Raw genomic sequence first — 72,089 nt, 5'->3', positions numbered from 1 at the left:
TGTAATCGACATCTGCTCATAAAGCATAGAGGTGCAAGGAATTTTAGCAGATCTTTGGCTGTGATGTACTTAGGCAGAGAGTTATACAAAAGGATGCGTCCGATATTCATGTCCACGACCAACAAAAATCAATGCTGCCTATAGTTGACTGGGCTATAGATGTAATCGACATCTACCCATCTGGGCTGATGTTCAGGTACCAATTCGAGCATGTAATCGACGAACATGTGCTCTTTCTTCCATACTTTAGCAGCTTCTTCCATGGTTTTCCCACGTATGGCCTCAAACAAGCTACCTGGACCTTGGAGGTTCAAGTGGCTCTGCAAAATAGATAACAATAAGTTCAAGTGTATATTAATAATGCAAAACTATACATTAAAATTTAAATCCTCTATAATACATACCAATATGCCATGTGGCAATGTCGTGAACTGATGAGCACATATCTCCGACGGACTAATAAACTTATGTCGGAGAAACATGAATAAAGAATCGAGAACCTATAGTTTGCAAGTTAAGTCAAAGAATGAGAATAGTAATTATCAAGCATATAAATGTAATAAGGGATGGTAACTTACATCGTTCTCAACCCAATTACTATCACGTGTCAGCTCCTGAAACAACTTCTTCATTGTGCAATTCATCTTGAATAGGACTTCATTCCCCAGCCAGTGAGGACCCATGTTCATGCTGTTCAACCAGACCACAAACTTATTCATTAAGTCCTTTAGAATAGCGTGTGTTGGGTCATAGGGGATGATGTCAATCGGACGTTCACCGAGCTGAATATATTTCTACTTTTTTCTAGTCGCCCTTACCCTATCAACTAGAGGGGTGTACGATTGTGTTGGCTTCCTCTTCCTATTTGCCTGTCTCTATTCCCCTTCACAATTCACAGGCTCCATTGAAGGTGGAGGAATGGGGTTCTAGATCTCGGTGGCTGATGGAGGAATGAGGTCACATGACTTACATGACTCAGGCTCCATTGTGTTGATCTCGGTGGTGGGTGGAGGTATGGGGTCCTGGAACTCTGGGTCACGGGACTTAGTGGCTGCTGGAGGGGTTGGATCATGGATCTTGGTGGAATGTGGAGGAATAGGGTCAATAGTCTTGGTGGACTCCACGCGTAAACCCTATATAATTTATGAAGTATGTTAGGTCAAACACAACATGATGTATATTTATATTATAATAATTTTAAGATGATATTACGTACCTGACACAATGACTGCAGTAGGCTGGTGATTGTTTGTACTTCGGCTTGAAGGACACTCAAGTTAGACTTTACATCTTTCAAGTCTAACTGTACATCGTCCAATTTACGCTCCATCGTAGCTACTCTCTGATATATGTCACAGAGCGATGTGCGAATGCCCATACCACTCATGGGCTCAGAATGCGTTGTATTCAACCGAGGCGACCCTTGCTCCTCAGTTGGAGGCACATGCTCGTCAGTAGGGAGCTCGTGAGACTCATTTTGAAGAGGGTGAATCTCATGCTCATCGGTAGGGAGCTCGTGAGACTGATGCTCATTGAGTTATGGCTCATGGGTGTGATACCTGTGAAGGAAATCAAACACGAGGATTTCCATGAGTAGCGGAAGGATCGTTCCAAATTCCATTCGAATTGAACACGATCAATTACAATCTAAGAACGAAAACTAACAATACGAAATTACAGCATGCTAAGATGATACAAAGGATAGAGGATGCATACCTTTGAAGAAACAATCTTCACGAATCCTTCGATCAATCCAATGCATCCAAGAATAGAAATTCTTGAACACAATGACCAAACTGCTACCAACAGCACGAACATAACCTCTACGAAACCAATCGATCCACAAACTGAGTGAGGACACCACCACAATGGTTACCTTGGTATTCTCTTGTGTGAGAATCTAGGAGTTGTAGGCTCTGTATGATCTTGGCTTGAGGAAGAGACTAGAAGAATACGATCGTGTAGACGATCGAGCAAGCGGAAGATAGGAAGCTGTCTATCGTATAAACGATGTGCTTGATCGTTTAGTAAATGACAGCCTATCGTATAGACTTAGCCACTTGATTGTTTAGCTACGACCAACTGATGAACTATCGTATAGTCAAAGCTCCACGATCGTTTAGTCTCTGTCAGCTATCGCTTAGTGAAACTCTTTCACTTGATAACTTATCTATGAGTTCTTTCCAAATGAGGCAACTCTCTAAATTTAGGAAAACAATTTTCCTTTTATCTCACGATTACTATGAAACCACCAATAACCTCCCACTCAATTGGTTATTAGAGAAAAAGAAATTAATTATCAAATAATTAATATATTATAAATAAATATGATAACCAACTTACTATATTATATTTATAACCTATAGTTTTAATATTTCATCTCATGAAACATACAAACCATAGTTCTTTTTCTATTTTATGGTACTTAATGTAAATCATATTTACATTAGTTCCTCCACTTGATGTATCTCATACATCACACCAATTATATCATATATAAATGAATTTCCTCTTATTAATTTAAACACTTCAAATCAACCCCAAGAACTGATTCTCAACTTGAATCCATTGAGGTACCAAGGGGACCTTATGGACCTGTAGCTTGAAGCTCCAATGGTACATGAATAGCTGATTAAACTCTTTAGTCACGAGATCCATCATCTGATAACTGCCGGGCATTCCACTAAAGACCGACAGCTGTACTCTTCTCACTACAAATATATTTCTGTGTCCATATCAACCAATCAATAGTGCGATAACCCTTCACAGATCGCTTGTAAGTGCAACTGGGTCAATTTATCGTTTAACTCCTTAGTACCACTAATTTCTCTAATGAACAATATGTCATAGTCCTACTATGCTGAGTCCTCTATTTCAAAGAAAGGATGTGGCGCCACTATGAGACCCAGAATCAGCTCTTAAGGGAGCAATCTATATACTTACCTTTGCTTCGGGGAAGGAGTGAATTTCGTCTTGTGTAACTGAGTTCCCAGCGCCCCAATCAGAAAAATCCCCAAAAAGGTAGGTTTGTTAAGTTGGCAATATGCCATTCTCACCCATATTAATCAAAGGACCGCCCTCATAGATAGGAGTTCCCAAAACACTCAGGATTAAGGTCATATCACCTATGGTCGTTTTAGTGAGATGTAAGTCTCAATTATCAACGACGTTATATAAAAAGACGAATCATCTCGTGGTCTGGTCTTATACAAACTCTTTGTTGGGGTTTGTGCCCTAAAGTCTCGTGTCCAGTAGTTGTAAACAACTTCATACGAACACTTGTGATTTATAATATAAATGATATTTACTTCACTACTTGATTTTGCACATATAGATTTTACCAAAAACCAATAAACATAAAATCCTTGGTTATCTGTATGTGACTCAAGCATGTATGTGGTGACATACAAGTAGATCACGTATTGAGTGATAACCAAAATGGTCTGTAGTATATGGATATAAGAGGGAAACCTTATCCTGGTAACGCTACGGATGCGGCCCGCTTTGTGGAATGGTCACAAGTACTGTGACTTGTCACAGATGATCTGATCCTGATCATTCGTGTAGGGGACATGTGAGTGGGAGCGTCCTATACAAAGAGTTTGTATAAGACCTGACCACGAAGTGTTAACGTCTCGTTATATAACACCGTTCATAACTGAGACTTCACTTCACTAGGATGACCATAGGTAACATGACCTCAATCCTGAGTGAGTTGGGAACTTCTGCCATTGAGGGTGGTCCTTTGATTTGCATGGGTGCGAGTGGCCAGAACGTTGACTCAAACCTACCATTTTGGGGATTCGTCTGATTTGGGAGCTGGGAACTCAACTAAACAAGATGGAATTCACTCCTTCCCCGAGGCAGGGGTAAGTAGATAGATAGCTCCCTTAAGGGCTGATTCTAGGGCTTGAACGATGTGGCGCCACGCACCTTCTCATGGCCTAAGAGGTGTTCACATATAGTAGTACTATGTTGTATTGTTCATTAGAAGGATCAGTGGTACTTAAGGAGAAAGATGTAATTACAGGGGCAAAAACGGTAAATTGGCCTGCTGTAATTACGAGCATCTGTGAAGGGTCATCGTACTGATGATTGGTTATATCTAATAGACATAGAAATATATCTATGGCAAGAAGAGTTCAATTGTTGGTCTTTAGTGGAATATCTGGCAGTTAATGGATAATGGATATCGTGACTAAAGAGTTTAGTCAGCTATTCATGTACCGTTGGAGTTTCGAGCCATAGGTTCATAAGGTCCCTTTAGTAGCTTGGATATAAGTTAAGAGTCAGTTTTTGGTTCAATTTGAAATGTTCAAATTGACAAGAGGGAGTTCAATTATATATGATATAATTGAACGAGTTAATTAAATATGATATAATTAACTTTAATATGATTTGTATCTAGTAGAGGAAAAACATATTATAATTAATATTTGATATTAATTTATAAGTTATGAATGTGATAAGATCACATTAATTGGACGGTTATAAAGGAAATGGGAAGGCGCCTATTCGTTTAAAATAACGGATGAGTGTATTATAAATAGCAAACGGTATGTTGATCTCAGTGTGTGCAGGTATTGTGATAAAGATAGTGTCATCGTTTAGAAAATCGGTGCCTATACGATAGGACTGCATGTTCGCTTACATATACGAAGCGATCGCATACCAATTACACTGTCGCGCGCTATTATTTAAACGACCGTTTACTTTTTTTTTACTAAGCGATCGTTTAGCTCCCGGTATTTACTAAACGATCGTATAGACGATCACTTAGTTTTTCCTACACGATTATTTTAGACGATCGCTCACCTTTTTCGTACACGATCGTATAGACGATCGTTTACCTTTTCCTACACGATCATTTAGACGATCGCTTACTTTTACTATACGATCGTACACTTTACCTAAACGATCAAGCATATTGTCTATGTGATAGACGACTGCATCTCCCACTTGCTTGATCATTGTGTACGGTCTCTTTTCCTCCTTCCCTCTACCAAATCCGAACATAGCCCACACTTTGGATTCCCACTCCAAGAATACTGAAGGCTCTAAGTGGTTTTGTCTTCTCCGATTCCTTCTGTCCAAATGGTTACTGTTTGAGGTAGACGGTTGGGCTTCAGACTCGCTGTGAAGAAGAAATCTTTATCTGGTATGATTTCTTGATCCCTTTTGCATCATGAAAGTATGTTTGAATGTATATGCAGTAATTCTGTCACAATGAATTGGAAAGATCCGCTTCCTCTCGTAGGTACTCTTGAATAAGAGTTCCTTCAGGCAATATGGTCATTCTCACCCATACTAATCAAATGACCGCCCTCATAGGCAGAAGTTCCCAAAACACTCAGGATTAAGGTCGTGTCACCTATAGTCGTTTTAGTGAGATGTAAGTCTCAATTATCAACAACGTTATATAAAGAGACGAATCATCTCGTGGTCCGGTCTTATACAAACTCTTTTTATAGAACACCCTCGCTCGCATTTCTCCACATGAATGGCCAGGATCAGACCATCTATAGTAGTTTACAACACTTACAAACCTCTAGAAAGCGGGTCGTATCCGTAGTGTCACCAGGATAAGGCATCCCTCCTTTATCCTTATACTACGGACCTTTTAGGTTATTTATTAAGGCATGATCCACTTGTATATCTCATATACATGCTTAGGTTTGCATACAATAACCACGAATCTTTGTTTATTGGATATGAGTAAATACAAATAAAATAACTCTTATTTTATTAATAACAATGTGTATAAAGTTTACAGACTACGAGACTCCGGGAGAATTAGGACATCAATCCCAACAACTTGTGACTCTCGTAGTCATTGGAGTGACTACAAGCATCCTCATCATGGTATGATCTATGTGTCTCTGAGGATGTCGTCTCAGCATCAATGCACCCGTATACAGGTCGTTCATCGACCCTAGTGTCCTTATACCACCTCTCCCTATCGGACATGATCAATGGTGTGAGTGTGATCCTTGTCTATATGAAACAACGAACAATTTATTAGTTATATGTGTCATTCACTTTAAATCCAAGTAAATTGTGATGTAATACACTAACCTCGATGGACTCAAACACGTCTCGCACTATTGATTTGGTTGTAAGGGAGTATGTACACTTCCACCTCAAGAACCGAGGTACGACATGTCCATTGAGTCGAGTTGCAACTTTTTCGGCAACCGTTGAAATGATCTCGTATGCCCACACCTACCATAATTCATAAACGATTATAAGACAAACATAAGTAGTGAGTGACATTAACACTAAAATTACTAGATCTCTTATGGCCAATGAATGGATATTACCTTAAAAGCATGAGGAAACCCTGGTAGGTTGTACTTGACGAGGTATCTTGGACCTTTTTTTGTAGTTCTCGAACTTGCCACTCAATCCTCTTTGTAGTCCAAGTAAGGTTCTCTCGCACAAAACATTTCCCCAATCCATGGAGTTGAAGTAATTTAAATCTTCTACATCAATTAATTAGGTATTGTCGACATTAACCCTCGTTTTCTCCCTTCCCATCATAGCCAATTCAGTGTAGTAGACCAATGTCATCTTCATAGCATCCATATCATTATCAAACTCCATCTCCTTTACATTGTCTCTAAGGTACCAATATGGATATCCCCTGCGAAATCATTCCTCAAGTACCTATTACGTAGAGATTCAGTTCCTTTAGCCCTCTTCATAACTACTGGATTGGGTGACTGCTACAATCCCGTCACTAATAGGAAGTTTTCTTTGGTGAATGTTACAACTGTACCATTCAAATCGAATGTCATTGAATCTTTCCTATGGTCTTCAACCTCCCTCAATAGAATGTAATGGACCAATGGATTGTTGAATATAATGTCCATGTCCACAAATCGCCTAAATATAATCTTCTTGAAGAGGGCAAGCTGAGTGGGAGTAAGGTTTTCTTTCACAATCTTGTTAGCCTTCCCAATGTGAGAAGATAGGCTGGTCGTTTGGCCTGGGAAACGATCATGGGGAGGAATCTTGAATTGTCTAACCATACTGCACAGAATAACAAAAAATAGGGAAAAATAAGAATTGGTTAATACTTGATACACGATGAACGTTCTTCAATGCACGATACAAGATACTTGATTTCTCGATACCCGATACATGCTACATGGTGTCCCTTACTCGCTACATTATAAGTGACTAAATGGTCGATTATCGAGCATTCAGTTTAATTTTCCACCTTCATGCATTATTGTTCGGACTCGGGAATCGATGTCGTTACTCAACGCCAAAATCGAAAAAAAAAATATTTTCACCGATCTAAAACTTATACCACAAACGTAGTAATGCGGTAAGATCGGGGTCGAATTCACAGGGAGACTGTTGAATCAATCTAGGACAATTTATGAATTCCAAAAAAAGGATTTTAATTGTTTTAGTTTTGATAAGGGAAATTAAATAAATAGAGAAAAGAAACAAGAGCAAGTGCAGAAAAAAAGGTTTTGAATCAAATTGAGGGAAAATCTTGGAATTAGTTTGTATGTTTTTTATTTTCTAACCTTAAGTACTAATTATTTTTTCCAATTATGTAAACTTTTCAACCTATTAGAAATTCTAATAGCCCAATTAGCCATTTTTTTTTAATAAAAATCTAAATCAGCCTTATTCAGTTAAAAACTTTTCCTTCTTAACGATGCCCAAGTTAAAAGTGAAAAGCATTAAGAAAATGTTCAATTGTCGAGACATTCAACAAGCCGAAAAACCATATCTTATTACATGATTTATTTGGGAAGGATTATATTAGGACCCACATGAACTTGACCAGAAAAAGTCTATACCTCAACCATGCACCCCTAATATTTGCAACTTAATCGATCAACAATGTAGGCTAGAAAGATTTTGCAAACATGAAATTCAACAAATCAATTTGTCAGAAAAATTTATTGAATTCAATTAAAAATAAAACAAATCCCCTAAAGGGTTCATAACAATTGAATAAAATAAACTAGTTGGTCTTCAAGAATTAAGACATACAAACTATCCCAAGAAAATAATATAGCCTCTAAAAGGCATATTAAGAATACAATGATCAAAAAGTAAGAATCAAGGCTAACTATACCAATAAGTGCTCAACAATTTGACTCAATCACTCAAAAACTGGACAAAAATTGTCATTTTTCTCTTTATTCGTGCTTATTCTCGAATGAATAGTGGCTGCCTTCAAGGTTGACCTCGAGGGTCCTTTATAATATCCTAGCAGCGTCACAACGCTAGGGTCAAGCATTGCAACACTTGATTGCGCTGTGCGTGCCCTTGATTCTTCGTTAATGTTCGTAGCATTGCGATGCTCTAGGGGAGCGTTGCAACGCTGCGCTTCTGTCTTCCAGCGTCAGAGGGTGTTGCAACAGTGGCGGTGACTCAACTCTGGAGCATCGCGACGCTCTGAGTAGGGTTGTGACGCTCCCTGTTCGTAAAACTACAGCCTTTCACTGTCGAATAAGCATTGGACTTAGGCTTGAGATGAGGTTGTGACGCTGGCGTAAGGCAAAATCGTCCTTTTTCAACTCAACTCAATTTAGTGCGTTTAGACTCTAATTTTTCCATTCTTTTGGCTCGATTCTTTGTCTTATCTACGTGTCGGCTCCGTAGGGTTAATTCTCCTACAAAATAAGACAATAAAATCCAAGAATTACCCAAATATAGGAAGTTAAGGTTATAAATTTAGCTCTTTTTTAGAGCTAACAATTATCCAACTTAAACCCTAAACTCCAGACGGTCCGAAATAAAAAAAAAATTGAAAACTAAAATGAAACAAACTCGAAGTCCAACTAAACATGCAAGATATGAAAATAGAAATGAAAATCGTGTCGGTCGAGTATTGAGTAACATGCAAGCACATATCGAGGAACATGATATAGAGACAGTTGAGTTTTGAGTGAATGATGCCAAAATACAAAAAATGAGAAGAAAGTTATCTGATGATAGTCGAGTTAAACTATAAACAAGGAGAAGAATGTTACCTGATGCTGAGATAGTGGAGTTTCGAGTGTAGAGGTGTTGTCGTCCAAGGATATACAATCGGAAGAACAAAAAAAATAGTTTGAGCTCGTGGGAAGTGGTAAAATAATGGACTTCAAACACCTTCAAACGAGTTTTGAATTCAAAATAATCGAGTATAAAGTAATTGAACATCGAGTATGACGTTGATATGATTGAGTATACACGTGTCAATTGCAGCCGTATCGAGTGACCATGAAGTTGGGTATCAAGTGACTGTTCATCGAGGAACATGTGATGAGCCATCGAGGATCGAGTAAATTCGTATTGGCAGGCACGGGGAGTGCAACAGGGGTGAATCATAATTTTATGCTTTTAAAATTTCCCTTGTTATTGTTTTTTTTTTTTTTTTTTTTTTTTTTTTTTTTTTTTTTTTAATCGTGTTAAAGAAAAAATGAGTTATTCAACACGTTAACAACACTGTAAACCAATTGGAACCCACAGGCGAAAGTCCCATCCTCGTTTTGGCTCCCCTCTTTAAGCCACTCCAATACTTTTCTTTTAGGCTCTCGGCCCGCAATCAATCGAATAGATTGTATGGCATTCGACGCTTCTCGGCGTGTTCTTTCCTATCAATTCAAAGGGTGTTTTTGGGGATGTCTTTCCAGTGGGCAGGTATCACCATTCCTTACTTTACTCGCCGCCGTTCTCATAGGCTTTATCATACTTGTTTTCAACCCTAGACGAACCATCAAATCCATTTGATGATGGTGCTTTGGCCGATGTGTCTCAGAATCAATGTAGCATACGAGCGCTTCGTTATTAGTGAACTTTCTGGTCTCTTACTAGTTAAACCTCATGGTTCGGTTTCTATCACTCTCAAAGAGAATCCTACTAAGAAAAAGATGCCAATTAGGGCGGTTGATGGATTTTTACTACCAAAAGAAAAATTGCGAGGTGTTTCCTTAAAAAACTGAATGGTAAAACCGCAATTGAACATGCTTTAGCTAATACTGATGTGAATTTGAGCCAAGATGTTGTCGAAAAAGCACTAATCACAGAGATTTTAGGTAACGAAGCAATGGTTACATTCTTTTATTGGGCTATTACACAGTCGTCGATACATAAATATACTTTCAGTTACAACATAATTCTTAAAGCTTTAGGTAGAAGAAGGTTTTTTGACTCCATGATACGGGAGGGAATGGATGCAAACATGGAAACAATATCCATTATGGTAGACAGTTTGGTCAAGGCTCACCAAGTTTCTAAGGCACTTCAGTTATTCAAAAACTTGAAAGAAATTGGGTTGAAATGTGATACCGAAACCTTAAATATTCTTCTACAATGTTGTTGGGGTTGATGCCCTAAAGTCTCATGCTCTGTAGTTTGTGAACAGTTTGTACGAACGCTTGTGATGTATAATATATGATATTTACTTCACTTCTTGATTTGTCTCGTCTGAATGTTTTATTTGCTTTACCACAAACCAATAAACCTAAAATCTCTGGTTATCTTTATGTAACTTAAGCATGTATGTGGTGACATACAAGTGGATCATGTTTTGAGTGATAATCAAAATGGTCTATAGTATATGGATATATGAGGGGAATCTTATCCTGGTAATGCTACGGATGCGGCCCGCTTTATGGAATAGTTACAAGTGTTGTAACTTTTCACAGATGGTCTGATCCTGATCATTCGTGTAGGAGACATGCGACTGGGGGCGTCCTATACAAAGAGTTTGTAAAAGACCTGACCACGAAGTGTTAATGTCTCGTTATATAACACCGTTCATGACAGAGACTTCACTTCGCTAGGATGACCATAGGTAACATGACCTCAATCCTGAGTGAGTTGGGAATTCCTGCCATCGAGGGCAGACCTTTGATTTGCATGGGTGCGAGTGGCCAGGCCACCGACTCAAACTTACCACTTTGGGGATTCATGTTATTTAGGAGTTGGGAACTCAGCTACACAAGATGGAATTCGCTCCTTCCCCGATGTAGGGGTAAGTAGATAGATAACTCCCTTTAGGGCTGATTCTAGTGCTTGAACGATGGGGCACCACACACCTTCTCTTAGTCCGAGAGGTGTTCACACATAGTTGGACTATGTTGTATTGTTCATTAGAGGGATCGGTGGTACTTAAGGAGCGAGATGTAACTACAGGGGCAAAACAGTAAATTGGCCCAGCTGTACTTACGAGCATCTGTGAAGGGTCATCGTATTCATGATTGGTTATATCCATAGACATAGAAATATATTTGTGGTAAGAAGAGTTCAGTTATCGGTCTTTAGTGGAATGCCTGGTAGTTAACGAATTGTGGATCTCGTGGCTAAAGAGTTTAGTCAGCTATTCACGTAACGTTGGATCTTCGAGCCATAGGTCCATAAGGTCCCCTTGGTAGCTTGGATAAATTTGAGAATTAGTTTTTGGGTCAGTTTAAAATGTTCAAATTGACAAGAGGGAGTTCGATTATATATGATATAATTGAATTGGTTAATTATATATGATATGATTGACTAAATGTATGAGATACATTATTTTGAAAGAAATTGGATATAAATATGATTTATATCAAGTAGAGGAGAAAACACTATAGTAGATATATGATATCAAACTATATGTTAAGAATATAATATGATTATATTAATTAATTAATTGGGCTATTATGTGATAATTGGCCGAGTTTTTCTCTAGATTCGTGCGAAAGTGGGAAGTTCGAATTCAGTTCTTGTAACTGAAGAATAAAATGAAAATTGTTTTTATTTTACACAAGAAACGAAAGATATCCGAAAAATCATTCACGGTGTGAAAGTATACGATCGCTTAACGTTGAGAGCCTATACGATAGTGCTCGGGTTCCTAAACGATCGCACACCCGCATACTAAACGATTGTCCGCGATTTCTAAACGATCAATTACGTTTACTACACGATCGATTAGCGCGTTGAGCAGAACTAAATGATTGCTTACCATTTGATAAACGATCGCTTAGCTAAACCTACATGATCGTGTACCCCGATCTAAACGATCAAGCACACCCGACTATACGATAACCTTCTACTATCTCCCGCTTGCTTGTTCGTACTACACGATCGATTTTTCAACTTCCCTCTACCAATTCCATCAAAATCCACTCTTTGGATTCTCACTCCGAGAATAACGAGGGCTTCGAGTGGTGGTGTCGTCCCCGGTTGCTGTTGGTTCGTGTGTTGCTGATCGTGTAGACGACCGTGGTGCTGGTAGGCTACTATTTGCTGGATGATAAGGAGCCTAGAGGAGTTCGCTTTCGCTAAACTGAGTTTGATTGAAGAAATTCTTCAACATGTAAGTCTCTCGATCTTTTGTATTTTATTTGTTAAAGCATGCCAGTAATTAGTGTGCATATCTGTTTGTTAGAATGTATGTGTGGTAATTCTGTCACAATGAAATCGAAAAGATCCGCTTCCGCTCATGGATACTCTTGTTTAAGAGTTCCTTCAATTGGTATCAGAGCCAGGTTCTTCAACTCCAATTTCATTGATGCAAAAAATTACTTATACATTCTCTGTGGGTACAACATATCTACTCTCTGTTTAATTGTTAAATTTGTTTGTGGATGTGCGGATTAATAGAGTTTTTTGAGATGAAACCTCGATTTGATTCATTCTTTTACATTTTCGGTTAATTGTAAAGTCCCCTGAGTTTTTGGGCATAATTAATTGTTATCGAGTTTGTGATTCAAAGTTAGTTTAAGTGTTGAGTTGTTCGTGAAGAAGTTCAGAGCAAGGGTTGTTGTTCTTCGAGGAAGAAGACGATCAAGAGTTGGTCGGGTCGTGTAGACGATGGAGTAGGCGATCGCTGAGTGTCGGATGCTCGGGAGTCATTTAACGCACACACACACTAGACGATCATTTAGCTCAGCAAGCTTCATCGCTTAGTAACTGACTAAATGATCGTGGAGTAAATCACACGGTAAATCGTTTACCTCTTCGCGTGTTAAGCAATCGTCTAGACGATCAGGCTTCACGGTCTCGTTGTCATCTAAGAGATCGTTTAGCAATATCGCACTATCGTCTAGTGTGCGCTAATCGATCGTTTCCCTGCGACATTTACTAAATGATGGAGCTTTGCCTAACGATTCAAGACCCGATTCGCCTGTGAACCGGTTTGCTCAATGGAAAATGTAATAGATAGAATTACAACTTTTGTAGAATTCATCGTAAAGGATTGCAATCTTTGTAGAATTCAGATCGATAACGTTACAATTACATAAAAACAAGAATAAACATGCATAAGGGTTAGAAATTACAACCTTTGTAGAATTCATCGCAACCTTCCTCTCCTGAGCTCGATCAACACCACCAATGAAAAATCCTCGCTATTCTTCGGTTGAAGAACACGATTGTGGGACCGTTTTGTTAGTGAAAACAAGGGAAATCATTTTAGTAAAAGGAGAGTAAATAGATTTTAGTGGAAGAGTTTAGGTCAATGGTCAAAGGAGCATTAGATTTTACAATATTCAAAAACCAAACTATTTATAGAGAAAATACATGCAAAATCCTATCTTGCGTGTCTTCCACCTCAAATTTTAGTAGCATGTAAACTTTAGGTGTCAAGCTTTGAAAGTACCACTTCAAAGTCCAATTAATTAGTGGAAAAATCCAATTGTGAAATACAATTTTCAAATTTTGGAAATCATTTGACCAAAACAAATTCACTTAAATAAAATAAAAAAATTAATATCACATATTAAATTGTCTTTGGCATCTAGCTTTGATTAATCACATTAATCAAGTTTAAAAAACACTTTCATGCTAATGATCAAGTATACTCTAGAAAATAATTAATTAGTAAACTAATTATTTAATTGTAAATTATATCTCATATAAAATACAATTTCCCCTAAATTCCAATTTAAACATCTCAAATTCTTACTTCACCTAGTTATTCAATTTTGTCCGTAATGAGCTAGCAAGGAGACTCGATGGACTTATAGATCATGGGCTCCAATGATCCGAGACTAATCGGTCAAATTGTTTAGCCTAGTTAATCAACATTCGTTAACTAACAGGATTGCCCACTATAGCCTGTAGTTGCACTCCTCTCACTGTAGACATATTATTGTCCATTTGATAAAACTGTCATCAATAAGTTGATTCTTCACAGGTTGTTCGTAACCTCAACTAGGTTAAATACTTAAATACCCTTGAGTTACATCTTTTCTTCTTAAATATCGTTGTCCTTTTAACGAATAATTGATTTAGGATCATAATCACTAAATCCATTCACACTCAGGCCAACGAGAGGATGGGGCCCCTTGTTCAAGACCTAGGATCAGCTCTTAAGAGAACAACTTTTCTACTATCCCTAAAAAGGGTAGGTGTAAATTCTATCTTGCAAATTCTATGTCTCCAGCCATCTACCCGGTCTTATTCCTTAAATGGGGGGCATATTGAGCAGCGATGTTGAGCTTACCCTCACCTATGTAGATCAAGGGACAATCACAAATAAATATGAGTTCATAGATAGCTCATGATTCAGATCAAGTTATCTAGGTCATCAAGAAGTGAAATTAATCAGTGTTAACAGTAAACAGTGTTAATACGTAACAATGATTATTTCGTGGTCTGTCTTACACAATCTCATTGTGTAGAACACATCTGCTTTCACATGTCTGTACATGAACGAACTGATCACATCGTCTATAACAACATTTGTAACAATCATAAAGCGGGCCATATTCAATAGTATCTCCAAAAATAGGTACCCAATCTAATCCAAGTACTATAGACGGTTTAAACTCTTTTACTCGAACTTGATCTAGTTTATGTCTCCACATAAAATCCAAGTATTCATAACAATAGCCAAGGGTTCATAGTTTATTAGATTTAGAGTTATTAACAATCAACAACACTTGTCTGAATAAACTTCATATATGTTTACTCTTTACAAAACTACGAGTTTTAGGATATACAACCCAACAAACTCCCACTTGGACTAAAATTCCTAGTGGGATACAACAAAGTTTAGTTGATGTGAGAGAAAAATAATACAATAAACTAGGGCATCCCATACCCACAATTTCTCCCACTTGCCCTATCTACCGCAGTCCTAAACTCTTTAGGTGACACTCGAAAATCTTAGCCAGGAAGGCCTTTGTAAATGGATCAACAATATTGTCCTCAGATGCTTCACAATAACGTCTCCTTTTAGCACGATCTCTCTGATGAGATGATATTTACGCTCAATATATTTTCTGCGCTTATGGCTTCTAGGTTCTTTGGAGTTCGCTACTGCCCCGCTGTTATTGCAATACAAAATGATTGGCAGACGCATGTCTGGAACAACTTTTAAATCATTTAGGAACTTCCTAAGCCATATTACTTCCTTGGCTGCTTCACAAACAACAACATATTCTGCTTCCATTGTGGAGTATGCAATGCAACTCTGCTTAATACTTCTCCATACTACTGGTCCTCCATTTAGAGTGAACAACCAACCCTGAAGTAGATCTCTTGGAGTCTATATCGGTCTGAAAATTGAAGTTAGTATATCCCGTAAGGATCAAATCCTTATTTCCATATATGAGCACGTAGTTCCTCATTCTCCTAAGATACTTGAGGATATTCTTAATAGCAGTCCAATGTTCATAACCCGGATTAGACTGATACCTACTGACAATCCCTATTGCAAAGCATATGTCTGGATGAGTACATAATATTGCATACATCAGACTTCCGACTACTGATGCATAAGGAACCCATCTTATATCCTGAACTTCTTGAGGTGTCTTAGGACAATGTTCCTTTCACAAATGTATTCCATTCCTAAAAGGTAAAAGTCCTATTTTTGAATCTTGCATCTTAAACCTAGACAACACCTTGTCTATATAAGATGTTTGAGACATGGCTAGCGTTTTGTTCTTTCATTTTTGAACTATTTGAATCCCAAGAATATACTACGCCTCTTCCAGATCTTTCATCTAATATTGGGTTGCTAGCCAATTTTTAATGTCAGTTAGGTATCCTACATTATTCCCAGTAAGTAGGATATCATCTACATCCAAAACTAGAAATGCTACAGTGGAGTTGATGATCTTTTTGTATATACATGGTTCATCAACATTCTGTTCAAAGTCATAAGATTTGACCACAGTATCAAATATTATATTCCAGGATTTGGATGCCTGTTTCAATCCATAAATAAATCTATTCAGATTGCATACTTTTTGCTCCTAACCTTGTTCAATGAACCCTTCTGGTTGGACCATATAAATACTCTCTTCAAGATCTCCATTTAGAAAGACGGTCTTGACATCCATTTGCCAAATTTCATAATTATAAAAAGTGGCAATGGACAAGAGCATCTTGATTGATTTGATCATAGCAACAGGTGAGAAGGTTTCTTAATACACCCCCTCAAACTAGGTATAACACTTTTCTACTAACCGGAATTTATAGGTCTGTACCTTCCCCTTATGGCCTCTTTTACGCTTGTAGATCCACTTACAATCGATAGGTCTTACCTCATTAGGTTTATCTACAAGTTCCCAGACTAAATTAAAGTACATAGACTCTATTTCAAGGTCCATGGCTTTGATCCACTTATCTCGATCAATATCATCCATTGCCTGTTTATATGTTAATGGATCTTCTAAGCCATCATCAGGAATGTTGACTTTGGTTTCAATTGACTTCGGTTTCAATTAAACCCATATAGCGGTTAGGTTGTCTCATAACCCTCCCACTACATCGAGGCTCTCTAAACTCTTGAGTAGGATGTGATGGACCAGACGTCCTTGATCTATCTACAACTTTTGTTGATGAGCAAGGCTGGTCAACAACTTTTGTTGATTCATCTATAACATTATTTGAAATCTCTTCCAATACTAGTTTACTGCGGGGTTTATGATCTCAAATGTGGTATTCCTTTAGGAATATGGCATTTGTCGATACAATTACCTTATCATCCCAAGGATCATAAAATTGACCACTTTTCGTTCCTTTAGGGTAACCTACAAACAGATATAATTTTGAATGATGTTCCAATTTCTTAGGATTTTGCACCAACATGTGTGTCGGAAAACCCAGATCCAGAAATGACGTAAACTAGCTTTACGTCCTGTCTATAACTCATAAGGTGTTTTTGAAACACTCTTAGAGGGAACGTTATTCGAAATGTAAGTTGCAGTCTCTACTACATACCCCCATAACGAGTTAGGCAACTGTACATAACTCATTATGAACCGAACCATGTCTAACAAGGTTCTGTTTCTCCATTCAGATACATCGTTCTGTTGAGGCATTCCTGGTGCTGAGAGTTGTGACTGAATCCCGTGTTCTATCATATAGTCCTAGAATTTCAAGTCCAAATACTCCCCATCTTGATCTGATCGAAGTGTCTTAATAGATTTACCTAATTGGTTCTCAATCTCGGTCTTAAATTCCTTGAACTTTTCAAGAGCTTCAGACTTAAAAATGAATTAGGTAAATGTAACTGTACCTTGAATAATCATCTATAAAGCTAATGAAATATTCATAACCTACCCGTGCTTTAACACTCATCGGTCCACAAAGGTCCAAATGCACGAGCTCTAAGGTTTCTCTGGCTCGACGACGTTTTCCTGAAAAGATCTTTTTGTCATTTTTCCTTCGAGACATGACTCATATGGTGGTAAAGAGACATCTTCTACGTCCACTTTTAGCCAGTCTCTCAATCTTATTGAGAGAAATATGGCCAAGTCTCAAGTGCCAAAGATAGGTACTCTGAGAAATGCATTGCCTTTTTCTTTGAGTTTTAGTTGTTTTAAACATTTATGTGTTATTTACAACTTCAACTTTAGATGGTTTTAACTTATATAAGTTGCTTTCTAAGTTTGCATAACAAATTTGTATACCTCTTTTTGTAATGAATGCTTCTTATAGACAAAAATTTACTTTGTACAAATCTTCCAACAAACAGGAAATAAATGTCAAAATTCTTTTACAAGAAGGTACATAAAGAACATTTTTAAAATACAGATATCTATTTCCAAAAGTTAACTTAACAGCTCCCACTGCTTTTGCTAAGATACGCTCCCCTGATCCAACCTAGAGATTAATCTCATCTTCTTCAAGCTGCCTCTAGGAACTAGTTTCCTAAGAAGAAAAACAAACATGATTACCAGCCCCTGAATCCAATATCCAGGTAGAATCTTCATTCTCCACTATACATGTTTCAATAACTAGTAAATCTAATTTACCTTGTCTTTCTTTTTCAAATTTCTTATCGGCAAGATATTTAGGGTAATTTCTTTTCCAACAATGCCCATTTTCATTGCAATATAAACATTTTCCTTTGGCAACTTCCTTTTTTCCTTTTTGAGCAGCTGGAGCCTTCTCCTTCCTAGTTTCTTTCTTTTTCTTTTGAATATCTCTATTCTTGGAGAAAAAAGGGCCAGATCTACTTCCAGAAGATGAATTTTTTTTTGAGTTTCCTCTTTTAAGTGGAAACAAATTTGCTTCTATCTTTGAACCTTTATTTTCTTAATAAAGATTCGTAAATCTGGAGTTCATTGAGAAGAGTCATCAAGTTATACTCTATCTTATTCATCATGGCATTCATTTTGAATTGAAAAAAGCTCTTCAGAAGAGACTACATGATGAATCCAACTTGACTCTTCTCATTCATGATGGCTCTGTTCACTTCTACAATATTGAAGTGAACCATCATGTTCAAAACATGTTCCCTTATGGAGGTTCCTTCCTTCATTGGGCAGTTGTAAACAAATTTAATTGTGTCATGCATGGCAAATGTGGACGGTTATCCAAATAGGCCATGCAAAGAGTCCATGATCTCTCTTGCTGTTGCTAACCTCTCGTGTTTCTTGGACAGTACATAAGATATATTGACTAAAATATAACCCTGAGCCTTCTCATTAGCTTTGACCGATTTGTATACGCATCCTAAACTGTACGGTTTGCGTTGGGACCAGGGGATGGAGGACACTCCTTCGTTAAAATAAATCAAAGATCATCTATTACTAATATTATGTTTATATTCGATTTCCAAGTTCCGTAATTATCGCTGTTAAGTTTTTCAGAAGCTAGCAATTGTATAGTGGATGTTGACATTGCTGAAAAAAGTAAACAAATTATTAGAGAATTGATTTAGCTCTTTTTAATCCAATTTATTTAGCAAAAATAATGTACCCGTTCTCATTATTCTTTTGTTACGATACTTCAGTGAGTTAGAATAGCCCCCACCGAAGGACAGTCGACTACTCCTTCACTGAATCAAGACATTATTGACTAAATACTAATACTAGAATAGCTCTTATCCTTATAGTACTTAGTTATCGTTTATTTGGTTAAGATCTTTACTAACAATTAGTAAGTCTTGTAAGTGTATACCCACCACTTTTGAATTACAGAGATTGGAATCAAACAAGCCCTCGAAGGAGAAACAATTGTTTGAAAATGGACCTAAGTAACCCTATCCATTTATGAAGTTCACGGTGTTCCGAATCCTATGTTACAACCCTCCGAAGGGATAGCCATTGTTAAACGACTAGCAAAGGGTCGCATAAAGCCAACCAACAGGCGCAACATAGGAATCTCACAGTATGACCTAATGGAAGAGACCGTAGAACGTGTTGACACACACCCTTCACCCACTTACTATGAACTACTTCCCTTATTCACCTTCTTATTGACCCATGCAAACACTTTTCGAGGGGAGGTTATCGCTAATAACAACTCGAAGCCGAGCATGGATCTTACGGTGTGAACTTTTAGGGACGTGAGAGTTATAAATAATATATCTCATGTACTATTAATCACTAATTGAAGTGTTCTATTTTATAAAAGATTGGGTATTTACTTGGTTATTAGCCGACTAATATTAAACAACCTAAGTCTAGGTTAATTTTCCTAGTAGAACTTTTATACCGGGATTAACCTATGATGTCTAGGTGATACACCAATTTTATTACTTTACACCACTCATGCATGCTCATAAAACTAGGATTATTTACTTAAACACCAGTTTGATCTACAGGTAGGAGGTGTTTCGTAAACCATCAACTTAAGTGTCCCCAACCTTAGACAAGATCTCCCCAGGCAAGTAAACAACTCTTGTTTTACAAGTAATCGACCTATTCTAACTCTTAAAAAAGGCGATTGAATTGCACCATTAACCCTAGGTGAGCATGCATCTTATATTTGTTATAGATTTTAAAAGCCTAGGTTATTTTATAACAACTATAAAATAAATTATAACATTTATAACCCTAGAACATTCATCTATAACATGCTTCTTTTAAAAAAACATGCTTTAATATAATATTTATATTAAAACTAAGCATGCCTACTATATATATATTATAACACTTATAATATATATCAAATGCATGTCACATGCTTATCTTATGGTTGTTTTTTTTTTTAAAAAAAGAAAAACTATATGGCATACTTTATGCACACATAATAAAACAATATCATACATCACATGCATAATAAATAAATAACACTAAAATGGACTAGTTTTGGCATTAAAAACAATCAAACAACTAAATTATTACAAAAAAACAGCAAACATCTCCCTCGAACCGGCTTCAAACTCTTTGAACCAACTCGAACTAGCTCAGAATCTCCAAAAACTAGGTTGAATGAAAACTAATGCCAAAACCGTAATGTATCCACTTTAGTCAACCAAACATTCAATAAATGAAAAAACATCCACCAATATGCAATAGAATGTTATAAGCATGCTTTGATACCAATTGTTGGAATATAAAAAACTCATGCACAGTGGAAGCAAGGATCGATAACGTTCTAATTACATAAAAACAAGAATAAGCATGCATAAGGGTTAGAAATTACAACCTTTGTAGAATCCACTGCAATCTTCCTCTCCCGAGCTTAATCGACACCACCAACGACAAATCCTCGCTATTCTCCCGTTGAAGAACATGGTTGTGGGACCGTTTTGTCAAGGGAAAATCACTTTAGTAAAAGGAGATTAAAGAGATTTTGGTGAAAGAGTTTAGGTCAATGGTCAAAGAAGCATTATATTTTACAATATTTAATAACCAAACTATTTATAGAAAAAGTACATGCAAAATCCTACCTTGCATGTCTTCTACCTTAAACTCCACTAGCATATAAACTTTAGGTGTCGAGCCTTGGAAGTTCCACTCCAAAGTCCACTTTGTTAGTGGGAAAATCCAACAATTGGATTTTTCCACTAACTAATTTTTTATTTAAAAAAATGAAATAAAATTTTCAAATTTTAGAAATTATTTAATCAAAACAATTTCAATTAAATAAAATAAACAAATATAATATCACATATTAAATTTTTTTTGACACCTAACTTTGATTAATCACATTAATTAAGTTTAAAAAACACTTTCATACTAATGATCAATAATACTCTAAAAAATAATTAATTAACTTGTAAATTATATCAGATATAAAATACAATTTTTCTTCCGAATTTGAGCATTTCAAATTTTTACTTCATCTAGTTCTTCAATTTTTTTCGTAATGAGCTAGCAAGGAGACCCGATGGACCTACAGATCATGGACTCCAACGATCCAAGGCTAACTGGTCAAACTATTTAACCTAGTTAATCAACATTTGTTAACTAACATGACTGTCCATTATAGCCTGTAGTTGCACTCCCCTCACTATAGATATATTATGTGTCCATTTGACATGACCGTCATCAATAAGTTACAGGTTGTTCGTAACCACAGTTAGATCAAATACCTAAATACCCCTGAGTTACATCTTTTCTCCTTAAGTACCACTATCCCTCTAATGAACAATTGATTTAGGATCATAATCACTAAATCCATTCCCTCTCAGGCCAACGAGAGGATGCGACCCCTTGTTCAAAACTTGGAATCAACCTTTAAGGGAACAACCTTTCTACTATCCCTAAAAAGGGTAGGAGTGAATTCCATCTTGCAGATTCTATGTCCTTAGCCATCTACCCAATCTTATTCCTGAAATGGGAGGCATATTGAACAGCAATGTTAAGTTTACCCTCATCTATGCAGATCAAGGAACAATCGCGAATAAACAGGAGTTCATAGACAACTCAGGATTCAGATCAAGTTATCTCATCAAGAAGTGAAACTAATCAATGTTAACAGTAAACGATGTTAATATTTAACAATGATATTTCGTGGTCTGTCTTACACAATCTCATTGTGTAGAACACCCTCGCTCACATGTCTGTACATAAATGAACTGATCACATTGTTTATGACACTTTATAACATTTGTAACAATCATAAAGCGGGTCGTATTCGATAGTATATCCATAAATAGGTACCTAACCTAATTCAAGTACTATAGATGGTTTAGGCTATTTTACTCGAACTTATCTAGTTTATGTCTCAACATAAAGTCCAAATATTCATAACAATAGCCAATGGTTTGTAGTTTATTGGATTTAGAATTATTAAACAATTAACAACACTTGTCTGAATAAACTTCATATATGTTTACTGTTTACAAAAGTACGACTTTTAGGACATACAACCTAATATATTCAGAATCATTTAATTTTAAATGAGCTAGAAATAAGCATAGAACCCTCTTTGAAATGCAAGTCCCCCCCCCCCCCCCCCCCCCCCGTGTGAATGAAACTGTAGCTATAATCTTTGAAAGATATGGCCAATCACTTGGTTTGGATAATAATTATCTGAGGCTAAAATACAAAAAGCATCAATAACTCGAGATCCCATTGATAGTACTAGTGGAGTCTTCAAACAGAGCTAAGTATTCCCCATGAATGAAGTCAAAAGTTGTTCATGAGGTCCACCAGAAAAAAGAGAAGAGAACAAAGTAGTGTCTAAAATCATTAACCCATGGAGAAGCATCAATAACTTAAGATCCCATTGATAGTACTAGTGGAGTCTTCAAGCAGAGTTAAGTATTCCCCATGAACGAAGTCAAAAGTTGTTCATGAGGTCCACCAAAAAAAAGAGAAGAGAACAAAGTAGTGTCTAAAATCATTAACCCAGGGAGAACCAGAGTAATTTAGGGACTGTTTGAGGTGCCTAGTTGAGATAAGATATCTCGAAGTTCATATGTCTGTACAGTTCATATATATGTGGAGTTCATATGTCTGTATTTGGGGTGCAAAGTTATTTAGTTTGATTTCATATGTCTGTGTTTGGGATGCAGAGTTGAGTTCATATGTCTGCGGTATTTGGTGCAGTTTTTTTTAACTCTAAATAATCTAATTTTATGATTACTGTTTTTGTTTTGAAACTTTTTTATTTAATAATTCTACTCATCTTTGTTTGAATAAAATATGGATTGCAATTTTTTCTTTTAATTTTTAAAGCTTTTCTTTCTTTTTTTTAGGTAATGAACAACAATTAATCCATTACATTTCTCAAGGAAATATGGTTAAATAAAATGAAAAACCAAAGAGAAATCAAAACTCTTTATTCCTAATTTTTCTCCATGAATTTCATTCATCTTCTTCTTTTTCTCCTTTTGTTGCTCTGTATTTTTAATTTATTTTAATTGAATCTCTTTCATCATCTTAACAACCAATGAAATGTTACCACATTTCTTCAATAATTCCACTTTCAATTTCTCCAAATTTAGAGGATCATCATAGAACAAATCTCCATTTTCACCAATTTTTGCTAGAAAATGTTCCAGAAAAAAATCTTCATTTTATGGTTTTTTTTTTTTTTTTTTTTTTTTTTTTTTTTTTTTTTTTTAATTATGTTACATACTTCTCAAGTATATACGTGCTTTTTCGTCTAAATATTCTTAAAATTTATTTGATATGTGAATTCAATTAAATAAAAAATATATTTTACAATTTTTTACATATAAATATTGCACATGATATAGAAAAAATACTATTATTTATATAATCAACAATCCTACCACACAGTTTAACAGCCATCAGTCTTATAATAGTCGAAAGTGGTTGTTGAAGTTAATTATCGAAGATGATTTTCGCTAGAGTTTATAATCGAAGGGGGTTGTTGGAGCTTGAAGTTGGTCGCATGAGAGTGGTATTGAAGTTAGTCATCAAAATTATGTGGTTGGAGCTGGTTTTTGAAGCCTAGAGTTGATCAAGCGAAGTTGGTCGTTGAAGTTGATCATGGAAGATGATTTTCGTCGGAGTTTGTAGTCGGAGGTGGTTGTCGGAGTCTGAAGTTGGTTGCATGAAGATGATATTAGAGTTGGTTGTCGGAGTTTGTCGTCGGAGGTGGTTATCGAAGTTGGTCGTCGGAGTTGCTCGCTTGAAGGCGGTCATCGAAGGTGATTTTCGTCGGAGTTTGTAGTCGGAGGTGGTTTTTGGAGTCTATAAGGTGGTTATCAGAGTTGGTCATCAGAGTTTGTTATCGAAGATGGTTGTCGGACCCAGAAATTGGTCTGCACGAAGGTGGTCGTTGAAGTTGGGTCACTAGAGTTTTCATCGGAGGTGGTTACCGGAGCTTGGAATTGGTTACCGAAGTTGGTCGTGCAAAGGTTGTGTGGAGACCAAATTTGGTTATCGAAGTTGTCATCGAAGGTGGTTGTCGGAGCCATTAAAAATATTGGAAGAAGGGAGAATTGGGGTGTGTTGGTAAATTGCACCAACTAAACTCCACCAACATTTAAAGTTGGTGAATCAAACATTGAGTTAGAGTTAGTATATTATACCAACTCAACTCATCACATGTTAATGAGTTAAACACCCTCTTAATTTTCTTGTAAATTGTTGCACAAAAATCAATTCGAGTTTCGAATAATCTGCCTCAACTTGTTCTTCTGCTGAAGATCTTATATCAAGTGTATGGACACGTGAATTACAAAGGTTGACATGAAAAGTAAACCATAATATTATCCATTAACAATGTTATAATTTATATAACACAAGTGATTTTTTTAATCCTTTGAAAAAAAAGGGAAAAGCAACAAATGAGTGAATCCTTTTTGTTTTCTTTTCTACTTTCTGAATTTCTGTATTACTTTGTGGTTTTAATTTCCAAATTTATCTCTGTACAAATTTTGAGAAAAAGATTTTTTTTTATAATTGTCCAACATACTTGAGAATGGTGGCAAACTAAAAACAAGAATGTAGTGATATCGATCCTAATAGAAATCATTAAAATAACTTTGATAAATGATATGTAAGCAAATTAATAGTTAGAGTTAAACTCATATTTTCATAATTTTTTTTTTAAAATATCATTTTCATAAAAGTTTAGCTATTGGAAAAGATGGTTAATATATGTGTATATATATTAGAGCATAGCTTATAAGAGACTAGATCTTTCAAATGAACATAAAGCTTTTTTTTAAAAAATAAAATAATAAATATAAAACTTATTTCAATGATAACTGACATTGTAATAATTAAAAAAACACATATTAAAATATTGATTAAAAGAAGAAATATGTCATATACCAATTCTCACACAAGCAAAAGGAAATATTGGAGTAAGATTCAAACTTACCTATAACCATAATGAAATATGTCATACACTAATTCTCTCATTTTTAATGAAATGTGGTTTTTCTTTTCCATTCCATAAAAAATAAAGGAATTAAATATGTTATTTCCGGTTACTAAGCCAGCGAGATCGAGAGGGGAATTTGGTCTGTAGAAATGGTTCTGGTTACCTGAATTTTCCTTCATTTTTGATTCCTTTCCTTTCTTGTTCGGTATATTGGCAATCGGCTTCTTGTCATCTCTCACTTTTCCACCATCGCTCGATCCCGCGCTTCAGACCGCAGCTCATCCCTCAACTAGCACTACAATTTCTCCACAGACCTAGCATCTCATCATTTCCCTGCGCTCCTTCTTACTGCTATGTTTCAATTGTCAATTCTCCACTGGGATCATTGTTTCATAACTGCCTACGAGGATTTTCTGAAGGAAGTTTGATCTACTGTGTTTTTGTGTGTGCTACCAGCGGGATCCAATCCAGGAGGGGACTAATATGGATCAGTTCGATGCATTCTTTAGGAGAGCCGATTTGGATGGTGATGGAAGAATTAGTGGAGCTGAAGCTGTCGCTTTCTTTCAGGGCTCCAATTTGCCTAAAAATGTTCTTGCGCAGGTTCCGTTCTTTGCTCTATACTCCCTCTTGCGTATTCTCTTATTCGGATTTCTCACGGGTTATTTATCTTAGATCAATGGCGTCCATGTACTTGGATTAGGTTGCGAATTCGAAATCCATAAATTGCTCGTTTTTCACTTCATTACTTTGTTTCTCGGTATCAAAAATTGAGGTGCCTGCGCCTTGTGGAAGGGTTTGTGAAATAGGTGGTTACCAGTATCTTTTAGGAAAGTTCTGGTGTTTAATTTCCTACCTAGAGTTTTTTGTTGAGTTTTTTCTTTTTATGAATCTTTTTACCCATTGAAATGTAATATTTAGATATAATTTGTCACGCATTCCGCCGTCAGACCTTGTGGTTGTAATCTATAGCTTCCGCACGAGATTGAATTGACAATCTTCGTGCACTTCATTTTCCTGATATGGTCAACGGATGCTGCTTTAGTCTGGTTGTACAATAGAAGCTTTAACAATCTTGCGTCGGTATTTTATTTAAGTCACTGGTGCATATTGTCTGTAATGTGTTGAAGCTATTATGTTAAGAGGCTTGTCCTTTTACTTGATACTCCCCTACTAAATATCTAACTGTAAAAAAGATGAAGCCTCTAATTGTATTCATTATCTACTGGCACCATTTAATAAGAAATGCTAACATGCTTACAAATCTGTCATTCTGTAAATGGTTTTGCCAATCAACGTTATCTTCTTTACTTGCAGATATGGATGCATGCTGATCAGAGAAAAACAGGTTTCCTTGGTCGACCGGAATTTTATAATGCTCTCAGACTCGTGACTGTTGCTCAAAGCAAGCGAGAGCTAACACCTGAGATTGTAAAGGCAGCACTATATGGTCCTGCTGCAGCGAAAATCCCCCCACCAAAGATTGATCTACAGGCTATATCTGCCCCTCAATCAACTTCAGTGCCTGCTGCATCTCCTCCACAGATGAGTAGACCTGCACCAACGGGATCTCAAAGTTTTGGCTTTAGAGGACAAGGGGTTCCAAATGTGGGTGTGAATCAGCAGTATGTTTCAGCCCAGCCAAACCCTTCAATGAGGTTACCTCAAGCCACACTTGGTGGTCTACCTGGTGGTGTTGCTTCCAATACGCAAATGGTTATTGCTTCTGAACCCTCTGGAGGAGGAAATGTACTGGGTTCAAATCTTTCAAACCCAAATGATTGGCTCAGTGGAAGGCCAGGCAGCGGCCCTGCTGCTGGGCCTAGAGGAGTTAGCCCTTCCGTGCCTTCCCCAGCTACGTCGTTATCACCAGCTTTGATGACTTCACAGCCTATGCCTAATGATAGAGCACCAGCTGTTACTGGTAATGGATTTGCTTCTAAGCCAGCATTTGGGGCTGACATGTTTTCTGTTACTCCATCTCCTCCTAGACCGGAATCTTCTGGACTCACCAATGCAGCTAATAATAGTATTGGTCCGGCAGCGATTGTTCCAGTCTCCAGTGTATCCCAACCTTTAAGTAAGCCCAACTCAATGGAGTCATTGCAGAGTGCATTTATTTCAAGACCATTAGCTGGTTCACAGTTTCAGCTATCTCAGTCATCACTGGAACCTAACAAGGATGTTCGAGCAACAGGTCCATCGCCACTTGTATCCTCTGGGATCACAACTGGAGCCAGGAACTCTACTTCTGAAAATGCACAGTTTACTTGGCCAAAGATGAAACCAACTGATGTTCAGAAGTACACAAAAGTTTTTATGGAAGTAGACACTGACAGAGATGGTAGAATTACCGGTGAGCAGGCACGGAATCTATTTTTAAGTTGGAGGTTACCTAGAGGTATATACTTCCTTAATTCTTTTATTTAAAAATTAAAAAATTAAAAAATTTAAATCTATACCGTGAATCGCAAGCTACTCACTTTCATGTAGCGATCAATTTAGTGTGGTTTTGTGATAATTTTTTTTTTCCGGGGGGGGGGGGGGGGGGGGAGGAATTTGTTCTTTCTTCATTATTAATCCTTTGAGATTCTTTATTTTAAAATTTTTATTTCGTTCATTTTTAGACCATGTAAGGAACACGTAGTTTGAAGCTTGAGTATTGTTATATCACTTTCATATGCTTGTCGGGAAATCATTGTGGATAGCCTTTAAGCCGACCCATTTTTCTCCATCCTAGGTAACACAACTGTCCGGCATTCCATTTGTCAGAACAATGGGTAGGTAACTCAGTCTATATTGGAGCTTGCCTTCTTTTTGTCAGAATTCAGGTCATATCTGGACAATTACTAGTTTTTAAATGGAGTTGCACTCTAAAGAGCTCATCAAGTTACATGTCACTAGCTTTGAAACACGACATTACATTGAAGATTAAGTTTCGGATCCCCAGCTTCAAAATGAAGACCATGGAGGTATAGGATGAGAATCTTGCCATTTGGAACTTAGGCCATAGGAGAAACCTTAATCTGATGAGGAATTGAAGAATGAGCTCATTTACTTCCCTCAATTGATGATCATTAGACTATGGATAGGGAGGGTTCTAGTTTTGGAGCATTGGTAAGTCTATGTTCAACTGCATGATCAATCGATTGCAAGCTCTTTCAAAAAGGAATTTCAAAGTTTATTTGGAAGTGGAAGATCCCAAAGAGTTATTTTCTCTTTTTGGACTTTCTCCATAATAAGTTTAATTCTTTGGATAGAATACCCAAAAATATGGTCGGAGAATTTCTATGGGTCACAGAACTGAAGGATATTCAATGAATAGGAATGGGATTGGGGAGTTGATTTTCTCTTACGGTGTGTAAGTATTTGTTCTTATTGCTGTTCTTTCTCTAACTTTTTTTGCAGCTACAATCACTTTATAATTAACTCCATTTTATGGGTTTTTCTGAACTCCTCAAAGGGAGGTTTAGATTTTGTATCTAAAATTTCTCTTAATTCATGAAGTCAATGAAACAAGAAACATTAGAGAGAGTTAAACAAACCTAGCGGGGGTTAAACAAACTTTTGAGGATACCTTCTCTATTCCACAAAAAACTTTTGAAAGAAACCTTCTCCTTGTGTCAAATTCCAGAGTTAGCCTGCATGTTCTTATAGTTTTTGCAATTGTTTCTCTTTTGTTACTTAGGTCAATTCCAGAGTTTTAATAACTTCTAGTTAGGGAGGTTTCCTCTCTCTTCTATTTTGGTATTACACGGAAAAAGGAGGAAATGAACATATAAAGGTTATGGTTGTTTTCACCTTGATATACAAAAATGTTTGTTTTTTTTTTTTCTTTTCCTTCTCCCTTCTTTTTCTAATATTGGCAACTCCTTTTGCAGTTAGACATAATTTGAGTGTTTGGGAACATATTTGCTTTCTAACGTAATGCCAGGAAGATAGTTTTAGTTTAAGAAATTGACATATACTTTTCTGTAATCCCTAGGAAGTTATGCCCATGCCCCTTTTTTCCCCCTTGTTTCACTGAAGCTCTTGTAAAGTTGCTTTTGTGGATATTCTTTTAATTTATTATACATACTCAAGCTATGTTTCATATTCTCTCAGAGATCTTGAAGCAGGTGTGGGACTTATCTGATCAAGACAATGACAGCATGCTTTCTCTCAGAGAGTTTTGTTTTGCTTTATATCTAATGGAACGTTACAGGGAAGGACGACCTCTTCCAGCTGTGCTTCCAAATAATGTTATGTTTGATGAGACTCTGTTGTCCATGACAGGACAATCTAACATTGTCCATTCAAATGCAACTTGGGGTCCTCGTCCTGGTACTTACCAAAGTTGTCAATTGTACTTATTTTCTTTTGCCCTCTTATTTCTCTCTCTTTTTTTTCTTTTGCCTTTTGCTCTAACTCGTTGAAATTAGGATTTGGACAGCAGCAACCTCAGGTCACTGCTCGGTCAATGGCACCGACTGCAGGATTGAGACCCCCAACAAATGTACCTGCTTCGAAGGCAGATGGTGCTAAACTATCCAATGATCAGAAATCAAGGGCTCCAGTGTTGGACGATTCATTTCTGGACCAGTCTGAGAAGGGCCAACAGAATTCGGTTAACTTAAATGCTCAAGATGCTATAGCATCTGAGAAAAAGGCATGTTCTAATGATTACAAATATTTACAACTAATAGCAAAATATTACAGTCTATCTGTGATAGACCGCGATAGACAGTGATAGACGACATAGATAGTAATCTATCGCTGTCTATCACAGATAGACTGTGATATTTTGCTATTATTTGTAAATATTTTGGTTCATTTTCCTATATTTGAAAATAGCCCATATTTAATTTAATTTTTTTTAAATATTATTATTATTATTTTAAAAAAATGAAAACAAAAAGAGAGGACCTAGCATCTTCTTATTGGGAATGCGGAATTCTAAATTTTCCCCTTATATCATGTTAAGTATATACTTCCTTTTCTCGTTTTCCTCATGAATTCAGGGTTGACATATTTTCACCTGCTTTGTAGTATTATTCTCTCTAATGCTTCTTGTTTTGTCCTTGATAGGTTGGAGAGACTGCAAATGTTATTTTGGATTCAAAAGAAAAGATTGAATATTATCGCACAATGATGCAGGAACTTGTAAGTACTCTTTACTGCTCTTTGCTTTCAGTTTCTTAATAGTATGTGTGCAATATGCAATTCCAAATCTAAGTTAATTCTACAAGCTACACACATTTTTTTCCTTTTTATTGTGTTTCAATATTGGTTACTCATGCTAAAATAGGTATAATCGTATAGTAGTCATTGTCTCTGTATGAGTTCACGTCTAGATCTGATCACTTAAATTTAAAAGGTGTAAGTTCCTGATTAAATTTGGCTTGATAAATATTAAATACTCCCTTTCTAAGCACCGCCACCAATCTATGACTGACTACAGCCACTTAATCATGAACCACTCAATCCACATGGCATTCCCATATTTGGAACAATGGAAATTTTGTTGGGCATGTTGACATTTTTCTTTGCCAGAACTGAGTTAAATTGCATTTCAGGAACCTTTTTTCAGCCTCTTACCTTATCAACCCACTGTCATGCGAGCTGCTGACTTGTATGATTGTTATAACGTCATTTTATTCATCAATGGAAATAGTTTAGGAATGACTCCTTTTCAACCATAATAGTTGGAGAATGAAAATGATTTTACTGCTTAGTTTTCTGTTTTTGGAAAATAAAATTGCATTAAAAAGGGAGGATAATACGAAAAAGTGGGGAGGACAAGACGTTCAACCAACTCAACTAGAAACGAAGTGCGAATACTTAAAACAATTACAAATAGTTCTTATCCAGAGTATGCCAGTGGCCAAGTTTGTTTGTTTTTAATTATTATTTTTATAAGAAGAAAATACTGTCTGACTGTTTATCCATCGCTACACTACATACATTTAAAAATCCTGTTTCTTCCACACTAAATCTGCCAAAAAATAGCCAACAGACAGCTGATCCACAAAACTCTGGCTTTGACATTGAATTTCTGATTTGCAAACCAATGAAGCAAGATGTCAACGATGCTAGGGAGGCAGCACCGCAGACATTTGAAGTAAAAATCACTCTACCAAGTAATGGTAGAAAGGACAATGAAAGAGGAGATGGTTCTAATCTTCTATCCAATCTTTACATAAAGTAGGTCGGTTTGGAGGGTTGCATTAGGGTGCATTTTTCTGATTGTCACAAGTGCTTTCATTCTGACATATACTCTGATACTATCTAGATGAAACCTTTCACTTTTTTGGTCAGTTTCAAACTCCTTAAAAATTTAGTAATGGACCTGGGATTGGAGAATAATCTCCACATTACTCACGAGGGAAACAAATATTGATTTACAAGAAAATCTCCGTGTTTTATTACAAGCTCAAGTTTTGCGCGTTTAAACCTATCAAAATATCTTTAAGAGTTGTGATGTATAAAAAATACTCCAATATTTTATTCAAAGAAATGTCAGTTCGAATACAGTTGCCAAAGGGGCCAATTCATAGAAGTAAAACAACTAGGTTTAACCCCACAGTAAACCAACCAACTCAACCAAGCTAACCAAATACCAGTTTGCTTACAGAAAGAACACAAATTACAATGAAATATAAGACTAAGAATAACCCAGGATAAAAGACATTACCGGAAGCAACCCCTACATCAAATTGTTCCATATTTCAAGTTTTAGGATGCCAAGACAAACTCATCAGGAGCATTAGGGAAGATATCTGAGACATTGAAAGTGGTGCTAATGTGCATGGAAGAAAGATCAACTCTCTAAGCATTGGGGATGAATCTTCCAACACAGGAAAAGGACCAATCTTCTTATTGGTTAGCTTGGAGTGGACGTTGGATGGTGAATAATATTTTTTCAACGGGACCATTACAAGATCACCAACTTGAAATTCCTAAGAACGCCTAGGAGCATTTGCTCGAGTTTTATAAGAATAGTTGACTTCTCAATATAGCGATAAACCTCTTGATGTAACTCTTGAACTTTGGCCATAAGCTTCACTTTCCCCCTCAGATCATTTGAAGAAGGCAAGTTAGCAAGGTCTTTGGGGCGAGAGAAATAATAGAATCTTCATGGGAGGAAGAGCTCCAATAGAGATGCTTGGTCTTTTGTTAGATTCTGTCTCTCTCTAGGCCTTTATGTAATTACTTGTTTTAGGTCTTAGTCTTATTTGACTTGATTGAAGCCCCTTCTTGTGGCTGGCTGGCTCCATTTTTTTAAAAAAATTTATTTTTAAAAATCCTGTGTATTCTTTTATTCTTTTCTCAATGAAAGTCGTGTATTTCGTTTATTTTAAAAAAAAAGGAAAAGAAGTTAGCAAGGTCAACAGTTAAACAATGAAAACGAGTGTAAACTATTTCAAAAGGTGACTTCCCCTTGGAATGATTAATCATATGGTTAAAAGAAAATTATGCTTGAGCAAGAAAGCTGCCCACTGGTGAGGTTTGTCACCACCAAGATAACACAAAAGATATTATTATTATTACTATTTTTAAGTGCAAAAAGGATGTCGTTCTCTCTCCACTCCCACCCAACCCTTCCTTCACCCTCCCTCGTCGGACATGAGTTCTCTGACAACCTTGCAAAGATGTCGAAGACCCTATCACAGTCTTTTTTTATCGAAAAGAAAGCTTTCTCCATTGAACTTGCTCCTCGTTTCGATGGTACACAAATGAAAATCACAGAATTCAACTGCAATAAATCATTTTTCATCTCCATCACACATCCCTGTGTCAAATGGCTCACAGACCGTTTCAAGGAACTCAACTATGCACCCTTGAATCAGAGATTTTTCAAGGAAACACGCATGGAAGGATTTACCATCTAGGTAGAAAAGACACAGAATCGACGAGGGATCATTGCAGAAGTTGCCAAACTAGAGAACAATGGAGGGCTTAATAAGCTATTAATACCCTTTGGAAAAGATAGAAAAGGATGGAAAGGCTTCTTATATCTCTCCTCATTACTTTTTCACCTACCTCACCGGCCACCAATAACTCATCAAAGTCAACTCAACATCATCCACTTGCCGTCCATACGAAAAAGGATCCCCCCCATCTTACAGAGCCATCCTTGGCAAAGATAAACCACTAACCATCGAGACTACAAAGCCTTCAAAGACTACCCTTTACCTGCCGGCAGAGACCAACCTCGACACTTCCATTGTTGTCTATAGAAAATCTTTTCACGACGATTGGTACCGTATCAACAAAGCTCTTCAACAACACATCGGCCACTTCTGTGCTGTTAACCCATTCTTAGCGGATCAAGCTATCCTTAGATGCGAAGGCATGGACCAAGCGAAAATCCTCTGCAATTTCAAAAGTTGGTACAAGGTGGGGAAATTCTCACTGAAATTTGATTGGTGGAACCCCTGACACAGCCTACCAGAATCCGGTTGTTCCATCTTACGGTGGATGGATAAAAATGAAAAACTTTCCGTTACATAGATGGGACAAAGATACCCTAAGGATCATTGGTGACCAATGTGGGGGTTTTGTTGAGACTGCAAAGAAGACCCTCTCGAAATTGGACCTCATGGATGCATCGATCGAAGTCCCGGCAAATCACCAAGGTTTTATCCCAGCTGGGGTTTGGCTCCTTTCCTCATCTAATACTCCCCTGGTCGTCTAGATCGACCCTTACTTTGTTGCAGAAAACCACATCTGTTACTCTAATGAGGTGCACGGAGCAATCCTGCCGGCGAACTACTCCAACACAGTCAACGATGACAAGATTGTACCCTGCCCAATTGCCAGAGCAGTCCTAGATGCTGCTCCATTGAAGACAATAGGCCTTGTTTGAACCTCATCTACATAGCATGGTTTGTCGTTTTCTTCTACATCAATTGATGGGCCTAGCTTTTCCGCCATCATAACTCCTCTAGGCCCAACAGATCCACCTTTAAATAATAGCACAACAGAGCCCAACTCTTTTCCTTTTAACGCATCAAGCCTTCCTGTGGGCCAAACATCACCCACCGATGAAAACCCAAACGAACCTACCCTTCCTCCCTCCTGTTCTCCACCCAGTCCATTTGTGGATTTTGGCCCACACCCATCCCCACCGAATAGCCATGGCCCAAACCTTAAACCCACACCCCTGCCTCTTCAACAAGCCCATCATACCCTTCTCCCTCCTGTTCCCTCCCATGATAACACCTCTTCCCCGACTCTTTCTTCCTTCCTCGAACCATCACAAATTTCCGACTCTCCGAATAAAGTTGCCGTCGCCATTCATAGCTCACAAACTTTCCTCGTCCTTGGCACAAAGCCCGTCTGCAGACCACCTCTCATGGAAGCCGTTGCCCCCAATCCTTCTCGAAGTCCTGTACACAACTCCAAAAAACCCTCCCCTTTCACGGCTGGCACTAAACATTCCATAACTATCATTCCCGTACATTCCGAATACGATTCTGATTGTTTCCTTTCTAGCCCTCTTCATTGTGAACTGGGTTCACCCCCTAGTGAGGAAAACCCATGGCCTAATTACTACTCCTAACTCTTCCGCCCAAACTTTCCCTCCACGAACCCTTCAGCCCATTTGACTGCTTTGGCACCATGGTTTGAAGAATGTGGACTTTGCATCATGTCCATCCCGAAGAAGAAGAATAAAAACAAGCTCACCAACAAACAAAAGAAGGGGCTTCGGGAGGTTAGAAATTTGGAATGCTAAATCACATACGAAAAGAAAGCTAAATCCATGCTTCAGGAGGGGTCACGATCCACTTAATGTTGATTCTTTCATGGAATGTCGAAGGCATCAACTTGTGGACAAAACGAGTCACAGTAAAGCGCATGATCACTAAACTAAATCCTGCCGTAGTGATTCTTCAAGAAACCAAATGTCGGGACATAGATGCTGTCTTCATCAAATCACTATGGAGATCCAGGGGTATTGAATGGGCGTCCCAAGATGCGATAGGAGCTTCCGGTAGCATTCTTATTATGTGGAATGCATTATCTTTCACGGCCTCCTCCATCACTAAAGGTGCTTACACTCTAACTCTCCTTTTCACTTTTGCTGACGGCTACAATCTATGGATTACAGGGGTGTATGGTCTGTCCGTTGAACAAAACAAAGAATACTTCATCACTGAGCTCGATGATCTTTACTGTCTTGTAAAAAAGAATGAAAATTGGATTATTGGGGGTGATTTCAACCTCATTCGCTGGCCTCATGAAATATCAAATAGATGCACACCCAATAGTAACATGGCAGCTTTCAAAGCCTTTATCAACCGTCGGGGGCTCATCGATTTGCCTATGATAAACTGCCTATACACTTGGACTGATTTTAGATCTTCTCCAACACACACAAGGATCAACCGGTTTCTCATTACCGATTCCATCATCAATAAGTTCCAAGATATTTCATTGAAAAGAATAGACAGACCAACTTCCGACCATCACCCTCTCCTCTTGACACTTGGTAAACAAAAATGGGGCCCTTCCCCTTTCGAGAATATGTGGCTCAATCACAAAAGCTTCCTTCCTTTTGTTACTGAATGGTGGACAAACCACCCTTGTATTGGTCACCCTGGGCACGGTTTCATCAACAAATTGAAGGGGCTGAAACAAGCAATTAAAGATTGGAGTGTTGCCACTTTTGGAATTATAGAGGGTAGGCGTGAAGCTCTTCAAAGGGAGCTTTGCCAAATCGATCTTGTCGCAGAAATTGGCCCTTTGTCAGCATCCCTCGTGAACCGGAGACTCGAGATTAAAGACCAAATTCAGTCTATCGATGTTTATGAGGAAATCAAATGGAGACAGAGATACAAATCTATTTGGCTGAAGAGTGGTGATGAAAATACTTCTCTCTTCCACATGTTTGCTGCTGCAAAGAAGAGAAAAAGTTGTATCGCTGAAATCATTAGTGAACAGAATGTTTGTTTGCTGCAAGATGAGGAAATTGAAGCAGAATTCTTCTCTTTCTACAAATGACTATTCACCAAATTGCCTCGGAATAGATTTCTGCCACATCCTTTGACTTGGGACCCTATTGACATTGAGCAAAGCACCTCCTTTGAAGATCCCTTTACCGAGACAGAAATTTGGTTGGCTATTAAGGCTTTGGGTACTAACAAATCGCCGGGGCCCGATGGTTTCACCGCAGAATTCTTTAAAAAATCATGGAACATCCTTAAGAACGATATACTTAGCGTGTTCCAAGATTTTTTTAAGAATGAAATCATCAACGGAAATGTTAACGAGACATATTTTTGCCTTATTCCAAAGATGATCGATGCCAAGAAAGTGGGGGATTATCAACCTATCAGCTTAACCACCTGCCTTTATAAAATCATTGCCCGTGTTCTATCAAACCGTCTCAAGAAAGTTCTCCCTTCTACCATAATGGCCTACCAATCTACATTTGTTAAAGGAAGACAGATCTTAGATGCCTCTCTGATTGCAAATGAGATTATTGAACATTGGCATACTAGTAAAGCCAAAGGAGTGGCGACCAAACTTGACATTGAAAAGGCCTTCGACAAGGTTGATTGGGATCATCTCGGCGAAATTTTGAAGCACAGAGGTTTTGGTAATAAGTGGCGACTCTGGATTCGAGGTTGCATCTCTTCCACCAATTTGTCCATCATCATTAATGACAAACCTAGAGGGAAATTCAAAGCCACTCGAGGCCTTCGTCAAGGTGATCCTCTCTCCCCGTTCCTCTTCATCCTTATTATGGACAGTCTTAGTACGATTCTCTCTTTGGCTAGTGATACCGGCCTCATTAGTGGCTATCATGTTCCTCGATCTACCCACAACATCACCCCCTTCTCTTTGCTAACGACACTCTCCTCTTCTCCTCCTACAATGAGAGTAAGATTGATAATCTTGTCAATCTTATCAGCCTATTCGAAGAAGCTTTGGGGCTGAATATTAATAGGCACAAGTCTGAACTTTTGGGGATCAATTGTGACGATACATGGGTTATTTCTATTGCTGGAAAATACAACTACAAAGTAGGACAGTGGCCTGCTACTTATCTGGGTCTTCCCTTATATGGTAAGCCTTCCTCCACTTCCTTTTGGCAGCCAATCTTGGAAAAGGTTGATAACAAATTAAACTCTTGGCAGGATAACTCTCTCCAAAGGTGGCCGTCAGATCCTTCTCAATGCCACTCTTGCAAACCAACCCATTTATTACCTTTCCCTCTTCCGCGCTCCCACAAAAATTACTGAGGGCATTGAATGTTCCTTCAGATATTTCTTATGGTCTGGCCATAGTGACAAAAAATCATCCTTGCCTCAAGAAACTATTGGATGAAGGGGGGCTGAATTATTTACATCAATCAGCACAGCAAAGCGCTCCTTGCCAAATGGCTATGGCATTTTCACCGTGAAAAGGATTCCCTTTGGCGTATTTTGGTCAAGGCCAGATACGGCTCACATCATTTTGACTTAGAGGCTTCTATTGGAAGGCCATCATCTTCTCGCGGTCCTTGGAAGTACATTCTTCAACAAAAGGACCTCATATATGGCAACATTCGTTACAACATTGGTAATGGCACATCAACTTCATTCTGGCACAATATTTTGGCTTGGTGATATCCCCCTCAAACAGGTCTTTCCAAAGCTTTATCATTTGGCGGGTAACAAAAAGGCATCCGTGAAGGAGCTTTGGAATTACGAACAATGCACTTGGAGGATGAATTTTAGAAGACTCCTCAAGGATGACGAAATTTTTGAATGGGCCGAATCCACATACGCTGTCCCTAATCTTCTCCACACTGATTGTGATGACGTATGGTCTTGGAAACTTGAGCCTAAAGGCTTCACCACAAAATCTCTGTACACTCACCTCATTTCCAGCCCGCTTGCCTCTTCAGAAATTTTATACAAGGCGATTTGAAACTGCCCTTGCTCGAGGAAAGTGAAATTCCTTCTATGGGAAGTGACCCATGCTTGCCTCAATACTATGGATAGGCTCCAAAAACGGTGCCCTTGGATTAGCCTTTTTCCCTCTTGGTGCTGCCTCTGCCAAAATAATGAATCTGTACAGCATGTGTTTCTTGATTGCCTTTTCATTAGCAAGATCCGGATCGAGGTTATGGAGGCTTTTGGCTGCTCTCTGGCTCTCCCTAATGATACTCAAAGCTGGCTTCTTTCGATTGTCTGTCATCACCCTTTCAAAGCTTCTAAGGGTCGTCTATGGCTGTGTATTATCAGTGCTGTTTTATGGAAAATCTGGGATGAAAGGAACTCTCGAATCTTCCAAGGAAAATCTCGATTGACAAAGGACATTCTTGATATTGGCATCCAATCTGTTTTTTTTTTGGGTGTAAAGATTTACTGACTACACATAGTCATAGCTTATCTTTTCTTATTGCTAATTGGAAACATTTTTTGTATACCCTCTAAATGAGGTCCTTTGATCCATTGTCTCCTTTGGATTTTCATTCAATCAATGAAATTGTTTTTTAAAAAAAAAAAAAAACAAAAACAAAAACAAAACAAAAGATTTCCAAGAGTGCAGTTGTGACCTTTGTTTGGCCTAGTTTGGGGATGGCTTGTGGTGGTAGTAAGAAGACTTTCTGCCAAAGTGTTTTCTAAGAGACTTTAAGAAAACTTATAAATTGAACATCCCACTTTGTTAGTAATCCCTGGAGTATGCTTGATAGCAAAGTCAAAGCATTCTAGTAATTGCATCCAACTGGAATACATATGACATATTCTTTTGAGAATGTAATAATTCTTTACCAAGCAAATAGTGTTTCCATTACTTCAAAGCATGAACTAAGGAGTAAACTTCCTATTTATAAACGCTCCATTTCTGATGTGCTTCACTTAGTTTCTCACTATAAAATTCAATTGGGGTGGTTCACTTGGCATCAAACAGCTCCACCAAAATTTCAAAAGGTTTGAAAAGATCAGGAAAGCCAAGAAGAGGAGTTGAACTAGGAATTGACAAGTTGTTAAGTGAAGAAAGATAGTTCTTTCATACAACAAGGTTACCGAAAGAACACAAATTACAAAAAATAAAAGACTAAGAATAACTCCAGGGTAAAAGACAACTCCTAAACAAGTTGCCCATTCAACTGCTTCCTGGAGTCCAGAACACCTGGATGTCTCTTTGATTAGTGTCAAGAAGTCAATCGTTCTTTTTGAACTTAGGTATCTCTACCATCTTCCAACTTGAATCTGACCCCTTGAACAAAGACAGATTTGCAGCGTGCTCTGCTAGACTATGGACTTCTTTCTCTTTTGGAGTTTTGATCTTTGGTGGACGAACCTTAGGATTCCATTAATACATAATTTTTATTACCTTCCAATTTGGGCTTGATTCAGAGATGGAGACTCATACTCACACTGAGGGTGCTCAAGTTTTAACTTTGAATTTAACATACCTGTATTTCTTCCTTCTGTGGGTTTTACTTTTATATGTCCGTGTATTCTATCATTTTTTTCCTCAATGAAAGCTCAATTATTCGTTAGATAAAAAGAATGTATTTGTTAGACTTGGAGTCGAGGCACAGGTATCGCAATACCACTATTTGGTTGACCCATAGGCCGGGGAGGGGTGGAAGTTTTTATGAAGGGGCTTCAGCTTAAATGCTAAATTTGGTATTTTTAGTAGATGTTTTCCTGAACTTTTTTCAAAAATATTTCCTGGCTATTTTCTCTTGCTTGTGTAATTAGTTTAATTTTACATCTAACCATTGTATTCTTCTTTTCAGGTTCTACACAAAAGCAGATGTGATAATAGATTAAATGAGATCACAGAAAGGGCATCTGCTGACAAGCGTGAGGTATTTTCTATTCTTCTTTTCTAGGTCCGCTATATTTGAGTGTTCTTTGTACTGATTTATGGCTTTTATATTGCAGGCAGAATCTTTGGGAAAAAAATATGAAGAGAAGTACAAGCAAGTGGCTGAAATAGCATCTAAGTTAACCATTGAAGAGGCGAAATATCGTGATGTTCAAGTAAAAATACACCTCTTGAAACTGTGCTTTGATTTTGTACTTGAGTTTTTCATGCATGTTCTTCAACCCTTTTATTGCATCTACTAGAGCTGGCTGGTTGATCTTATCATGGTTGGCGGCTGTCAATGTTCAGCGGTTAATTGGAAAGTTTGTTTGTCTTGATTCATTAGTCTTATGTGATCATCCAAACCCTTCTGATAACATTTGAGAATACAAATTTTGCTTTTTCTTTTCCTTAATATACTAGGTGGAAATTGCATGTGGCTTAAGCATTCATCACAAATACAAATTTATACACACTAATATGTTTGAAAAATAGCGGAAAGTACCACTTGAATTTTTTGCTAGCTAATTTAATAATTTCAGTGGATCTTCTACCATATTCACAAACCACTGTTTGTCCTATTTAAAAGTATATTACAGTTCTCTTTTAAACTCTTCTTATTCTTTAAGTGAACAACTAATAGAACATGTCAAATGACAATTTATTATTTTTTTTTTCAAGTTCCTTTATATCAATTCTTGATATAGGGATATTTATCTACCTTATATTATTTCATATATGATTGTCTATGTTAATTTATATGTGAGTTCCTCCCCATAATGCAAAGGTTTAACACATTCAATCAATCAATCAATATTATTCATTTATAGGCATGCTAGCCGAACTTAATTAAACACACAAAAAACCCATAAAATTAGAGATTACTAAATACATCTTTTTTTAGGAAGAGTTTATTGAGTGCATGTGCATCTTATTGATGAAAGAAAATCAGAAAAATTTCTATTGCTCGATAACCAGAAAAAGATGCATGCAGATGAAGATGATAGTTTTACACCACAAGACCAATGCTCATCCTTCAATAAACAAATTTTTTCCTTAGCCGCATTTGAGTCTCGTTTTCTCATTAGCGATCTTACATTCCCTTATTATTTGTCATTCTTCCAGGAAAGGAAGACAGAGTTGCATCAAGCAATTATTAAAATGGAACAAGGAGGAAGTGCTGATGGTATTCTTCAGGTCTGACTTTGCTAGATGGTTTCGTGCATCAATTTGCTAACGACCATTCTTTGTAGTTGTCTGATACTTATGCTTTTCTGCTTCTTCAGGTCCGAGCTGATAGAATACAATCTGATATTGAGGAGCTCATAAAGGCTTTAACTGAACGTTGTAAGAAACATGGATTTGATGTTAAGTCGGCAGCTATAATCGAGCTTCCAGTAGGTATTAGTCTCGCATTAGCCTGAGATTTATACTTTTGCTTCTTCTGTCTAGATTCCCTTAGGATCTGCTTTCAAAAGATTTCTTTTAGTCATCCCATTTCCTTTCAAGGTTCTTCTCTGCATTTTTTATTTTAAAAAAGTGTCTAGGAAATGTTTGGTAATTTGTTCCTGTACCGACTGAACATCATTTCTGGCATCATATGATCCATCACGCGTTCTAAGTGACTTGATGTATCTTGGTTTCTATTAATGACATTTTTCATCATGGATTTGATAGGTTGGCAACCTGGAATTCCAGATGATGCAGCTACTTGGGATGAAGAGTGGGATAAATTTGAAGATGAAGGTATGAAAGTGGTTCTTGACAAGTTATTTGCTTCTCTGCACTAACAATGTTGCACTTCTTGGTCTCAATTCATTATCAGCATACTTCGGCTGGTAATTTGATGGAAATACCTTATATCTTTTGTTGATATCAGTTAATTAATATACCTTTCAGGATTTTCCAATGATCTCAATCTCGATCCAAAAGGTGTTACTGCCTCAAAACCAAAAATGTCAGACAGTGAAAAGGATCTAGCAGATTATAACTCAACTCCTGATTCATCGTCAAATGCCAATGGCAAAACGGGGAACTACTTGAGTACCAACAATCGTGGCCTTGAGAGTGAATCTGTGTATAGCCACAGTGAAGATGAGTCAGCAAGAAGTCCATATGGCAGTCCAGCTGCTAAGACATCTCTAGAAAGCCCTTCTCATGAATTTTCAGATGCTGGTTATGAAAAAAGTCCGGAGGCGTATAGGTAATAATGGATTAATAATTTTATACTTTTTCCTTCATGCAGCTCTTTCATACATTCATCATTTTTATGTTATGGTTCTATGTTTATTTCTGGCACAGAAGTTTCAATGAGTCCACTTGGGGCACCTTTGACAATAATGACGATGTGGACTCAGTTTGGGGAATAAAGCCAGTTAATACCAAGGTAAGCCTGACAATTAGATATTTTATGTTGCTTTGCTGGGTTTGATAGATGTAGAGATCTGTTTGGGTTTATTATTTTCTTTTTAATGGGACTATTTGGTTTACCATCGGAAACTATTTTTTAAAAAGAAAAGATCTTGAGTATAGTCATTATTATTATTATTATTTACCGTTGCTTTTGAAAGTACCGTGGATCTAGTGTTTTTGTTTTTGTCCATAGTTGATGTCATATATTAAATATTTCATTAATTAACGTGATCAAACACTCAAAACATCATTCAACTTTTTATAAAAATGTTTTATGTAAGCGTGTAAGAAGGATAAATAGCAAATTTTATTTCATTTGCAAAAAAGCCTGTTGAAGCTGGAATGTTCAAGTGAAAACAGATGCTATCATAAAATTAATTCACGAACATGCTCTTGGTCTTTTGATGTTCCCATCTGTTCTTTGGGAATTTGCATGCATGCCCCTTATATTTCATTTTAGTAATATCAATGATGTGGTACATGGTATGACTTAGAAGTAGTTCAATATTTTCATTTTAAGAAGTAAATTGTGGTAGGGATATATGCCCATGGGCCTGCCCCTTCCAAAATCAGGATGCTGAGGGCACCGAGTTATAGCCCTGTTAGACTTGTTATTAGGATCCGTTCTGCATCCTGACCCCTGGGTGGTAATTTCTGAGATGATGGGATCTTAGAATAGACAGCCATCCGAAAAATTTTGTTGCCGTAGAATTTTAGATGTTAATCCTGGTGGATGAACTTCCATCAATAGTTGCTTGGTTAGACAGTCATTGAGAAATCAAAGGAAACAATTTTCGAAGTGTTCTTTGTACTTTCCTCCAACTTGTCATGAAGGGATTTACCGGTTTTACTTTCAGAAATTTACAATGGGAAACGTACTGATCTAGATTTCATGGAGAAGAGTCATTATGCGAATGCTTTTTAAACTGCCGAGTTTGTGGGTTGCTAATTCTACACGAAATTGTGTGATTGCTGAATTTGAAATCATAGTTGCCCGTGAATCATGATGCTCTCTCCAATTCTAGTGTCAAGTTGATTGCATACGTGATTTCATCCATGCCTTGAACACTTATTTCTTTCTTTTTATTTGATGCCATTACACAGGAGCCAGACTCTGAAAAGCACAGAGATTTCTTTGGAGCCAGTGATTTTGATACTAGTTCCGTCAAAACAGGATCCCCAGATAGCTTCTTTCAGAGAAAAAGCCCATTTTTTGAGGATTCTGTACCTCCCACTCCCCTCTCTAGATTCGGAAACTCTTCCCCACGCTATAGCGATGTGGGAGAACACTTCTTTGACAATTCCTCCAGGTTTGATTCTTTCAGCATGCAGGATGGCAGTTTTTCTCCACAACGTGAGAAGTTCTCTAGGTTCGATTCAATAAGCAGTTCACGTGATTTTGGCCATAATCAAGAGAAGTTCTCTAGGTTCGATTCAATGAGCAGTTCTCGTGATTTTGGCCATAATCAAGATAAGTTTTCAAGGTTTGATTCTATTAGTAGCAGCATGGACTACGGCCAGAGTAGCCAGAGGCACGCCAGGTTTGACTCCATTGGCAGCTCCAAAGATTTTGGCCACGGCGCCTTCTCTTTTGATGATGCAGATCCATTTGGTACCTCTGGTCCATTTAAAGTCTCATCAGAGAGCCAGAGTCCGAAGAAAAGTTCCGACAGTTGGAGAGCTTTTTAATCATTAGGTTCTGTTCGAGTTTATACTTGTATTGATTCTCTTGTTTTCTCCCATCTTGTCTTGTTCATTATAATCAGCCGGTTGCCATTTTTTTGGGTCTGTTTTTATGGCTTGGAAGAACATGAGCTGGATGGTCATATTTTTGTATGTTATGGTGGTGATGTATTGATTTCATGAAGTTGTTTATGATGACATGTTTTGAAAAAGAAAACACACTTCGATTGGTTCTCTTTTTGTGGGCAAGTTAGATGCAAGATTGCACATATGTTGCCTGAGATGGATACTTAATAATAAAGACAGATTGATGACTTATTCAAGTAGTTTGTTAATAGAGCAAAAGTGGCGGAATATTGCTCGCATTTGTTATGAAGAATACATGCATCTGATTATAAAGTAATATCACATATAATTAAAGACGTAACAAGCAACTCAAAATTCAGTTGTATAACCCATTTCTGCTGTAACTTTGAAGAATAAGAATACAATGTTTATATGTTATGCGCGGCGCACTTCTGAGGGAGATTGCCCATAAAAAACTGAACAAATCTATTAATTTGAACTATGGACATCACATCCCACCAACTGTCATATCAAACTTTGAGGAAATTAGAAAAAAACTTTACCCGGAGGGAAACAAGTTATTGTCATGCTTTGGTATCTTTCAATTCTTCCTTGACTTGCTTGAAGGAAGATGTCTCTTCCAATCCTATCTTGAATTGATCAAAGGAGGATAGCATTGCGATACGCTTATTTGCAATTCCCACTATAATTTCAAGTGCTGCAGAAAATAAATTGTGAATGTATATCATTATCATTTACTTGAACTATGTAGATTCTCTTTGAATATAAAACAAGACACACGCACACACCCATCCCATTTAATGAGGAATGTAGATATTGAGCAATTCACCATTTTCAAATGAAAGTTGAGCTGATCGGAGCTTGGGGGAAACTAGAGTTCCAAACGTTGAAAGTGTTCGTGACTGTTCCTTTCGTACCTACAATAGCGTGATGAACATAGTATGATCCATTGTCCACGTCTTTATCATTCAAGTACCACAGAGCAAATTTCCAATTTGAAAAATGTGAACCGTGAAAAAGGAAGAAGGAGAAGCCACAAGTGATATATAAACGTATAAGGCCAATGATAGGAACTGTAGTGAACACTTGCCTGATCATCAATGATGAGAGCATCTTCTTTCTTTAAAGAACTCTTCTTCAGATTATCTTCAAATGAATACATGAAGAAACGTTACATACACTCCAGTGAATAGAAACCAAACATACCCAAAAAAAAAAAAAGAAGAAAGAATCATGCAGAAACAGTATTTACAGATGATCTTATTACTTATCTACTTGTACCAATAATAGAAGGTATCAACTACCAGAAAGCTCAGAAATGTTCCTTTGCCGTAGCTGCGGACTATTAGATTCCCTTTGCAATTTGTCATTGCATTTTTCTTCCCCTAAACAGTCTCCACCTTCAGAGGATGTCCATTTCCGCAAGTTAATGAATGGTAGCGTTCCTATAGAGCTGGCTGTGGGCGGACATATCAGTAACAAGTATGACTGTGTCAACATAGCATGTTTAACCAATATTCAATCACTATAAGGAACAGTTAACCAGATCAAATAGCCACATGATAATCATACTCTCTTTAGTTTAGGCTTAAATCTTCTATTTGTCAGGGAACTTAATGGTTTAACAGTAGCCGGAAGATGGTGTGGCAATTTAAAATTGTGAGTTGGAATGTTTACAGAATTTCCTAACTGGTTCAAACTTCAATAATGATATCCGGGAAGGAGAGATGATTAAGATTACCATCGCGTTCGTCCACCCGCAGTGATGTAGCAGCAGAATGGATTTTCAAGTCCAGTAATGCAGTGCTTATGCGAGAGGTACCCATAGAATGTCTGGCGCTCGCCAACTCAAACCATCCCTGTTACTCGAATGAATGAGCGAATTTAGGGGTTACATTTCCGCAGCCAACAGAAAATAAGAGATCACAAGTAAAAACAATCCCTGGGTATCAGTAGGCCTTCTAAAAATTCGAGTTGAGAATTTCAACTGGTAAGTCTTAGAAGTAAATCCAATTGGACTCTTCCATAGCAAATAGCAGAGCCAGTCGCTTTAACGCCTTGTTAATTTCAACCATGTCAAAAGCATAACTGAGTCAATTTGTTTTGTAGGAATCCGAAATATAGAAAACCATCAGTTGAGAGAGATCAATACAACGGAATAATAGAGCAGCGAGAAATATAAGTTTGTGTTAGAATTAGGGTTTGGATTATGTGGAGATCAATTTTCGCATACCTTGCGGAGTGTTGCGGACAATGCATCCAGAAGGTTCAGATAATCATCCGTCGAGTCCAGGAATTGCAGAAAACAGAGTTCTTGATCTTGACGTTTGGGATTATGCTGTTCTTGCTGCGTTTCTTCAACTCCATCTTCTTCCTCCGATTCGATTTCGGAATCCAGTGATAGGTCTTGTAGTTCCGTCATCGAAAGTTCATCAGATTCTAAAGCAGGACCTCTGAGGTTAAACTGAAATCAAATTCATCTCCGCCTACTGAAATGAATTTGCTAAATTGACTCCCTCAATTCTTAAATAATTATTAAAATACCGATTTTAAATAATTAGCAAATGATTAGCAAATAAAATACCAATTTTTAGAAATCAAAATAATTATGTTTGTTGTGAACTTGAGGAAATGAAAATATGGATATTAATAAAATATAATATTAAAATAATATAATATAATATTAAAATAAATAAATAAATAAATAAAATAAACATAATATATAAATAAATAAAATAAAATAGTAAAATAGAACACAAGAAATTGATCCAAATTCTCCACTTTCTCCAATGGACTTTGTCCAAGGTATATGTCTTCCAAAACCCACAAAATGTCACTATTTATAGGTAATTTGGCAAGTAGAAGGTGGATTACATAGACATTAATAATATGTAATATTGAGACACATGGACAACACTTTCAGAAATGTGGTGCATGACACATGGTCAATGGACATTTACCATGAGCACCTAATGGGCATCTATTATCATGATATTTATAATAATATTATATTTTTCGTTTCTCTCTTCTTCTTCTTTTTGTCCATCTTAGCCGTTTTTTCATACAAAATTCAGAGATGAAGGATATAATGAAACCTCAAATAGTTCGTTTCGTATCCAAAATTTTCTTGGGCATATAGATTATTGTATCTGTTTTGTAGTGATGTTAGATGCTCAAACATATAGAGATTCCTGAGCATTGTAAGACTATTGGGTTCGTATTACTATGGAGGGCATGTCAGAGTGTTTTAGATATTTTCCTGAAACATGGATTTTCTGAATTTTCGGGTTGAAGTGAAGAATTTGAATCCTCAACGAAAGTGAGTAATTTCTTTATGTCAGTGATTTCATTTTGGAAAGAACTCAAAATAGAGAAATTATATAGTGTAGAAAAAAACATTAAATTACGTATAAACACATTTTAGTAAATATATATACAAAGAGGAAGGGAAGAATAAATCACTCACTCTTGATGAATTTCCTTCTTCCAATGTCATGAGCACAACTTTTACTAAAACACATCAAGAAAAGATGTGGACACCACCACGAAGCTCTTCCTTGCTATTCTCGAGGTAAGAATTGAAAGGAGTTGTGGGTTTTTTTGCTTTTGTGTGGGAACGAGAGTTTCCTGAGAGAGATCTTGGGTGAGGAAAAATGCAAAGAAGCACAATAATCTTCTGTGAATTTCATGTCTCTGTAAAACACTCCCTCTGAACCTTTTTGTTATGCGTAAGAGAGAAGGAGGGAGTTATTAAAAATAACTCCAATATCACGTTGCCTCATTTAATTATATCAAACCTAATTTAATGTAATTAAATCAAAACTTTATATTGAATCATATTTAATATAAATATCACATATTTGAATCATATTCAAATAATATTCTCTTACATAACCTATAGTTTTAATATGAATAATATTTATATTAATTTTAACCTATAGTTTTATATGAATCTCATTCATTTAATTAATATTTAAATCCTATTCAAATATTTATCTCTCTCATCAAACTTTATATTATAACATATTCATCTACATTATATTAATTACATCTCATATAATTAATTCCCTCAATTAATTTGAACAATTCAAATTAATCCAAAAACTAATTGATTCATATTTAACCCTTAATGAGCTAGCAAGAGGACCTTATGAACCTAAAGATTAGAAGCTCAAATGATACGAGTTTAATTAATTAAACTCTTTAATTAAATTAATCAACATTCATTAACTCCCGTAACTCCACTAAAGACCGACAGTTGCACTATTTGCACTGTAGATATATTTCTGTTCATGGACATAACCAATCAACGGTAAGTTGACCATTCACAAATTGCTCATAACTACAGTTGGGTCAAATTACCATTTTACTCCTGTAGTTGCATCTAACTTCTTAAGTACCACCAATCCCTATAATAAACAATCAGTTATAGTCCAATTATAAACTAGATTCCTCTCTAATCAGTGAGAAGGTGAGATGCCTCATTGTTCAAGACTCGAAATTAGCCCTTAAGGGACCAATTCATTTACTTATTCTATGACCGAGAATGAACGAATTCCATCTTATGTAGCTATGTTTCCAACTTCTTACTTGGACGAATCTCCAAAATAGTAGGCAGTGAGTTGGCAAATCTAGTCACTCTCACCCATATAGATTGTCACACCCCCTCCTTGATTACTCTCTTAATCTAAAAGGAAATATGCCTGCAGTAGTTACCAACCCACTTATTGGCACTTATTGGCACTTATTGCCTACTAGCCTACTTAATCTGACTTAGAAACTTTGAAATACATACACACATACTCATAAGCATACTGAATAGACTAACAAGGACTCCACAATCTTACATCAACAGGGTTTCATAACAACCATTCATATATACAATTTATGTACATTACATGATCCAGTGAGCCCAATATGCTAAACTTAGTCCCTATATACACAAAACATGTGTACTAGTATTTACAGAACAAACACCTAGTCTTTCTTCTTTACTTGAATCCTTGAGTGGCAAAACAGAAATAGAATTAATCTCTGAGGGAGTTGACCGCTACCTGGGGAGGGAAAAATATTAAAAGTTAGGGTGAGCTACAAGCCCAGTGAGTGACTTAAATAAAACATAAATCTCATGCTTAATACTAGAAATTAGAAAATTGAATACTGAAAACTGAACTGACCTATCAAGCATGCACATAAAACTTGTAAATGTATCGTATCTGAAAACATAGTTAAACTGATCCTTAGTTGAGGGAGAACGTTTTTGTTCAACTCTCATCGTCATCTCTACCTACGTGCAGGTGGTTCTAGTTAAGTATCGTCATACCTTAGGTACTACTGCTCAGATACCTTCTCAGTGTCCTTTAGTATCGAGCTGCTCGGATACCTTCTCAGTGTCCTTTAGTATCGAGTTGCTCGGATACCTTCTCTTAGTCCTTCAGTATCGAGCTTAACATATCCTTAAAGAAACATCTCTCTTGAACATGCTTACTGAAAATATGATATTATAAACATAATTTTAACATAGCTTTCATGTGAACATGGTTCTTTAACGCTTGCTTATAAACATCAAAAGTACATATACTTAAACATAAGAACATGTACTTTATACTTTGTATATGGGATAGAAACTTCCTTTAAAAAAAACTGGCATGCGTTAGTCAACCTTACTAAACGTGCTTCACAAACTTAATAAACTAGCATGTTTTTTAACTTAGGAAAACTAGTTTGTTTGGAACTTCTTGTAAAATGAATAGCATGAGAATAAACTTCATTAAAACATGGATTTCTAAAACATTTAGAGAACAATCATAATCACTCACGACTTTGACAATCTTTCTAGGGTTGATAAGCTTCTCCTATTAGTGTCAACCATGAGGACATGACAATATATTTTAGCTTCCATCAATGGTCTCCCTTTTGAGATTAACTTTCAGAATTAAGCTCATATTATTCTTGAAATATTGTCCTTACCTTCAAATGCCAACTTTCCTAGGTGTTGAACACTTAGGATTTTTCTCTAGGTGTTAACTTGGCTTATGCGAAAATCTTTCCTTCAACCACACCAACCGTGCGTCAATCACCCCACCAAGGCGCTGTACATGCTGTCCAACATTGTAAGAGCCTTCCCTTGGGAGTCTAAGTCACCTATGCTTGCCTATACAACCCCATGGCCAGCCCAAGGTGCGCTGATGCTCGCTACAACCTGTGCATGTTCGGCCTCTTGGAGCTGCCTACTTGTTTGACCCAAGCAGTTGCATGCTTGTTAAAAAATTTCCAGATTCAACTTATAATTCGAATAACTCATGATAAAAATCTTATCTCATAAAGTTCCTTCTACAAACTTGTTCAAAACTATCTAAGCTTACTTTAAAATTTTAGCTCTGAATTTCTCATGGTTTGGCTGGAAACTACAAACCCTCAACATTGGGTTAGATTCACCAAGAATCTATCCTTTCTGCAAAAATTTTAATTTCCAGCTCGATTCCTTTGGAGTCTCCTTCCGGAATCTCTAGCTCATCAACTAGACTCACCTAACTTTCAGATGGCTTTAAAATCACCTCAATAGCACGAATAAATCACCCAAAATAAGCATATGAAGTCGGCTTACTTTTTATACCCGAAGCTGTGAGCTGCTCTTTATTTACTAAATTGCCACCTAGCCCACTAAATGGGATCAACCTATAGGATCATGGCAGTTGGCCCTTTAAGGAGTCTAATTCAATTGAAGTCAAAACTTACTCTTGGTCACTTAACATTGCATAGTAGCCTCAACAACTAGACATTTTCCTCCATTGCTCGGCTTCTCTTGCCTATGCAGCCCGCTCACGCCTTGGCTTGACATGATCATCGCCTTATCATGCCATTGTCCAATGCTTTGTAGCGCACATCGCCTAGCTCTCTAACCTCCCAAGGCTTAAATTATCGCATGCCCATTACCAATGCAAGCAAGCCTTTGGCGATCATCCACATTCATGGTCACTTGCACAAGCTCATCGCCCATCCTTAGGCCATCGCCTAGCATCATTACACGACCCACAACTTAGCCATCAACAAGCTTGCCTAACCTCCAATGACAAGGTCATTGCCCACTAGGCCTCCTACCAATGCTCATGGCACCAAATGCCTAGCTCCATACTTAGCCAAATTTCTTACTTGCTAGGCTATGCCTATCCACTCGAGAACCACACTTTAAAATCTGTCTCTTATACACATCTAGATGTGTATAAGAGACAGGCTCCATACTTAGCCAAATTTCTTACTTGCTAGGCTATGCCTATCCACTCGAGAACCACACTTTAAAATACTTAGAACCTCCTTCAACGCTCTTCTTATTGCTCAAATTTTCCCTACAAATTAGAATTAACTCATATTTTAACCCATTTATCATACTAATCACATTAATAAACATACTTAAGTAGGGAAAATAAAGCTTAGGGTTTACAATTTACCTCCCTTCTAAAAGAAATTTCGTCCTCAAAATTTGCTTCAAGGATATAAGCTGAACAACTGAGGGTGTTTACTTCTCGTCTGCTCCTCAGCTTCCCACGTGGCTTCTTCAATGCCATGATTCTTCCACAATACCTTTACTAAAGGTATCGTTTTATTCCTCAACACTTGCTTCTTTTTTATCAAGAATCTCTATTGGTTCTTCCTCATAACTCAAATTTTCTTTTAACTGCACTGCTGCTCTGCTAACACATGGGCCGAATCTGGCACATACTTTCTCAACATCGATACATGGAAAACATCATGGATATAAGATAACTCTGGAGGTAACTCTAACCTCTAAGCCACTGGACCAACATGCTCTACGATCTCGTAAGGTCCAATGTATCTCGAGCTCAGATTCCCTTTTCTTCCAAATCTAAGTATTCCTTTCCATGGGGATAACTTAAGGAATACCTGATCACCGACTTCAAATTCTAACTCTCTTCTCCACTTATTTGCCTAACTCTTCTGCCTGTCTCGGGCTGCTTTAAGATTCTCTCTGATAAGCTTAACATTATCAGATGTCTGCTGAACAAGTTATGGGCCTAACAGCTTCCTTTCTCCTACTTCATTCCAACATACTGGAGTCTTGCATGGTCTTTCGTACAAAGTCTCGTATGAACCCATCCCGATACTCGAATTATAACTATTGTTATATGCAAATTTGATCAACGATAATTATGTGTCCTAATTGCCCATGAACTGCAATACACATGCTCTTAGCATGTCTTCTAACGTCTGAATCATCCTCTCTGACTGTTTATCCGTCTGCAGATGAAAAGATGTACTGAAATATAATTTAGTGCTCATAGCCTTCTGTAAACTAGGTCATAACTTCGATGTAAACCATAAATCTTGATATGATACCATCAATACTGGAGCCCCAAACTGGCTCACTATTTTATCAACATACAGCTTTGCCAGTCTATCTAGGGTGAAAGTAATCTTAACTGGTAAGAACTTAGTTGTCTTCGTCAATCTGTCAACAATCACCCATATCCCATCATAACATGAGGGTGTCTTGGGCAAACCAAATAAGAAATCCATCGTGACATGCTCCCACTTCCACTCTGGTACTGGGAGTGGATTAAGCAATCCTACTCGCCTCTGCCTTTCAAGTTTAACATGCTGACATATCAAACATCTATCAACATACTTTACTATTTCTCTCTTCATGCCGAGCCACCAGTACGACTTCTTCAATGTCCTATACATCTTTGTACTGCCTGGATGCATAGCATATGTTGAACTATGTGCCTCCTCTAGAATAGCCTGTTTAAGTGCTAAGTCATTAGGTACACAAACCCTGTCTTCCTTGAATAAAACTCCATTTGCTCTTAGCTGATAATCAGTCCTCAGGCCCTTACCTACCTCTTTCTCTATCCTTCGGAGATCTGAATCTTCTAATTGCTCACATAAGTTGTCATCAACTAGGGTAAGTCGTACCTAGAATGAAGCTAACAAACCTCCTATCTGGCCAACTGCTAGAGCTGCCTTGGCACTTCGAAACTCATGCAACAATGCACTTTTTACGGAACAGATAACAGCCTTAGTTGTTCCTGATTTCCTACTTAGAGCATTTGCCACTATATTTTCCTTACCTGGGTGATATTCAATTGTGCTATCATAATCCTTGATCAATTCGATCCACTTTGTCTGCCTCGATCAAAGATATACTTTAAACTCTTATGACCAGTGAATATATGGCAACACTCTTCAGACAAATATTGTCTTCACAACTTCAAAGCTAAAACAATAGCTGCTAACTCCAGGTCATGTGTAGGATAGTTACACTCATGCTTCTTTAACTGACGAGAAGCATAGCCCCCTTACCCTTCCTTCTTGCATCAGTACACAACCTAATCCCTGTTGGGATGCATCACAATAAATTTCAAACTCTTTACCTGGAGTAGGTAAAGTAAGCACTAGTGCTAAGACTAACCTTCACTTCAACTCTCAGAAGCTATGCTCCCACTTCGACGACCACTCAAACTTCATGTCTTTCCAGGTTAGGTTCGTCAATGGAAGAGCTATCTTGGAGAAACCCTTCGCAAATCTCCTGTAATTACCTACCAAACCCAAGAAACTACGCACCTCTAACACAGTAGTGGGTCGCTCCCAGTTAACTATCGTTTCTGTATTCTGAAGATCTACACTGACTGCTGCTGCTAAAACTACATGCCCCAGAATACAACCTGATTCAGCCAGAAATCACACTTACTAAACTTGGTATACAAGTTCTTTTCTCGTAATGTCTGCAACACTAACCTCAAATGTTCCATATGTTTCTCCCTATTACTGGAGTATACTAAAATATCATCAATAAAAACTATCAGAAACTAATCCAAGTAAGAATGAAATATCCTGTTCATAAGGTCTATGAACACCACAGGGGCATTCGTCAAACCAAATGGCATCACTAGAAACTCATAGTGCCCATACCTGGTTCTAAACGTAGTCTTTGGAACATCTGCTTCCTTCACCTTGAGCTGATGATAGCCTTATCTCAAGTTTATCTTAGAGAACATCGTGGCTCCCTTCAGTTCGTCAAAGAGATCATCTATACGGGGCAGTGGATACTTATTCCTGATTGTCACCTTGTTCAACTGTCTATAATCAATGCATAACCTGAGAGTACTGTCTTTCTTCTTTACAAACAAGACCGACACTCCCCGAGGCGACACACGGGTCTAATATACCCTCATCTACTAACTCCTACAACTGAACTTTTAGCTCCTTCAGCTCTGTCGGCGCCATCCTGTATGGTGCCTGGGAAATAGGAGATGTACCTGGAATCAAATCAATAGTAAACTAAACTTCTCTGTCAGGCGGAAAACCTAATAACTCTTTAGGGAATACATCTAGAACTCTTGTACAAATGGTACATCCTCGAGTTTTAACTTCTTATACTTTGAAACCACTACATGATCCAGATAGGCTTCACAAGCTTACTTAGCAGTTTCCTAGCCTTCATTGCTAATATTAAACTACCTGGGAGTGCTCTTTTACTTCCTACAAATAATATCTCCTGTTCACTTGATCTTTTGAATACTATCTCTCTTTTAAAACAATCTATAGCAGCATAATATTTATTCAGGAAATCCATGCCTAGAATAACATCAAACTCTAGTAATTTTAATGGAATCAGATCAACCCATTAACTCTGTTTCCCAATGACTATCTCACAATTCCTGTAGTACTCATGCACAACTAAAATATCTCCAACAAGTGTAGAAATAAACAAATCTCCAGGCATATTCTTGAGCATTCTATCTATATGGAATGCAAACATGCTAGATATGAATGAGTACGTAGCACCAGGATCAAATAATACATAAGCAGAGTGGTTACATAACGTTACTGTACTAGTCACGATGTCTGGAGACTTATCTACTTCCTGGTGTGTCACTGCGTATACTCTACCCTATTGTTGGGGTTGTCCTGATACCCTTTTCTGCTTTGCTCCACTGGAACCCTCACCTCTGGCTCTAGTTGTTCTAGGCTGATCTACAATATGAGAAAATTTTTTTTGCTCTATCCGAGCCTCACGAGCTATCTGAGGACAATCTCTCTTAAAGTGTCCTGTCTATCCACACTGGAAACAGTTGTTCCTGCCATTGTAACACGTCCCTAAATGATGCTTACCACAATTCGTACATAGGGGTTTCCTACTTGTAAGCCATTGACTCGCTAGTACGTCCGGTTATTGATCTACTAACTGACCCAGCTACAGGCCGCGATCTCTTCCTGCTCGAACCCTACTGGCTCGCCCCTCCCTAACCTCTCATAGCTGACTGTCCAGAGAATGAGGCCTAAAAATCTTTCCTCTTGATTCTGCTGGAACTCTCTATTACTCATCTTTGCCTTTCTGCGATTGGTATACATCAGCTAGGATCCTCTCGACTCTAATAGTTGTCTCAACTAACTGAGTGAAGTCCACCCAATTAGCTGTAGAAGTGACTGGAGTATGTATCTCCTTCCTCATACCATTCTCAAATCTTCTACATCTTTTCTTCTTTTTTTTTTTTTTGGCTATGATCGGAAGAGCGTACTGTGATAACTCTATGAATCTCTACTTATATTCAGCTACCATCATCGATCCCTGAACTAACCTGAGAAACTCATCTATCATAGCTTCCTTGAAAGAGCTCAAATAGTACTTATCTTCAAAAACTTTTATCAACTCTTGGCAAGACATAGCCTCTAAACTATTCCTCCTGGCCTCTACTACCTTCCACCACCTTTCGGCTCCTTTCTGTAACAAGAACATCGCTAGCCCATCCTTACGATCGTCTAGACATCTCATCACGCTAAAGCACTTCTCAATTAGCCTCTGTGGCACCTTCAAATGTCGTTGCATCTAAGGCTTTTAGCCTCTCGATGTCGTACTTCTTCTTTAGGTCTGCCTGAACTGATCCCACACTTGTCGCTAACCTCTGGGCGATCCTATCAAATTCTCTATCCTCTAGCTGAGGATCTGTTCCCATCTGTGGGTTACTCGACTCATTCTTTGAGGTCATTTATAGAATTACTGGATCTTTACCTTTCTTCCTACTAGAATCTGGATCCCTTCTAACTTCAGGATCTCTACCGGTCAGGTCAGGATCCCCCTCTACTGTCTGCTTGCTTAGCCTGCCATTTCTTCTCGGCATCTTTACCTATTTATGAAGTACACATGTTAGGGACTCACATTAGGGACCTAGTCTATTGCATGAACTCTCTCTTTTTCTCAAAACCTTATGCTCTGATACCAACTTGTCACACCCCCTCCCAGATTACCCTCTTAATCTGAAAGGAAATATGAAACCTGAACCCTACTTTCCCTATTTAAATATGTTTATTGTTGAGATTAGTTAAATGAGGGATTTAAAATTTTAGTTAATGTGGAACTGTAGGGAAATGGGTAAAGGATAAGGACATGAAGAAGGAAAATACTTAAGTATTGGAGACTTGGCTCTCAAGTATTTTTATATAGGTTATGAATGTAAGTTAGGCAGTAAGTGCCAGCTAAAGGGTTGGTAACTACTGTTGTCATATCTTCTTTCAGGTTAAAAGGGTAATCTGGGTAGGAGTGTGACAGGAAATATGCCTGCAGCAGTTACCAACCCTTTTGTTGGCACTTATTGCCTACTAGCCTGCTTAACCTAACTTAGAAGACATACACACATACTCGTACACATACTGAACAGACTAATAAGAACTCCACAATCTTACATCAACAGGGTTTCTTAACAACCATTCATATATACAATTTATGTACATTATATGATCCAGTGAACCCAGTATGCTAAACCTAGTCCCTGTATGCATAGAACATGTGTACTAGTATTTACAGAACAAACACCTAGTCTTTCTTCTTTACTTGAGTCCTTGATGTTGGGATTGGTGTTCTAATTCTTTCGGAGTCTCATTATTTGTAATTATACACATTGTTTTATGAATAAATAATTGTTATTTCATTCTGGTATTTACTCATATCCAATAAACAAAGCTCCATGATTATCTTATGTAAACTTAAGCATGTATATATGATATACAAGTGGATCATGCCTTAAATGATAACCTAAATAGGTCTCTAGTATAAGGATTAAGGTGGGATACCTGATCCTGGTGACATTATGGATACGACTCGCTTTGTAGAGGTTTGCAAGTGTTGTAAACTACTACAGATGGTAGATCCTGACCATTCATGTAGAGACATGTGAACGGGATTGTCCTATACAAAGAGTTTGTATAAGATCGGACCATGAGATGACTAGACTTTGTATATAACACAATTGATACTGGAGACTTACAACTCACCTAAATAACCATACGTGACACAACCTCAATCCTAAGTGTTTTGGGAACTCTTGCCTTTGAGGGCGATCATTTGATTAGTATAGGTGAGAGTGGCCAGATTGCTAACTCAACATGCATACCTTTTTGGGGACTTGTCTGATTTGGGAGTTGGGAACTCACTTACAAAAGATGGAATTCACTCCTTCCTCGAAGTAGGGATAAGTGGAGAGATTGCTCCCTTAAGGGCTTATTCCGGGGTTTGAACATAGTGGTCACAACTTCTCTTTGGAAGAGAGGACTCAGTTATCATAGTACTATGTAGGACTATGATTTATATTCATTAGAGGGATCAGTGGTACTTAAAGAGTTAGATGTAACAACAGGGGCATAATGGTTATTGGTCGAGTTGTACTTAGAGCGATCTGTGAAGGGTTGTCGCACTGTTAATTGGTTAATATGGACACATAATATATCTATGGTAAGGAGAGTTCAGTTGTCGGTCTTTAGTGGAGTGTCTGGCAGTTAACGAATGGTGGATCCTGTGACTAAAGAGTTTAGTCAGTTATTCACGCACCGTTGGAGCTTTGAGCTACAGGTTCATAAGGTCCCCTTGGTAGCTTAATGGATTCAAGTTGAGGATTAGTTCTTGGTCTTGATTTGAAATATTCAAATTGATAAGAGGTAATTTGATTATATATGATATGATCGGTATGGTGTATGAGATATATCAAGTGGAGGATTGATGCAAATGAGATTTACATTAAGTACCATGGAATATAAAAAAAGTTATGGTTTACAAGTTTCATGAGATGAAATATTAAAACTATAGGTTATAAATATATTATGGTAAGTTAGTTATCATTTATATTTATAATAATATTAATTATTGGATAATTATCTCTTTTTCTCTAATAACCAATTGAGTGGGAGGTTATTGGTGGTTTCATGGTAACCGTGAGATAAAAGGAAAAATGTTTTCCTAATTTTAAAAATAAAAAAAGAAAAGGTTGTTTTGAGATTTCCAATCTCGGAAAATTCTCACGGAGAGTTGTCAAGTAAATTAGATTTACTAAGCGACAAGTTGGAGTTAGCTAAACGATCGTGGAGTGTTCTTACACGATAGATACTCAGCTAAACAATGTGCTAAACGATCACATAGCTTTTGCTAGACGATCGCATAGCTTTTCCTAAGCGATTGGGCATTGACCTATACGATAGGTTATTCCATCTCCCACTTGCTCAATCGTTTACATAATTGTGGTTCCTCACATTTTCTGCCTCAAACCAAGTCCACACAGAGCCCACCCTCTGGATTCTCACACCGAGAATAGAAAGTTAACCTTCTTGGTGGTGTCATACTCAACTCGACACTGTTGAGGTTCTGTGGAGGCAGTTCCCTATGTTCGGGGTGTTCGTGACCTTGGCGATTGCTTAATTCGAGTGCGCGATTGTGAAGTGTAGCGGTCGTGTTGGACAAAAGTCCGTGTGTTGTTGTGCTGCTGTGATAAGTGTTCGTGATCAACGAACTTGAAGATGAGTCTGCAAAAGTTTGTTATTTCTTGTCTTTGATCTATTGTATTGTATGTTGTAATTTTTGTATTTCACATAACCGCATGTTTCCGTTTGTGATTGTAATTGTAAAGTTCATATACAATTGTAATTTGGAAAGATTCTTCTACTACTCATGAAAATCCTCGTGTTCAATTTCCTTCACTTGAGTGGCAGAGCAGCAACAAAATTAACCTCTAGGGAATTGACCGCTACGTGGGGAGGGATAAACGTTTAAAAATAGGGTGAGCTACAAGCCCAGTGAGTGACTTAAATAAAACATAAATCTCATGCTTAAAATTGGAAACTAGAAAACTAAATACTAAAAACTGAACTAGCCAATCAAGCATGTACACAAAACTTGTAAACGTATTGTATCTGAAAACATAGCTAAACTGATCCTTAGTTGAGGGAGAACCATTTTGTTCAACTCTCAACGTCATTTCTACCAACATGTAGGTGGTTTTAGTCAAGTATCGTTATACCTTAGTTGAGGGAGAACCCTTTTGTAAACGTATTTCTACTGCTCATGCAGCAGAAGTAACCAGGATCCATAAGCACTCTAATTCATTAATTTTGGCAAATATGAAAGCATGCTTCAGTAGAAATAAAGGGGTTTCAAGACATACCTTTGTAGAACTTCCTCAAAGCTTGAAACCAACTGCTAATCTCCTCTGAATCTTATTGTAGACCACCTCAAGATCTTCCCTACTATCTTCTTGGTGCTATAGATTGAGTTGTGGGACTCAAAATAAGCCTGAATTAAGGGAAATCAGAGACAAGCTCACAGTTGCAACCCAAATGAAGAACATCTTTCTTTTCTCGATTTTTTTCTGAAAAAGTTGATTCGTTGCATTACTTCAAAATCACTCTAATCTCTTCAACATATTGCAGATCATTATGCAAAGAGATTTGCTGCATGAGATGCAGCTCATGCTTGGAGTTAATAAAGCTTGAAGAAGTGGGTTGTTAGTGAGCTACTTGAAGAAGTAATGGAGAAATACAATTTTTACATTGAAATACAATTTTTACATTATGTGTATTTTCTTCTTTTTCAATTTTTCAAATATTGATTTTATAAATAAATTCTTTTAATAAAATTGAAAACATTATTGATTTTACAAAATTAATTTCATAAATTAATTTTTTTAACAAAATTAATAAATAATTATTTAAACAATTTAAATAATTCTAATTAATTTAATATCAAATATTAACTTAATTTTTACACAATTCCATCTTCAAATATTTAAATCATATTTAAATATTATTTCTCCAATTTCATTTAATTCTAATTTGAAAACTTCAAATTAACTTATCATGCTACTCTAGAACTAATTCATTTACGAGCTAGTAGGGGGACTTCGCGGACCTACAGATCATGAGCTCCAACGATCCAAGATTAATCGGCTAAACTCATTAGACCGATCTAACCCCAATTCGTTAACTAATGGGTGATTCCACTAAAATCCATAGTTGAACTTCCCTCCCTATAGATATATTATGTCCACTCGATATAACCATGATTAGTAAGTTAACCCTTCACAGGTTGTTCGTAATAACGGTTGGGTCGAATCTCTGTTTTACCCCCGAAATTACCTCTTGTTCCTTAAGTCTCAGTGATCCTCTAATGAACAATTAATCCTTTTCAGGCCAATGAGAGGGTGAGGCCTCTTGTTCAAGACCCAGAATCAACACTTGAAGGGAATAAGCTCTTTACTAACCCTAATCGGGTAGGAGCGTATTTCGTCTTGCACCCTATGTTCCCAGCTATTCATCTGATCTTATCCCCAAAATGGGAGGCTTATTGAGCAGAGATAGTTGGTCTACTCTCACCGTTTGTAGATCAAAGGATAATCCCAAACAAACAGGAGTTCATAGTTAGCTCAGGATTAAGGTCAAGTTACCTAGGTCATTGCTTTGAAATAGTCAAACTTAAACAGTAAAGAGCGTATAAAGTAAGAGTGACTAGTTTCGTGGTCCGATCTTGTACAAAACTCATTTGCATAGGACACCTCACTCCTCATGTCCCAACATGAACGAATTAGGATTGCTTCGTTTGTAGCACTTTACAACTCTTTGTAACAATTACAGAGTAGGTCGCATCCAATAGTGTTACCAGAATAAGGCACTCAATCTTATTTATATACTATAGATCATTTTGACTATTTACTTGAACCTGATCCACTTGTATGTCTCCACATAAAGTTCAAGTACTTATGTAATAGCTAAGGGACTTAGGTTATTGGATTTCGAAAAAACAATATATTCAATAAGAACTTGAATTTTCAGAATAAGTTTTATTGTTTACAAACCACGAGTTTTAGGACATAAAACCCAACAAACTCCCACTTGGACTAAAACTTCAGTGGTGACTTATATATCCGATACATAAAACCCAACAAACTCCCACTTGGACTAAACTCCAGTGATAACTTATATATCCGATATATAAGACTGAGTTTCCAAGTTTTATAGAGAAATACAATAAACTAGGCCATCCCATACCCATGGTTCACCATTTGGTATCCCATATCTGATATTTCTCCCACTTGCCCTAGGTTATTTAACTGGTATTCCTAGTCTTACTAGATGATTCTCAAACACTTTAGCCGAGAGAATCATTGTAAACATATTAGTGTACAACATGCTTTTATTAAACTATATAGGGAATGCATCTAATTCTCAATAATGATCAGGAAGCACACTTTCCTCCCACTACATTGAGGTACTCTCAACTCTTTGATTAAGATGCGTCTGACCTATCTTAACAACTCTTGTTACCAGTCAAATCTAGAAATCTTTAAACTTACTATACCTTGATCTTAACTGTTTTAAATATTTAAATATTTGTAAATGGCTTTTAACAATTTGATTCTTAACAGACGTTTCTACGAGATAGAACAAACATATTTTCTGAAAATGAACATTTCATTCAAAACAAAAATATGTACAATATGTTCATTACAAGATTTATAAAAGCAGGTAATATCATCTTCAGCAGCAACTTCTCCCACTAGTCAAGCTGAGTAAACGGTCTTCAGGAACTAAATTGCCAGTTTGTTCTCTACTTTCTTCTCTGCAAGATATTTAGGGCAATTTCTCTTCCAATGCCCTTCTTCGCTGCAATGGAAAAATTTCCCTTGCTCTATAGTGGTTTTCTTGCTTTTCTTGATAGCAAGATTCTTCTTCCTTTTCCCTTTGTCTTTCTTCGCTGCAGTGGAAACATTTCCCTTGCTCTATAGCGGTTTTCTTGCTTTTCTTGATAGCAAGATTCTTCTTCCCTTTCCCTTTGTCTTTCTTCACTAGAATACTTCTACTCTGGGAAGAGGAGGCAACATCAGGCTTGGAGGATGTTCCTCTCTTCTCAGTAAAAGCAACATTTACTTCTGGTTCCAGACCCTTAGTTCTCAACATTGTTTGGAAAGCCTGCAGCTCATTCAGCAGAATAGTCAAGTTGTATTAAATTGTATTCATTAATGCATTCGTACAAAATTGCAGAAAACTCTTCAGAAGAGATTCTAGAATAAAACCAATGTGACTTCTCTCGTCCATCACAACACCGTTTACCTCAGCCACATTAAAGTGGATCATCATGTCTAGGACATGTTCACAAACTGAGGTCCCCTCTTTCATACGGTTGTTATAAACGTATTTGATAGCATCATGCCTCTGGGTGAAGGACGGTTGTCCAAACATCCCTCTCAAGGATTCCATAATCTCTTTGGCAGTACTCATATTCTTGTGTTTTTTGGCTAAAATGTCAGACAAGCTGGCGAGAATATAAGCACGAACTTTATCATTCACCCTGATCCATCTATTGAATGCTTCCCGAACAGTTCGGTTGGAATTAAAGCTAAGAATGGGAGGACATTCCTCTGTTAAGACAAATCACAAATCATCTATCGTAAGTATTGTGTTCAAATTCGATTCCATGTCACATAGTTATCCTCGATCAGTTTGTCTGATGCCAACAATTGTATAATTGAACTCGTCATTCTTAAATTATAAACAAATTCTATAAGTGAATTGTTTTTAAATCCTATCAAGTTTTAGCAAAGTGATAATATACCCATAATCATTATTTTTGCAACGATACTTAAGTGATTTAGAACAAATGCTACCGAGGGGCAATCAAGAATTCCTTTATAAAAGCAAGAAAATTCTTGACCAAATACTATCTCCAAAATAACTCATATTCCAATAGTTATTTAGTTATCGTTTTTGGTCAAGATCTTTACTAACACTTAGTAATTCTTGTAAGTGTAGACCCGTCATTTTCAAATCTTACAGAATGGTATGAGCATGCCTCCGAAATAGAAGACAAATACCCAAGACGTAACTCATTTTACTGAACCTTGGTTTGTCCTGAATCCTATGTTACAATCCTCCGAGGGGATCACCGCGGTTAACAACTAGCTAGTGCCGCCTAAAAATGATAGAAGTCGCAACATTGGAATCTCACGATTCAGACTAATGGAGGAGACCGTAGGACAATGTTGACACATTTCCTTCACCAACTTACTATAAACGACTTCCCCCATTCACCTTGTTATTGACCCATGCAAACACTTTCCGAATAGAGCAGTCGAGGTAAAATCGACAAGAAGTCGTGCATGGATCTCACGGTGTGAACTCTTGAGGACGTGAGTGCTAATAACTTTTATTCTCCTATTGAAGTGTTCTAAATGTTTGGGTAAATTTATACTTAGGTTCTTTTTAGCTAATAAAAACAATCCTAAGTCTAGGTGGTTTATCCAAGTATAACACTTATAAATAGATTTTAAACCTACAATGTCTAGGTGATAAACCGTTTTTATTACCTCACATCGCTCACGTATGCTCATAAAATTGGTTACCAACGCTCAATTATTTGGCTATAATCCCCAGGTAGGAGGTGTTCTGTAGACCGTCAACTTAAGTACCCCCAGCCTTCGACAGGATTATATACCGATTGAGTTTGTAACCCTAGTTTTACAAGTTTAACGACCTATTTTAACTATTAAAACAAGTGGTTAACCTAAGTAAGCATGCATCTGTTCTTTATTATGAATTTTAAACGTCTAACCCAATTTATAACAACTTACAAAATTTTAGACATGCTAAACATCCATGACAAAAATAAAGGCATTCAATATTTAATACAAGTATTATATTAAATAAAAGAAACCCTAACATGCATACTATATATCATAACATTTTATAACATATTTTCAATGCATGTAACATGCTTCCTATGGTGGGATTTTAAATCTACATGGCATGTTGTATGCACATACAAGATTTATTTAATTATAACATACATCACATGCATAAATAATTAAACACTAACTGATATAGCTTTAGTTTTGGCATAAACAAGCAAACAAAACCTAATTATTACAAAACAGTTTCTAAACTGCTTCCGGATCGCTCCAACCGCTCCAAAACGAACTCAAGTAGCTTGAACCGGACCCAAAATGTCTAAACCGAACCAGCCAAGTCTGAACCAGACCAGCCAAAAACCATTTGAGGCTAAACCGGACTAGACCCCAAGAGAACCAGTCGAACCGGCAGCTCTCGCTCTCGATCAACATCTTGCTAAGTCTCAACGTTTAGCAATGACGACCATCGTCATGCATTTGCCTGATCATTTAGTGTTTGTGTGATCGTTTAGCAACTATCGCATAGCTCCTGATCAAGGTATACGATCATTTAGTGTCTGCCTTCTATCGCATAGTGTCATCATCTAGTGCCAGATGATGCTACACAATCGCTTAGTGTCCAACACTATTGCACAAATCCATCGTTTAGCACGGACAATTACTACACGATCGCTTAGCGCCATCATCTAATGCTTGGTCTTGATCGTTTAGCACGTGCTCAAGATAAGTGATCGCTTAGTGCTATCGTATAGCAATTGATGCATCGCCCAATTGCCGCACATAGGTAAGCGATCGTGTAGTGCTATCGCTTAGCATCTCACTACAACGCCTAGCTCCCACCCGAAGCTACACGATCGTGTAGTGCCATCGTATAGCAATACAAAGCATCGTTTAGATCCCACAGGTACACGATCGTCTAGTGCACAACACCTCAACGATCAACACCCAAAGTTACACGATTGCTTAGTTTTTCTTCACATCGTTTAATGCATGAAGCTAAATAATCGTTTAGCTACTATGGCTCAACGACGATATGAACAGAGGCTGATTTTCTGGAATCTGCAACTCGACCTCTTCGCTTGTTTCTTCGATTTACAACTTAATTTCAACTCTAATGAATCTAAATCAATTACAGACTCTTGGGAACACATATCAGCTCATCAAGCAAGAGCCAATTACAAATTTAATTGAGAAAATAAAGAGAAATTTAAAGCCAAAACTCAAAGAATCATATCAGTAGAGCAGCTTCATATAACTCATATAAATACCCACCATACCAAAATTAAATTGAATTGAATGCTTATTGGATGCTTTGATACCAGTTGATGGAACGTACCCTCATGCAGCGGAAGTAACCAGAATCCATAAGCACTCTAATTCATTAATTTTGGCAGAAATGAAAGCATACTTTAGTAGAAATAAATGGGTTTCAAGACATATCTTTGCAGAACTTCCTCAAAGCTTGAAACTAGCTGCTAATCTTCTTTGAATCTTGTTGTAGACCATCTCAAGATCTTTCTTACTATCCTCTTGGTTCTCTAGATTGAGTTGTGAGACTTAAAATAAGCCTGAATTAAGGGAATTCAGAGACAAGCTCACAGCTGCAACCTAAATAAAGAACACCTTTCTTTTCTTGATTTTTTTTCAAAAATTTGATCGGTTGCATTACTTCAAAATCACTCCAATCTCTTCAATATATTGAAGACCATCATGCAAAAAAATTTGCTGCGTGAGATGCACCTCATGCTTGGAGTTAATGAAGTTTGAAGAAGTGGGTTGTTAATGAGCTACTTGAAGAAGTAATGGAGAAATCCAATTTTTTCATTATGTGTATTTTCTTCTTTTTCAAATTTTCAAATATTGATTTCATAAATCAATTCTTTTAATAAAATTGAAAATATTATTAATTTTACAAAATTAATTTTCTTATAAATAATTATTTAAACAATTTATATAATTCTAATTAATTTAATATCAAATATTAAATTAATTTACACAATTTCATCTTCAAATATTTAAATTATATTTAAATATTATTTCTCCAATTTCATTTAATTCTAATTTGAAAACTTCAAATTAACTTATCATGCTACTCTAGAGCTAATCCATTTACGAGCTAGTAGGAGGACCTCGCGGACCTACAGATCATGGGCTCTAACGATCCGAGATTAATCGGCTAAACTCATTAGACCGATCTAACCCTCATTCGTTAACTAATGGGTGATTCCACTAAAGCCCATGGTTGAACTCCCCTCACTATAGATATATTATGTCTACTCAATATAACCATGATTAGTAAGTTAACCCTTCACAGGTTGTTCATAATAACGGCTGGGTCGAATCTCTGTTTTACCCCCGAAATTACCTCTTGTTCCTTAAGTTTAATTGATCCCCTAATGAACAATTGATTTGTGATCCAATAAAAAAATTGAATCCCTCTCAGGCCAATTAGAGGGTGAGGCTTCTTGTTCAAGACCTAGAATCAGCACTTGAAGGAAACAACCTCTCTACTAACCCTAATCGGGTAGGAGCGAATTTCATCTTGCACCCTATGTTCCCAGCTATTCATCTGATCTTATCCCCAAAATGGGAGGCTTATTGAGCAGAGATAGTTGGTCTACTCTCACCGTTTGTAGATCAAAGGATAATCCCAAACAAACAGGAGTTCATAGTTAGCTCAGGATTAAGGTCAAGTTACCTAGGTCATCGCTTTGAAATAGTCAAACTTAAACAGTAAAGAGCGTATAAAGTAAGAGTGACTAGTTTCGTGGTTCGATCTTGTACAAAACTCATTTACATAGGACACCCCACTCCTCATGTCCCAACATGAACGAATTAGGATCATTTCGTTTGTAGCACTTTACAACTCTTTGTAACAATTACATAGTAGGTCACATCCAATAGTGTTACCAGAATAAGGCACCCAATCTTATTTATATACTATAGATCATTTTGACTATTTACTTCAACCTGATCCACTTGTATGTCTCCACATAAAGTTCAAGTACTCATGTAATAGTCAAGGGACTTAAGTTTATTGGATTTCGAAAAAACAATATATTGAATAACAACTTATTGAATTTTCAGAATAAGTTCTATTATTTACAAACCATGAGTTTTAGGACATAAAACCCAACATTCCCGGCATTTTTCTGGCAAAACGGGGCTCAAATCGAATGCCGATTCGAAGAAAATCAAAGTTGTATAGTAGGTAACTGTACAGTGTGTCGCGTTTTGTTAGCGTCGCGACGCTACAAGCGGCGAACGAAGAATTTTCTCCGTAGTGTCACGAAGCTCCGACCGGAGAAAATCTCCGATTTGCATGTGCCTTGGTTCGGTTTGGAGTTAGTTCGGGTGTGGTTCACTTGGTTCGAGCGGTTCGTGGCCGATTCGGTTGGTGGGTGGTCCGATTCGAGCTATTTCAAGACCCGTTCACTTGTTTCAAACCAGTTGTACTATTTATTAATGTAATAGGTAGTTTTTGGATTAATTAAATTAATATAAATATTATATTAATTTAATTAATATTTTTTAGGAGTCTAATCCTTGTCCATATTTGCTTTATTCAAATTATGCATATGATGTATGGTTTATTGTATTTAATATATGTCATTATAGTATGTCATATATTAAATCCCCACCATAGGTTATGCATTATTCATGCATCATTTATATTATAAAAGTTATAATATATAGTTGCATGTTTTAATTTTATAGCATGCTCATGCATCATATAATATAAGTGTTATACTATATGTTTGCATGCATAAATAATATAGTTGTGCATCATTTATATTATAATAGTTATAATACATAATTTGAATGTATGCATGTGTTGTATGTTATTTATTTAGTTACTTTTATATATAAGTGTTATGTATGTTAGTAATGAAATGAGAATTGAATGATGCACGACATTACTTTAGTTAATCTTATAAATGTTATAATTTTTGTAAAGTATGTCATACGATGCAATGTATGTTTTAATTTGTTTCATTTATTTTATAATAGTTATAAATAAATGAAATTAGAAACTAAAATCAATAATTCAGAATTGAATGCAAACTTAGTTAAAATCATTTTTAAAAATAGTTTTAGAATTTGATTCACATAGACCTAAGATCACAAATTTCTAATGAGATTAGAAATTAGTTTAATCTTTTTAATCAATTTAATAGGATTAATTTGGTTTCAATAAAAGATTAAATTCATAGCAAACGTATCTATAAGGGACCTTTTGTCTAAGGCTAGTTATGTCTAGGCTGGGGTATTTAAGTTGGTGGAAATAGAACACCCCTACTTCAGAACTGACCTGGAGAGGTGAATTAGATAGATTTGCTACAAGCATGCAATTGTTGATTAAAGTTTGTTAAAGCGTTTAACGAAAAATAATAAAAAAAATTGTTTAGCTTTCCAAAGTAAGCATTACTTTGGGCAAACCTTAAACAATTATTTAGTAAAAATAATTAGCCATATTGTTCCTAAGTTAATTAAACCCTAGGTCATTAAAATACTCAGTGGGAGAAAAAAAATGTATATGATACGTCAATTTTTTCACTCACGTTTCTCCCTTAATATTCACATCGTAAGACTCATGCTTGGCCTTGAGGCGCCCTAGGAGCGTCCCCCTTCGAATGGTGTTTTTATGAGTCAATATCAAGGTGAATGGAAAGAGTATTTTTAGTAAGTAGAGGAGGGATGTGTGTCAACATGTCCTACGATCTCCTTCATTGGTTTGCACCGTGAGACCTTCTTGCATGGCCTTGAGGCGCCCTGGGAGCATCCCCCTTCGGATGATTTGAGCAATAGGTCAATATCAAAGCAAACTCTAGAAATTGATAGGATCACTTTATTTTTTGCTCCAATCGATTTTCCCTTCGATTGGCTCATTGGGATGGAATTTTAGGGTCTAAAATCAAGGGTTACACTTACGGAAAATTATTAAGCAAGTTAATGATTTCTTGACCAAATAAATGATGATTGATTGTTATAGAAATAAGAGTTATTTTGGTGTAATGATTGGTTGAGAGTGTCTCAATTCAATGAAGGGACAACTAACTACCCTTTGGTGGCTTTTTTTCTAAATCACCGAAGCGTCATTGCAAAATTAGATGTAATTGGGCTTCATTTAGATTTTGCCAAACCTGAGTGGATGTTTTAGAGTTATGCTAAAATCTAATGTAGATCAATTTGTTTACTTTCAGCAAAAATTTAAAACAGTAGTTTTTCGTTAGTTGCCTTTTCTAATTTGACCGATTTTACTTACATGACGTAGAAAGAATCACTTAAAACATATTTTGCTGGTAAACGACCTCCACATTGTTGTGACTGAGGATTGTCCTCAAGTTCTAACCCCTGATGCAACACGAAATGTTCGTGATGCATATGAAATGTAGACAAAGGCTAATTCTAAGGCTCGAGTTCACATTTTGGCAAGCATACCTGATGCATTAGCCAAAAGTTTTGAAAGCATAGTCACTGCACGTGAGATCATGCTCAATGCAAGAATTGTATGAGCAAAAGTTCTCACAATTCAAGAAAAACGGGGTTCATGACAATGGCACCAGTAATGTCAGCTCTCAAGATAAACTCCAATCCATATTGAATGTCAAGGGACAAATAGAGAAAACAATATTTGTTAACTCTGATAAAGTTAATCAACAAGGATTGTCCTTTGAGATGAAACTTGAAGTTTATGATTTAGGTTGTGGAGCTAATCCTACTACTCTCCAGAAAAGAAAGAACTCCGAAGAAAATAAATTTGATTTATTTGTCTTGGACACGTGCTTAGTAAAGAATGATTATTCTACCTGGATAATTGATTCAGGAGCTATTAACCAGGTATGTTCTTCCCATCAAGGATTTAATTCTTGGAAACAATTAGCAAATAGGAGATGACTCTTAGAGTCGGTACTAGTGAGGCCATTTCAGTTATTGTTGTAGGTAGGCTTAAGTTATTTTTAGACAAGAAACGATATATGTATTAGATGATATGCATGCAGTTCCTCATATCAAGAGGAACTTAATTTCTGTTTCCTGTCTAATTGAACAAAAGTCTTCCTTATCCTTCACTGAAAATAAAGTGTTTATTTTCAAGAATGGAATGGAATTAGGTTTTTGTTCAATGAAAAATAACTTATATGTACTAAGGTAGTTAGTTACAAAAGCCATGCTAAATACTGAAATGTTCAAAATGGCAACAATTGTAAAAAGACGAAAGGTTTCTCTAAAGAAAATACCCATCTTTGGCATCTAAGATTAGGTTACATCAATATCAATAGGATTGAGAAATTGGTAAAAAGTGGACTTCTAAATGGTTTAGAAGAAAAATCTTTACCTGTATGTGAGTCATGTCTTGAAGGCAAAATGACAAAACGACCTTTTACTGGAAAAGGTTATAGAGCCAAAGAAACCTTGGAGCTTATACATTCAGACCTCTGTAGTCTGATGAATGTATGAACCCAAAGAGCGTATGAATATTTCATCTCTTTCATAGATGATTGTTCTAGATTTGGATATTTATACCTAATGCAACATAAGTCTAAAGCTCTTGAAAAGTTCAAGGAGTACAAGACTAAAGTTGAAAACTTGTTAGGTAAAAAGATAAAAGCATTGTAATCTGATTGTGGTGGAGAGTATATAGACTTAAGATTCCAAAACTATATGATAGAACATAGAATCACGTCCTAACTCTTAGCCCTTGGTACACCTCAACAGAATGGTGTATCGGAAAGGAGAAACAAAACCATGTTGGGCATGGTTCGATCTACGATGAGCTATGCTCTTCCTGACTCGTTTTGGGGACATGCAGTAGAGACTGCAGTTTATATTTTGAACAAAGTTCCCTCAAAGAGTGTTTCTAAAAAACCTTTTGAGTTATGAAGAGGTTGTAAAGGTAGTTTATGTCACTTCGGAATTTAGGGATGTCCAGCTAATGTGCTAATGGCAAACCCCAAAATGTTGGAACCTCGTTAAAAAATGTGCCTATTTGTAGGTTACCCCAAGGAAATGAGAGGTAGATACTTCTATGATCCAAGTGAAAATAAAGTATTTGTATCGACAAATGTTACCTTCTTAGAAGAAGACCACATGAGAGATCATAAGCCATAAGAAAAAAAATTTTAAGTAAAATTTCTAATGAATCTACTGAGACTTCTACAAGAGTTGAAGGTGTTATTCATCAACAAGAGTTGTTGATGTCAATTCATCTCGTCATCAATCTCAAGAGTTGAGATTACCTCAATATAGTGGGAGAGTTATGAACCCATCTGTATGTTACATGGGATTAACAGAAGCCCAAAACATCATAACTGATGATGGAGTTGAGGATCCATTGTCTTAAAAACAAGCAATGGAAGATGTTGACAAGGATGAATGGATTAAAACCATGAATTAAAAAATTGAGTCCATGTACTTCAATTCTGTCTGGAAGCTTGTAGATTAACCTGATGGGGTAAAACCTATCGGTTGTAAATAGATTTATAAGAGGAAAATAGGTGTAGATAGAAAGGTATAGACCTTTAACGCTAAACTTGTGGCAAAGGGTTATACCCAGGTTGAAGGAGTGGACTATGAATAAACTTTCTCACCTATTGTCATGTTAAAGTCTATCAGGATTCTCTTGTCCATAACCACATATTATAACTATGAAATATGGAAAATGGACGTCGCCTTTTTGAATGGTAATCCTGAATAGCCATCTACATGAATCGA

General features: G+C 37.0%; 2 protein-coding genes across 3 annotated transcripts; one reads left to right on the top strand and one right to left on the bottom strand.

Annotated features, from left to right (window-relative positions):
- Nucleotides 1-25,511: 25,511 nt before the first annotated feature.
- On the top strand, nucleotides 25,512-44,564 carry LOC120086538 (actin cytoskeleton-regulatory complex protein pan1). 2 transcript variants are annotated; one of them, XM_039043238.1, is made up of 13 exons: nucleotides 25,512-26,040; nucleotides 26,755-27,838; nucleotides 29,542-29,760; nucleotides 29,859-30,085; nucleotides 30,505-30,579; nucleotides 40,163-40,234; nucleotides 40,311-40,409; nucleotides 41,359-41,430; nucleotides 41,520-41,634; nucleotides 41,911-41,979; nucleotides 42,133-42,436; nucleotides 42,538-42,619; nucleotides 43,750-44,564. In XM_039043238.1, the coding sequence occupies exons 1-13, from the start codon at nucleotides 25,921-25,923 to the stop codon at nucleotides 44,332-44,334; spliced, it is 3,123 nt and encodes a 1,040-aa protein (XP_038899166.1). In that variant the 5' UTR covers nucleotides 25,512-25,920; the 3' UTR covers nucleotides 44,335-44,564. The 2 variants fall into 2 exon arrangements, with proteins under 2 accessions (XP_038899166.1, XP_038899165.1); XM_039043237.1 differs by having other exon boundaries at nucleotides 25,513-26,040; nucleotides 42,535-42,619.
- A 196-nt stretch (nucleotides 44,565-44,760) lies between these two features.
- On the bottom strand, nucleotides 44,761-46,925 carry LOC120086539 (coiled-coil domain-containing protein 115). Its single transcript, XM_039043240.1, has 6 exons — nucleotides 46,649-46,925; nucleotides 46,157-46,274; nucleotides 45,720-45,872; nucleotides 45,506-45,561; nucleotides 45,245-45,332; nucleotides 44,761-45,112 (listed from the first exon to the last, which is right to left on the bottom strand). Exons 1-6 carry the CDS (start codon nucleotides 46,835-46,837, stop codon nucleotides 44,979-44,981), a joined length of 738 nt encoding a protein of 245 aa, XP_038899168.1. The 5' UTR covers nucleotides 46,838-46,925; the 3' UTR covers nucleotides 44,761-44,978.
- Between the last annotated feature and the right edge of the window lie 25,164 nt (nucleotides 46,926-72,089).

The sequence above is a fragment of the Benincasa hispida genome, chromosome 9, assembly GCF_009727055.1.
Source record: "Benincasa hispida cultivar B227 chromosome 9, ASM972705v1, whole genome shotgun sequence".
NCBI lineage: Eukaryota > Viridiplantae > Streptophyta > Magnoliopsida > Cucurbitales > Cucurbitaceae > Benincasa > Benincasa hispida.
This window is presented reverse-complemented; position numbering and strand designations above follow the sequence as displayed.

What these genes read in the sequence shown, in the direction of transcription:
- LOC120086538 (XM_039043237.1), top strand. Translation starts at nt 25,921, where the DNA reads ATGGATCAGTTCGATGCATTCTTTAGGAGAGCCGATTTGGATGGTGAT. An exon ending in AAGTTGGAGGTTACCTAGAG is followed by an intron (nt 27,839 to 29,541) that starts GTATATACTTCC and finishes ATATTCTCTCAG; the next exon opens with AGATCTTGAAGCAGGTGTGG. An exon ending in AAAAGTCCGGAGGCGTATAG is followed by an intron (nt 42,437 to 42,534) that starts GTAATAATGGAT and finishes TTTCTGGCACAG; the next exon opens with AAGTTTCAATGAGTCCACTT.
- LOC120086539 (XM_039043240.1), bottom strand. Translation starts at nt 46,837, where the DNA reads ATGACGGAACTACAAGACCTATCACTGGATTCCGAAATCGAATCGGAG. An exon ending in TGTCCGCAACACTCCGCAAG is followed by an intron (nt 46,275 to 46,648) that starts GTATGCGAAAAT and finishes TTCGAGTAACAG; the next exon opens with GGATGGTTTGAGTTGGCGAG. An exon ending in GAACATTTCTGAGCTTTCTG is followed by an intron (nt 45,562 to 45,719) that starts GTAGTTGATACC and finishes ATTCATTTGAAG; the next exon opens with ATAATCTGAAGAAGAGTTCT.